The sequence below is a fragment of the Spea bombifrons genome, chromosome 1, assembly GCF_027358695.1.
Source record: "Spea bombifrons isolate aSpeBom1 chromosome 1, aSpeBom1.2.pri, whole genome shotgun sequence".
Classification (NCBI taxonomy): Eukaryota; Metazoa; Chordata; class Amphibia; order Anura; family Pelobatidae; genus Spea; species Spea bombifrons.
The window spans coordinates 38,589,012-38,661,100 of NC_071087.1; the positions used below are offsets into that span (position 1 = coordinate 38,589,012).

The 72,089-nt window shown below is 42.9% G+C and overlaps 3 protein-coding genes across 3 annotated transcripts in view; 2 read left to right on the top strand and 1 right to left on the bottom strand.

Moving 5' to 3' along the window:
• Nucleotides 1–1,671, top strand: part of LOC128484709 (malate synthase-like) — a 13,941-nt gene extending 12,270 nt beyond the window's left edge. The window contains exons 13-14 of the mRNA XM_053461204.1: nucleotides 952–1,079; nucleotides 1,427–1,671. Of these exons, the coding sequence (XP_053317179.1) occupies nucleotides 952–1,079; nucleotides 1,427–1,550 (252 nt within the window). The 3' untranslated portion in view covers nucleotides 1,551–1,671. The remainder of the gene's footprint in view (nucleotides 1–951; nucleotides 1,080–1,426) is intronic.
• Nucleotides 1,672–3,458: 1,787 nt separating this feature from the next.
• On the bottom strand, nucleotides 3,459–20,515 carry NAA15 (N-alpha-acetyltransferase 15, NatA auxiliary subunit). Its single transcript, XM_053461129.1, has 20 exons — nucleotides 20,282–20,515; nucleotides 15,260–15,344; nucleotides 15,068–15,172; nucleotides 14,241–14,398; nucleotides 13,745–13,879; nucleotides 12,751–12,904; nucleotides 12,440–12,559; nucleotides 12,123–12,218; nucleotides 11,925–12,031; nucleotides 11,038–11,110; nucleotides 10,706–10,875; nucleotides 9,952–10,104; nucleotides 9,732–9,860; nucleotides 9,196–9,409; nucleotides 8,056–8,249; nucleotides 7,284–7,392; nucleotides 6,995–7,093; nucleotides 6,437–6,580; nucleotides 6,036–6,133; nucleotides 3,459–3,782 (listed from the first exon to the last, which is right to left on the bottom strand). Exons 1-20 carry the CDS (start codon nucleotides 20,333–20,335, stop codon nucleotides 3,585–3,587), a joined length of 2,595 nt encoding a protein of 864 aa, XP_053317104.1. The 5' UTR covers nucleotides 20,336–20,515; the 3' UTR covers nucleotides 3,459–3,584.
• A 7,688-nt stretch (nucleotides 20,516–28,203) lies between these two features.
• On the top strand, nucleotides 28,204–47,097 carry MGARP (mitochondria localized glutamic acid rich protein). The gene is made up of 7 exons (XM_053459459.1): nucleotides 28,204–28,430; nucleotides 31,750–31,853; nucleotides 33,465–33,561; nucleotides 36,992–37,234; nucleotides 45,553–45,726; nucleotides 46,029–46,077; nucleotides 46,305–47,097. The coding sequence occupies exons 1-6, from the start codon at nucleotides 28,352–28,354 to the stop codon at nucleotides 46,073–46,075; spliced, it is 744 nt and encodes a 247-aa protein (XP_053315434.1). The 5' UTR covers nucleotides 28,204–28,351; the 3' UTR covers nucleotides 46,076–46,077; nucleotides 46,305–47,097.
• The last annotated feature ends 24,992 nt before the right edge of the window (nucleotides 47,098–72,089 follow it).

The window sequence follows — 72,089 nt, forward strand, 5'->3', positions numbered from 1 at the left end:
GGGACCTGCATCCTACTCTCCGATACGCTCAGACAGCCTCCCCTGCCTGCACTTTCCACGGTGGGAGTGCCGGCACGGGAGATTGTCTAAGCGCATCGTGCAGACGTTCACCGGCAGCAGCAATGCGCGTAAACAGCCTCCGCTGCCGGCACGTCTGCACGATGTGCTTTAACAATCACATTGTTAAAGCACATCATGCAGACATGCCGGCAGCGGAGGTTGTTTACGCGCATCGCCGCAGCCGGTGAGCGTCCGCACGATGCGTTTTACCTCTGCCCCCAAGACTTACCAGAGCAGACTCCCGTGTGTCTTGCGTGGCCGGCGGGGGACATCTACGCAATACGCGTATACGACTTCCGGTGCCGGCACATCCGCTGAGTGCTGGCACCGGAAGTTGTTTCCGCGTATTGCATAGATGTCCCCCGCCGGCCCCGCAAGACACACGGGAGTCTGCTCTGATAAATCGGGGGGGGGGCAGTGGCAGCATATCTCGGGGGGGGGGGCAGAGTGGCAGCATATCTCGGGGGGGGGGGCAGAGTGGCAGCATGTCTATTAAACAAACTTTTTCTTTAAAAAAGCACCAAACTTTTAGGGTGACGTCTATATACGGGGGCGGCCTATATCCGAGCCAATACGGTATATATTGGAGACATTTCTGAGATTCTAGAAGCGTATAGATATATTGCCTGCGCCTCTGCCCTGCTGATGCACTATTGTGCGGCAGCATGCGTGCCTGAACAGCCTAGGTAGCTTTACATTTACAATGTACATTTGTGGGCCTATAGGTCTGGCAATGGATAAGGCATCAGGTCAAGTTAGAAGATGACAACAGAACAGTTACAAGAAGCCTGGTCCATGATCTGACAAATGAAGTGGTGTTACAGCTAGAAGAGGTCTGCCTGAACAGCCTAAGTAGCTTTACATTTACAATGTACATTTGTGGGCCTATAGGTCTGGCAATGGATAAGGCATCAGGTCAAGTTAGAAGATGACAACAGAACAGTTACAAGAAGCCTGGTCCATGATCTGACAAATGAAGTGGTGTTACAGCTAGAAGAGGCAGTGGGTGCATCTGAAAGGTGAGGACTCATCAATCACTCTTAACTAATCTTTCCAAAATACTGAAGAAAACAGAACCTGAGAAGTTTCATGACTCTTGACCTGTGCATTTCATTGCAGCCAAGTGTTTTAACGCCGTTTTCACACTGTAAACATGGTTGGGTGGCCGCGTACATTAGTATGGCTAAACAGGAGGGGCTGAATTTGTTTATTACAACAAATGTAATCTCCATGGGCCAAATATGAACAAATAAACAGTTTGCTTATTAACAAAAAAGGGGAAAACCCTCCAATGTGAACTACAATGCCCTATTAGTTTTTTTAAATAGCGACTGAGTGCTATAATTGTTTTTCATTCTGTTTCTAGGGAGAAACGCAGGCTCCACGCAGCAGCTGAAATATTTTTGGAAATTGTTCAGAAAAGGGATTTTCCCGAATTCATCACGACTTACTTGAATTTGGAGCATATGTTTTTATGTGGCAATCATTAATCCCATCTAGGATAAAACAGGGTATGTGTTTTGGTTCAGTGTTGTAGTTATGGGTGTTGCGAGGATGCCAATATACGTGCTGAATTCTGTTAACGGTACAATTATATCTGAGCCACGATAACCTAGATCTCCTGTTCTTTCTACCCACACAGTAACACGATTAGCGGCAGAGGTTTCCTTTGGATTACATCCATTATAGGACAGAGAAAAAAAGGGGCTTATTAAGATACCCTTTCAATCTATAAAAAGAAATTACCTTAGTAGCAGAATATTAAAGACTTTGCCTAATGGAGTAAGACGTAGTAATATCTTTACCCAAGACATTTGTAAATGAGCCAACCCTGAGGAACTTGACATCACATCTACAATCCGGCCGCTCGCTCTTGCCATAGTGATATGTGAAGACTAACAACTATATTTCCAGCTGTGTATTAAAACTGGCATCGCCTGAAAAGGGGTTAATAGCCTGTGGCTGACATCTGCGATATTACCTTATTATAATTATTAAATATGTCTGAAAGATTGCACCTTAACCCATGCATGGAGACATTGAGCGTGTCCGTAAAATAATCTTCCCTAGAGCTCCACCATTTATTATAAAGTACCTTCACTGCAGCCAAGTCTCATGTCAGACCTGAACAGTGAACTCCCCTATGCCACCGGCTGTTTAAATTACTCAGAAGTGTTTTTCAAAAGGTTTTATTGCATTATATTTGGTACCTTATGTTTGACAAGAAAAAGGAATATTACATGTGTAATTGCAGGAATAAGAAGCTGGTCTGGTATTGGAAGGAAGAAAAAAAAAAAGCCTGGTGCTCCTTTATCACAAAGTATGGAGCCTGTCTGAAATACTTAAGCACAAAACAGATCTCTTAAAAAAAAAAAAAAAAAAAAAAAAAATAGAATGGCTTCAAGTATTACAAACCTGTGAAACTGGAAATGAAATCCAGAGGTATCTAATCGGCAGTACACCTTATCTGCATACACACAACATGAACAAGGCCTGCGGGGAGGACCGCCATTTAAAAGTCCGTAAGACTAACAAGAAGTCGCCGGCACAAAACCCAACTGCTGATGAAACACCTTGCCTGTCTTTAGTGGAAGGAAAAACAAGGCAGATTTCCAAAGAAAAAAAAAACTTGTTCATTTTAAGCCGTGACACAGTGCAGGATTTATTTTGGTACTGGCAATACATTTGGCAAAAAAAAAAAAAAATAGTATTCAGGATTCTTTCTTGAGTGTCAATAGGTTATTCTAAAATTGTTGGTTTTTTTTTTTTTATAATAAAAAAAAAGCTGTAAAAGCACAATGAACTCCTAACTATCCAAAGAATTTCTGGATACAGATATCCCTCTATTCTAAGGACAGTTATGGTAAGTTCAGTGCTCCCACACAGAGAAAGAATTGGGGGGGGGGGGGCTTGAAACAAAAACTTTTAAACACTTTAAGCTTTAGGCCTTTAAACTGCATTTCATGTGGAGTACATAAGAAAAATCAGGAATGGGCAGAAGCCAAACTCCAAACATCTGCTGTGCTCCATTAAAAGAAAAAAAATCCAGTGCTAAAACAGCAACTTAAATCCCTGCAACGTCTGAGGAGTCTGCTCTGCTAGCAACCGCCGGCACCTCGGAGACTGGTGGGAGCGTGCTGTCCGTGATCGGTAATCTCTAAAAAGACAAAACTCTTACCAATATTTCTGCCACACACCTGCTCTGACTACTGTAACGGCAATTCTCCCTCGCTTTTTTTATTTATTTTTTTTAAAAACAGGGTAACTATTCAGATTATGTTTCCCTCTTCACAACTCTTAGCAGCAATTTTTGAAGGTGTTTCTCACATATATCCTGTATTACATTAGGTATTTAGTATATAGAAATCTTCAGCAGGGTGTAAAAAAGTAAAACAATATTTAAAGGCAACAATATTTTTTTTACTCCTTTCATTCTCCACATAAGTTACAGAGCAATACAGCAGGTGCGTGACAAAAATATTAGATAGTTGATATGGTCCAATGTCTGTTCATTAGACGTTCGTTCACATTTCATTGGCCAGTTCCTCTTGTTCTGCAGAACTATCGCCATTAATTGTGACAGTCATGTCCTCTTCAGATCCAGGTGGCAAGAAAGCTAAAGCATAAGGGAATAGCTTGTGGCAGCTGGCTCGATAAGATTCAGCAGCCTCTTTGCAGTCTAAGCTGCCATCGCGTAAGGCTTCTAGTACGTCTGTACAGGTCTGCAACACAAACAAAAAATAAATAAAAACATGGATAATTAGCACATTCAAATTCACATGCGATCAACAGAATAAGCTCTTAACCCCTTGAGAAGCCAGGGTAGGCACTTTTGACGTAATAGACTAGTATAGGGCTGCAACAACTAATCGATAAAATCGATAATAATCGATAATGAAATTCGTTGGCAACGAATTTCATTATCGATTAGTTGAATCGATTATTATCGATTATAAAATGAGGGATTTTTCAGAGCAAACGCTCTGAAAAATCCCCCTCATTATATAATCCGTTTAGTCTGACTCACCGTCTCACAGCAGCAGCTCCTACTTACTCCCCCTCCCTGTAATCACCGTGACAACTGGCCCCGCCCCTTCCTTCTCCAGGCCAGAACCACATGGCTGTGACACTCATCTAACTGTAAGTATATATATATATATATATATATATATATATATATATATATATATATATATATATAATGTGTATGTGTGTGTATATATATGTAATATGTAATATGTAATTTAATTTAGGGGCAGTTATGGTTAGTGGGGTGTTTAGGGTTAATTTAGGGGCAGTTATGGTTAATTGGGTGTTTAGGGTTAATTTAGGGGCAGTTATGTTAATAGGATGTTTAGGGTTAATTTAGGAGCAGCTGTGGTTAATGGGGTGTTTGGGGTTAATTTTGGGGATGCTGTGGTTAAGGGGGTGTTAAGGGTTAATTTAGGGGCAGTTGTGGTTAATGGGGAGTTTAGAGTTAATTTAGGGGAATCTAAATCCTGGGGGCAGTGAAGTGACATATCTGGGGGTATAAGGCATATACAGTATATAAGGCATATGTGGGGAGGGCAGTGTGGCATGTCTGGGGAGGACGGAGTGGTGTATCAGGGTGTATAAGGCATATCTGGGGGTAGAGTGGCATATCTGGGGGTAGAGAAGTGGCATGTCTGGGAGGCAGGGTGGCATGTCTGGGGAGGATGGAGTGGGGTATCAGGGGATATAAGGCGTATCAGGCACAGTGGCAGATGTGGGAGGCAGCGTGGAGTGGCAGATGTGGGAGGCAGCGTGGCATATGTAGGAGGCATTGTGGAGTGGCAGATGTGGGAGGCAGCATGGCGTGGCATATGTGGGGAGGGCAGGGTGGCATGTCTGGGGAGGATGGAGTGGTGTTTCAGGGGGTATAAGGCGTATCAGGCACAGTGGCATGTGGGGGGTAGAGTGGAGTGGCAGATGTGGGAGGCACCGTGGCGTGGCAGATGTGGGAGGCAGCATGGAGTGGCATATGTGGGAGGCAGCGTGGAGTGGCAGATGTGGGAGGCAGCGTGGTGTGGTATATGTGGGAGGCAGCGTGGAGTGCTGTGGTAGGCAGCGTGGCATATGTGGGGGGGCAGCATGGCATGTCTGGGAGGCAGCGTAGCAAGCCTGGGCTCAAATGTGCATATATTGGGGGGCTGGTTGGGAAATAAAGACAAGAAATGTATTATCAAAGTTTTTTTTATTCTGCTGTTTGTATTTAACATCATTTGTTTAGTAAATTATTTTAAATAAATGAAAAATTTACATTCATTTTTTTTATCCGATTAATCGAAAAAATAATCGGCCAACTAATCGATTATTAAAATAATCGTTAGTTGCAGCCCTAGACTAGTATTTTTTCAGGGATCAGGTTTGGTGGCATGTTGGCCAGGTGATCTTGCAATAGTTCAGCAGGCAGCATGCTAGCTATTAGTTACTATGCTAGCAAACAGCCATATCAGATTGCCTGCTCCATGCATCAGCAAGCAGATTTCATTTTACTTTTATTCTTACAGAAGCTTTTGATCAATCCCTTTTCAGCAGCTCTCTCTTTACTACAAATGAAGCCAGCTTGTTGAAGTGTAAATACCAGGCTTTTCTCTTTGTGCATACACAAACATGAGAGACTCGCAGCAGAGAGGTAAGGGAACGCGCTATCCACTAGGGTAGCAGCTGAAGGATGACCATCTAAACTACAGAAACTATTTTACAGCGTTTGCCATATAGAGCGCGCAGAATCTGGCTCAGTATGTCGGTTATGTACAGAGTACATCGCATTTTTCCCCCTAAACAGATATTTGCAATTAGACTCAGATTGTCAAACTGTGCAGGTTTGTAGAAAATACCCCCCCCCCAAAAGAAAACTGGTCTAAATGAAATTTACAAGACCTATGTTCAGAGACAGTGTTCCAATCAGTATGGATTATTTAGAGCAACGACGTTATAGTGAAAGTTTTTACCTGAAGACTTCTATTATCCAGGGTTTCATCAAGGGCTGTAGCCAGCTCGACAGCTTGTTTCTGGCTTGAACTATCCAGATAATACATCATCTTGGCAGCTGAAAGCAAATATTTACATTTACGAGAGTTTCCAGATTTTATAGATGTGCATAAACACAACATACATTCAAGAAAACAAACAAGGAGCAAACGATACACGATGCTGAGTTTTTAATGTAAGTGAGATGGTTTACAGAATGTGCTGGCGCACCATGAATAGATCATTACAGCTCCTATCCTTAATATTCAAATACGTAGACAACGTATCAGCTATTGTCATAGAAGCAAACATGTGCTCTGGTACCGTATGAGATGTGTCAATACAAACAAACGGCTCCCACCCTACCGTTACAGTAGGTTACCTGCTAGTCTGTGGGGTATCGACTTGGAATTTTCTTTCAGGAAAGAGTTGTTAAAATTTTCTGGACTTGTTTCTCCAAAGAGTCTGTTCATTTCTTGCTTTAATACTGTTCTAATAGATTCGTTGAGTTCTTTGCTATCGGATACTGCAAGGACAAGAGCAATAAGTTTGAGCATTACCAACTGAATAGAGCCATACGGTCTACAAGAGCTCAATGGGGTACCCATCGACCGGGGGTGCTGTTAACCAAATCATTCCTAAATAACGCGCCAACATGTAGTCAAAGGTGCAGATTAGCCGTGTCCATTACTTTCATATGAAAAGTGTATGAGCGCCCAGATGACGGAACTGTTACGACAAGGCAATAACTACAGCAGGTTTGACTTTGGATATTAAAGAACCAAAGCAGAACCTAACTCCAGGAGTATGCAATCTGCATAGAGTGTTGCAGCCACGAGGGAGAAGGAGCACACAGGACATTTTTACGTGCCAATTCACCAAGTCAATAAAAGTAAATGGTAGCCAGCCGAGTAGGTACTGCAGGGATGATTAAACCCACCTGCGCAAAAGAAGCGGATCAGACACTGGTGAAGCCAAGGGTGGTTGGGATCCATGCCAAATGCCCTCTTCACAGATTGCAACATCAACAGGAACTTTTCTAAAACGCAGAATCACAGGTTAGCAGCCAATGAGCGTATACATACGTTTTTTTTAACCCCTTACAGCCTGGGTCAAATTCAAAATGAGATGGGAACAGGCAAACAACCAGGATATATCTTAAATTACAAGTCTTATCTGATGCTCCTTTTATCATTTAGCGTTTTATTACTGAACCTTTAACTGCTTACCTTTCCTAAAGTAAATTTCAAAGGCATACAGATGGGTCTCAATCTTGTTCTTCACCAGATTCTTTAAAGGCATTAAAAACTTAATGGCTTCTTCCAGTGGGCTGTCAACCTGAAAAATGTGTGCAGAAACATGGTGTGTAACATGGTAACAGCAACTACTCCTGATGTATATAGAGGTTAGGATCTTTTAGATGAGTATATTCCTTGGTTATACAATAAAAACAACTTATGTAGTAATATTTATAAACATACTAGCCAATTCTATGCAGATACCGGTATCCATATAATTTCAACAAAAAATGTAAATTTTTTTTTTATGGTAAGAGATCAGATTGTTTCATCGGTTCTATAGTGCCAAAAATCTAACTAAAATGTGTAAATTACATACATTTTATCAAGTAAACAAAGAGGGAGTTGTCAGGAGAGTTACAATTTTAACTTATATGCTTCACTTTTCCTTTTGAAAGGCCAACCCCTGTGAGTGTATGGGCCAAGAATGAGTTGGATTGCCCTATATAAAGCATATTACAAATGAGTGAGGTTTCTCCAAAGTCACCTCACTGATTGAGCTATGCATTATACAGGTCCTGCTCAGCCCTTCTTGAAGATACGTTTATTGGCCTCGTCAGTGTGGTACGGTTGGTATTCCTCTCCTTTATACTCGGGGAGATCCCCAAAGGGTGAAGTATAAGAAACATCTGAGATGCTTGACAAGTATAGCTAAAGATATGTTTATGTTAGGGTCAAACCCACAGCCAATGCTCAGAAATACCTTGGCCAGCTTTTCCGGAATAAGCTCTTCCTTCGGTCCCCCTATTTCCTCATCATCATCTTCCTTTTTCTTCTTCTGGTTCCGCTGCTGCTTCTCTTTCTCTGCATTCTTCTTCTCCTCCTCTAACTGGGCTTTCTTCTGTGCTCTTCTCTGCTTGTTACGAAGTTTTTTAAGTTCTTTGTCAGACATATTGGCTACGAGGGTAAAATAACGACAGTAAGACAGGAAAAAGTCAACAAAATCTGTGTGTAAAAAACGAGCAAAAACAAACAGGAGCAGATGGAAAAGGATATGAAAATGACTGCCTTCACCATTAGCCTAATGACAAATAAGACATTACATAGTCAGTTTCCTGCAAGCTCCGAACCAGAAAAGAGAAAATAAGACTGAGTTTAAAATACATTTAACTGTTGATAAAGTTTAATGGGGATTTATGAGAGAGGGACAACACAATGCAAATCAGAACATGAGATCGCCTAATATTTTATCGATCACAGCCCATCTGGAAAGGCAGCAAAGGACCAGTAATTACACAAGCTGATATATTTTAGGCAACTATTGCATTTCAGTCATTCAACTCCAAATACTAAACTTAGATTGCGCTGGTTAAAGAGGAGAAAATAAATGCACATGCAGTCAGACTGACTAAGCCCTGAGAAACCCTGCAAATTCAATTACGTCCAGTGATACAGTACGTGGGATTTAGAATTTGCATCAATTAAAACCGTAATTGGGACTGTTCGAAAATGTTCATGTTGCTAAAGGGTTTCATTAAACATCAGTTTTCCCAATAGGATCATTCATTAATTTCCCCCTAAAAAGATTGGCTTATTGCTCATCGTACATGTATTAAACTAAACGTACAAGCTGGCTCCTACGGCTTGTGCTTACTAAGCCTTATGGAAGCCACCTTGGCTCCTTGAATGTTACAGACCTATTTCAGCATCTAGCATTCCCTGAAACGGTAAGAATCACCTAACTTTTCCAGACACTATAGAAATATACAAAAGCAGTACCAGGCTCATATAGTGTTGTTCTATATGACAACTGCGCATCTAAACGTTTACACGCATATTCTATTCCTTCTCAATATCCATGCAACCGTACAAAAGAATTAAAGAATCTCTTAAAAAAGCATACCCGTGTCTGCTTCACGCTCCTTGTTCTCATCTGTTAATGGGTTATCGTGAAGTTTCAAATAAATTTCTATAGCAATCCGTGCAGCTTTGAAGTAGAATGGATGCTGTCTAAGCACATCTTCTAACTTGAGCAAGTCCACATACGACCTGAGGGTAATTTTTCTCATACAATAGGTGTGGAAGTCAAACTGGTCATCTGTAATCTCCACAAAATGCTGCAATATAAAGAAATATGAGCTTTAGTAAAACACCATGGGAAAAGTAAACACCATGTCTCGCCATATTCAACACCAATTTCCGGATCGTGACTCGGATGCACACATCTGAAAATAACGTCATGATCAGGAAACCGGTGTTAATTAACAATTACACGCCTCTACCAGTTTCAGTCAGAAAGGTGAAAAGGATTCAATACTATGGATTTTAGATAAAGCTAAAGCATCCTTACTAACCATATCTGTGCTTATAACATGCTAATCCTAGTCACACGCGAGGATTCAGAAGGCATCAATAAGATAGGGCCGACTGTATACGTACTCTTTCAATTTCGTGGCATTTCTTAAGTGCTTCTCCGTATTTGTTCATGGATCTGTAGGCCTGTGCGCACTCCGTCTGGAACCACATGCACTGCATCTCATTAAGGTTCTCCACTGCTGATGTCCCTTCCTGAAGAAACATAACGAACAGCAACGTTACCGACAGCTTTACCCCAAAAAGGCAGCTTATTGCAACTTCTGAAGCCATATAAAGTACGCACCCTTGTAAACTTTGAGCACATTTCCTCAGCCTCTTTGATCATGTTTGCCTTTAACATGTACTTTGCGCATTTGGAGTTGATAAACCTGTCCGCTGTGTCCAAAGCCTGGGCCTCGTCCATCCACCGCACAGCCTCCTTGATGTTACCAGCATGCTGGAAGAGAAGCCATCATAGATCTCTCACACGGCTCACACTGCCAGGCTAGGCTTATAACTCAATGGAATAATTCAGGTACCACAAATTGCTTTGTAACTAGAAATGAGCTTCTGAATCTTGGTTTGAAAAAAGTAGCCTATTCTTAGTAGAGACAAACTACACCTGCATATCTCTTTCTGCAAAGTAAATCACTGCACATTACTCTCAAAGATGTCTAAATTGAAAGCGGTCAAAATCATATCTGATCTCATTCTGATTCCTCTTTCTGGGAGTAGTCAGACATCGTGTAGGTTCTGCAGGTTGTTGCACTTAGAAACAATCACATTTTCTTTAAAGGATTGTGATAGTTGATGCAGAAATCAAATTGGCATCTGCTAAAAAATAAAGCAAAAAAAACAGCCAAAAAGTTTCCCAACCCATTGTTAGTGAAATGGCATTTTATGGTATTGACAATACATGCTGTTACAATATATACCATACTGGCAGGAAATGTGTATGCTAACTGGTTAGCTAAATTATTATATGTCATTTGGGGGGGAGGGGACTTGCTCTGCCTATTACAGATTTTAGGTTGGAGCCTACATATAAAAGACCATACCTTGTAGATTTTAGCTTTCACTAAGAATAGTTCTATCAGAGTTGGTGTACTTTCAATGGCGGCGTTAATATAGTCCAGGGCAAGGGATGGCTGGCCAATCTTGTCATAGTGCTGCGCCAAATAGTACTGAACCCACAGCAAAGTCGTTGGTGGCTCTTCTTTCCCATCATCTGAATGAAGAATGAGTGTGAAGGTAAACGGACATTGTTAATTACAGAGACCAATTATAAAATGATACATACGATAATGCAAAAAATAAAATAAATGTTTACCAATCATGGCACAGACCTAATACTCTTTGGTGGGTCATGTTTTTATATATGTATACTTACCATTAATGTTAAATAACCGGCAGCTCTTCAGAGAAGTCTCGTAACCAACTACTAGGTCTTCAATAATCGTCACCTAGACAAGATGGGCACATTGGAAAAAGGGTGGCAACAGTTAAATATCTGTAGGGCTTTACAGCAAAGAGAAAATGATTTCAATGATAGAGAAGCACAACTGAAGCTGTTCAAATGCACATTGCTAGACCTTAATGTACAGTGCACTGGTGGGGTATCATAGTAGTCCACAAAAGAGCCCTAGCAAAGGCGAGGCAAAGCAAGCAAATTGTTGTGTAAACCTAGAGAAAGGGGATAACTCTTTGGTTAGCACCTTACAGGCAAAAAAGTGGGTTTACAAAACAGTAAATTCATCTGGGGAAAAAATATTACACTGTGGGTACAGAAGATTTGTGCCAAAGGTGTGATCTGGATTACGATCAATGAACCGGTCACATAATGTGGCTTATTCACTAAAAGGAGAGCTGCATTCTCCTCCACTATCCATGTTTATTCAGGGCTGGCTCAGCCATTATAGCAGGAGAAAGGTAAGTCCTTCATAATATGTGGTTATATCAGTGAGAAGAAATTCTGCATCTCACCACAGGTCCCTCCAAATGTTCACTGAATAACCCCCAAGATGATAACCAAGGGAAAAAGGCCAAGTGTAGACTAATGACATGGAAGAAGGAAACGCGGATAATAGATACATCTTTAAGATCTAGAAAAAACATACAGTAAAATACAGGATCCAAGTGAACAGCAATACATATGCACATAATGCATAATGCAACAAAAAAGGGTATTTATTAAGAGGACTATACAACATGATATATATGCATCCCTAAATCTAAGTAATCAGAAAAAAAATAAATAAATAAATATATATGTATTACCTTCTCTTTATCGCAGTACAGTGATCTCAAGGTATTGAAAACAGGAGGACAGCCTTTGCTAAAATTCATCCTCAGATATTTGTCAAGACACTCTCTAAACTTCCCACCTGGAAACAAACACAGTGTCAGACAGCTTGAGGTCCCCAATCAAGACTGTCAAGCCGCAACACGACGATACACTGCTAGATTCCACCTTACCGGTTAGGAAGTTTAATGGCAGTCTCCTTGGCACCAATCCTTTTGGGTATTTATTCCAGCTGTCCTCATAGACCTTCAGTCTCTCATCCATGCTAGCTACAGCGACCAAGAAACAGCTCATTACATGGAGAACTCTAAAAACGTACGTCACGACATACAGCAAACGTCCAAATCAATTTCACAATGTGTGGTCATTTTAAGTCATTAATATAGTTTATCGTGTTACGTCATTAAGCAAATTCGCTTACATACAATTTGCACGAGGTTAATGTATTGGTGCAAAAATTCTGGAAGGATTACTGGGGCTGGATACTCACTAGGTTTAAGAGAGCTCTCTAAACCTTTGTAATATGCCCAGTTTTCTGGGCACCTATCCTGCAGGGCTCGGTACACCGCTGTAGCCTCTTCTAACCGCCCCAATCTTAGCAGCAAATCCCCTATACAAGCAGGAGAAGGAAAACATATGGTGATTAGTTTGCAAAAAAAAAAATAAAAATCATTTCAACCACAGGTAAAATGTATCAATGTATTATGCTATTAAGCACTATTACATTAGTCATACATGTTTCTGCGCCTAAATGCTGGTACAACATTATATAATATAAAAACTACCCAGCACATTTCATACCTTTTGTTTCTTCGACTGCAAGTTTATCACAGATCTGTTTCTCATAGGTGCAGAGATGATCAAGAGCCTCTTTAAAGAGCTCTGCCTCTCGCAGAACTTGGTTCTGATAAAGCAGCAGTTCGCTGTACTCATAATCCACCTTGTCTGGGGAGGTCTATGATGATTACAAAAAGGGAGAAAGAAAAACTGCATCAGAATCAATTTGAAGTACACATTAGCTCCGCAGTTCTTAACCTGTGGGTTGCGCCCCCTCAGGGGAGGCCTGGACTGACTCCAGGAGAAGTGCGAGTAGCCTTTCAACTATACATTGCTTCATGCAAACTCATCCTGCCTAAGACTACATTTTGGGCCATTAAAACATGGGATGTGTGGGTCATAAGATTTCCCACAAGGGAGGCGTGACTTCAAAAAGGTTAAGAACCACTGCGTTACTTGAACACCGGGCATTTATTAGCGGCACCAGGCTTTATAGCTTTAAAGCTAGGTTCTCTTTTTTTTTTTTTTTTTTTTTTTAACTTAAACACTACACAGTGTTTTACTACAAAATAGCCCAATATCAACATACATCTGGAAATGCCCTCTATCACTTTCTGCACATCACAAGATGAATTTATACACCGACCCAATGCAGGGTGTGATCTTCAGAATTTGCATAAAGAACTGTGGAGCCGCTTGAGCCAGCTATTCCGATTTGATGGCAACGTAGCTTGTTTAGAAAACTAACACGTTCCTCTGTTGGATGGGTATATCAATACTGAATACTCCTATCAGAAAAGGGATATAGTTGGAGCTATGCAGTGTTTCTCTGAAGTTATGGTACAATTAACGAAAGCTATTTTAGCCCAAATTAATTATTCCTCTGACGTGGGTTGGTTTAAAGGAATCCTTACAGTGACTAATACATTAATGCATGTAATTATATATAGATATCTATATTTATACACAAATACCAATAGATAAAATCCATTTTTTAAGCAGCTTTCTATGACATTACCTGCTGGGTCTTGCGAAACTCCTCCAGAATCTTTGCTGCCATCTCGTAATCTTCTAGCAAATGATAAGCAATAGCGTAACCAATCCACGATGCCCGCTGTGCAGGCCTCAGCTGCAATAATTGGTACCTGGTTTCCTGCAGGAGAAACATATTACTGGGGCTAAAAACATATAGAAGTGGGAACATAAAGAGTCATATTACCTATGTGTTGCATTTATTTTCTACCACTTGAAAACAGTCAGCTACTCTACTCTGCTTGGGTTCATAGCATAAACACTGGACTGACAAAAGGAACACAATGTCTATTGTTAGTGGGTTTAGTTGCCAGGTTGGACTTTTTTCTATTTACTAAAAATTGCTGAATAATCTCCTTTGCATTTTACTAAATGCATACTTTATAGTATATACATTGGAATTTAGTATGTCAGAAATAGAACATTTGGGAGGTATATTTAAGATGTTTAGGAAAACAGTGAGATTTTAATCACATACATACCCTATAACCTTCCAGGTCCCGCATTTGGATTTGCAGTAAAGAGAGATCCCTCAGGATTTGAAGGTTGTCCTTATCCCATTTTAGGGCATTCCTATAACATTTGATCGCCTCGTCATATTTTTTATCTGATCTTTGCAAGAGGCCATATACATGCCAGCCTGGAAAGTGGTGTCAAGGCAGCTAACACTCTCAGATGGAAGAGAATATATAAATGTAAAAATCACATGAGCAAGTATGCATGATTAAGGGAATGAGTATCTGTGAATGATTATTATCTGAATAAATGAGTATATGAATGAGTGAATGTTTGTGTCATAGCATGGATGTGTAAGGGATAGCATGGATGTGTAAGGGATAGCATGACATAGGGAGTCTGTAAACACACTCCTATCTTGCTCAGGTTCTATCATGCACTGGCTGTCTGGGCATGATAGGAGTGTGATTGCTCTTAGCCATCATACACATAAATATTGTTGATTTTTTTGTCCAATTTTGGTGTGTTAGTGTGGTTAACACACCAATAGTGGACAAAAAATAAATATATATAAATAATTGACAATCACACTCCTACCATGCCCATAATATTGTTATTGAATTTTTTGTCCTATTTTGGTGTGTTACTTACTTTTATTAAAAGTGTGTTGTGGTTATTTAATTTTGTGTGTGTGGTCATTTTCAGTCAAGTGAATCCTGAATTTTCGGTTTCGGTCCAGAATTTTCATTTCGGTGCATCTCTGATATCACACATGTTTATTGGCAACAACAACAATTTCATCATTTAATTTTACTAATATGCACAATACCAAGCACATTTTGAAAAGGGATACAGACATGGCTCTTGAGGTCATTCCTCAGCCCTCTTCGAACTAGTTCATACGCATCCTCTTTCTTCCCAAGGCAGTTCAAAGTCAATCCTTTCATCGCCAGCGTTTCTGTAGGGGTGGCAATACATTTGTAAAGATACCAGACACCTCTATCAGTTCATATTTGAATTTGTTTAAGTCTCTATAAGCTGTTACCTCCATGTTCTGCAAATTTGGGATTGGACAGGATCTGCTTGCAAAATTTCAACCCATTTCGATATTGTTTGTGCTCGTAACATCTCTGCAAATACAAGAGGCAAAATAAATGAGTAATGATCAGCAGCCAAATGTCGGAACGGGTGTATAAAATGTATTCATCCAAGTAAAGACATTCAACGACGAGAATTAAAACTGCCAGCATATGTTTACATGCATACACACCCTCCAAACCCGAAATCAATGGCTGGTCTGAAAGCTTTATTAATAATCAGTCATTAGCTGCCGTCTACCACAATCGGTGTCTGAATTCGCATGTCGTGTTTCTGCCGATAACGCAGCTTTTGTATGCAGTTTTACCCAGTCTCGGTTACCACTTTCTTCTATGTACAGGGTAGGGTTCTTTGGCCGTGCGCACTACCCTTCCAACTCCCACAGAGCCCGCCAGGGAAGTTCCCAAGTCTGATTATAGGTGTAAAGACAGCCTTATGCATATCATACAGTCACAGTGGTACCAATAAGACTAAGGAGTTCAGTCTCAAAGTGGCATAGGCCTTGAATTTCTTCACAATGGCTAAACTAATTTATGACCACCTTAAACTTCTGGGACTTTTACCTTATCAGTCTATCTTTCTCCATTACTCCTATACTACTGTCCATGTTTTACAGTTAATATTGCTTTTGACTTGAGGTGGAAAGGTCATCCTTAAAACGGAACGTTAGTCCAATAAAAGGGTATTTTATATTGTGGTACTCTGTTTCCCCCAATACACAAACACACTTGGCTGCTGAGTAAGACTAACCGTATTTCCCTTTTACAATTCTAGAACTTGATTTAAAGACAGTCACGGCACAATCGAGCTTGGGAGTGCAAAGCCTGTTAGTTGCACCCACAGGAATCATATTTAAGAGGACAGGGTGGAGATGACAGAGTCATAAAAAGCAAACTTCCACCCATCCAAAAAGAAAAAAAAAAGCGTCCAAACTAAAAGTCGATAAATACACCTCTACTTCACCCATATTACATATCTAAAAACATATGTAAACGATGAAAGAAGTCCGCACATGAATTCAATGGGGTCAAAATATTGTTACTTGGACATATTATTGACTTATAGTTGGTATTTTGGAAATGTTGTTGCCCGCAGTATTTATTATGTTTAATGATTAACGAGCTAATCAAATGAAATGCCATTTCTGGCAATTACAATTTGATTCGGTTACACATACGCGAAAATATCTGAAAGCCCCAGAACTGCTGAGGATGCACAAAAAGCATGCTGGCAGCGCAGAGCAAAGGCCTGAACCGGATATCGTGCCAGGCAGCGCAGAGCAAAGGATTTAACCCATCACGCCAGGCCGCGCAGAGCAAAGGATTTAACCCGATGATATGCCAGGCCGCGCAGAGCAAAGGATTTAACCCGATATCACGCCAGGCCACGCAAAGCAAAGGATTTAACCCGACATCATGCCAGGCCGCGTAGACCAAAGGATTTAACCCGACATCACGCCAGGCCGTACAGAGCAAAGGACTGAACCCAATATCATGCCAGGCCGCGCAGAGCAAAGGATTTAACCCGATATCATGCCAGGCCGCGCAGAGCAAAGGATTTAACCCGACATCACGCCAGGCCGTACAGAGCAAAAGACTGAACCCAATATCATGCCAGGCCGCGCAGAGCAAAGGATTTAACCCGATATCATGCCAGGCCGCGCAGAGCAAAGGATTTAACCCGATATCATGCCAGGCCGCGCAGAGCTAAAGATTTAACCCGATATCACGCCAGGACACGCAGAGCTAAAGATTTAACCCGATATCACGCCAGGCCACGCAGAGCTAAAGATTTAACCCGACATCATGCCAGAGCGTGCAGAGCCAGGGCTACCTGTGGACTTTTTTAAGCTGCTAGCATAGATCAACACAGCTCCTTACATGTATAAACAAAACTCTATTAAACTGACAAATAATGCCTGCTTCATTCTGTTCATCTATTACTGAGTTTATATTCTAGGATAGAAGTGTCTTGATAGTATTTCTGCCAATCTGAAGTTTATTTGATGTTTGCAGTGGACTATCTTAAAATCGATGTGACAGGCAGGCGTGTGTGAGGGGGTGGGGTGGTAGGGTCCTAGTTGCAGCATTGACAGACTACACACATCAGATAAAATAAAGTGTTTCGTCTGAGCGGGCAATCTTTATACAAAGAAATGTTTTGTTGCGTACATACCTTGTTAAGCCTCTGGGCACTAACGACTTTGCAACTTTACATTAAAAAACTTTAAAGAATCTATAAAGCGGTAGTGATAGGAACCCCCAAACACTTTTACCCCCACATGGCTTCTGCATTTTGGCTTTATTTTTTTACATAGTAGTTTAGGTCGAGAAAAGACTTGCATCCATTAAGTTCAACCCTTTTCCTATTCCTTATTAACCACTGTTGATCTAAGCTACCCCATAGTCCTCTGCAGCAGAACTGTCTCACAGTTCGCTTATTGTTCTCACCTCCAGTGCCGGCATGCAGGTATCTGTTTAGACGCCAGCGCGCCTGTGTAAAGTCTATCAATTTCAATGGGAGCACTTTCCAGCCATCAGTGGCAAGAAAAGCCATGGAGAAATGAGTAGGGGTGTTATAAGAAATGGACACGCTGTATCCCCGAAGGTAATTTGACAAAATGCAGGATTTTATTAATTTTTAATTAACCCCGTCAGATAAATATAAAGATATGATATTCAGATTTTTCATTTATCGTACACGTGTCATTCAGATTTTTCATGTATCATATGCTTGTCACTCAGCTCACAGGCTCTTTTCTTTCACTTTATCCATTTGGTTTAGAAGCTGTGATGATTCAGCACATTTCCCCCCATCCAACTCCTAAACTCCATGGAGCCAGTCAAGAGAATGACCAACATAACACGAAGTAAAGCCGGGCAGATGAAACGGCAACTCTCCTGCTAACTTCCTCGTCAGTGAATAAACTCCCTGTTCCGTGTGCTATAGAAAAAGAATACTTGCTGAAGCAGCAGTACGGAGATACTTGCTGAATCCCGGTAAGGTATCCCCACGGGTGGAGCTTGCATAGGAAATAGATTTTGGCAGTGAAGCCAAGTAAAGGCAGCACCCTAGACATGAATGCAGGTCACAGCATGCCAGTTACTATAATGGTCACAGCGACTGAAAGCCGTCCAACTCGATAGGCGACAAGCGCACAGCGTCAAAATCTGTGTTTAAATGGTTCTTCTAAAAGGAAAGTAACGCCCATTTTAAAGTTTTTCTCCCAATTAAACACAAGAACACGTTTAAAATCTCTCCACTAGCTCCCTGCTAAGCATTTGCACCCCCCCCCTTTTTTCCCCCCTCGGACTGACTGGATTCATTCATTGAATTACTGCTTAGTGATCCAAGGAGCCTGCTAAACGTTATATGCACAAGTAAACAGCATCTTCCTGTCAAAGACTAAAAAGGTGAAGATTGCAAATGCCCGCACACACCAAGGCTAACGCAGGACCTTCTGAGCAGCGCAGATGTCCGTTCTGAAAGACTTATGTCTCCAAACCTCTAGGAACCTGCCGATGACTGCTGAAAAGGCTTTGCTCAGCTCATGTGCTTGACAAACCTCAGCAGCAAAGGAGTCACAACCCCGAAATTCATTCCTACATCTCGCCTGGAGATCATAAACATAGGATTATCTTAATGAATGTATACTGGGCCCCAAAAATCTACATAATCTGCCAGATGACAAATCTACACAAATGCTAGACTTTTTCAAGTTATATTATTCCAACGAATACCCAACAATCTCTACGAACAGAGCATAAGCATAGTATGCATATTAACGAGTTCTGCTACTTAAGGCACATGCACAACCCCCTATGCATACTATATATGCCGCTGTCACCAAGCCTCCCGATCACCAAGATGTTGACAAATGTGGAAGAAGTTGTTCTCATGTTGGTTCGCTCTTAACACTCGCTCCAAACTTTAGATCTAGTCCTGTTACTCATTGTGGCAGCTTTTGATCTGCATAATACATTCTTCACATTAAAGATTATTGTTCTGGAACGATCTCGTGCTTTCGCACATTAACACGGGATTTTCTACGGTTTAGGCAACCAGCATGGACTCAAGCCAGATGCCTGCTCAGTAGCAGATGGGTGGGGGGACTGGCTCAAACCACATCCTTCCCCTCCACAGTGGGCCTATGTGGGAACCCCGTGCAGACATTCACCTTATGTCTCATCAGAAGAAGTATTCTCTTCCAACAAGCTTTTCGTTTAGCCAAGCTCCACAACACACAGGTGCCAGACACGACAGCCATGCAGACTAATCAGACACATGACGTACGATACCTACACCAAATGTTACACCCATTCAAAACCTTGTGCGCAAGACATGTCAGGAACCCGTTACCCACGTGTCATCCAGCATTTGACAGATGCATCACTATCCCACCGGTCCAAATGCATCACACTCTCAACACAGAATACAATCTGATTCTCAACCTACACATCTGAGATGTGTCACCATTATCCACATTAAACACTTCCCTCAACCTAGCAGAAGTGTCACAGCACCCATCACTTTACACACACTGGCAGAACAGCCACACAAGAGCAATAGCAACCATTCCCACAAACCATGCCTGCTAGACAGGCCCTATAGATATAAACAGATATAGATATATATAGTGGAGTAGAGGTTGTAGCCGTATTAGTGCCATGGTGTCAATATCAAATATATATACACACACACACTACCCTACTGAATGTACTAGAAACCCTGTGAGCAATGAATTACCATTTAGCGCGTTTTCAGACGTGACCTGGAAACGTTTCCCGTTCTATCCCCCCACCCCCTCAAACTGTATGAGACAGCAGCTGCCAGCCGACAGGCCTATCAACGGATATTCATTGGCAACCCGTCTCCCACGAAACACAGGCTGAGCGCACCACCTGACTCAGTCACAGGCCATACAGGTCCCACTCGCTACCGACATACCCTCACGCACACAGCCTCTCACCAGAATCCTTTTAAAGAGCGCGTTCTCTTTAGGCGGGAGGCTGACGCTCGGCATCTCGAGGCCGCTCCTCACACCACCCGCTGTTCCCGCGTACCGCCCTACTGTTCTCCGCCTCGGACCGTCCGCGTGCTGTGCCCCGGTACTGCGCCGCTCAGAAACGGGTACAGAGCCAGATCACCGCTCAGGCCTCCAACTTCTCCGGTACAGCCAGAACGGCAACACAGATCGGGGGATCGCACGGCTACCGCGTAACCTCACTGCCCTATCGGGGCCCCGGCCGGGCACTTCACGTGGTAATTTAACAAACCCGACAAGAGGCTCAGGCCAAAATGGCGGAAGGAGGAGGGACGGCTTCCCGGGTCACGGGTACAATGGCGCTTGCGCCATGACCCCGTGCGGGACACCTTCCGCCCACACCGAGCCCCGCCTCTATTTCTGTCAGGGAGAGGCTGGGGAGGGGGCGCGAATTATCTGCATCGGCGTTCAGTGTTTTAGAAACCTGCATATTTTTCTACACTGCATATGTGCATATACCCGTGTTTTATTTATGTATATGTGTGTATATCTATCTATCTATACACACGCACCTATTATATATATATATATGTATATATATATATGTGTGTGTTTATATATAATATATATATATTATATATGTATACACACACACGCAAGGTTTGGTAATTACTGGAAAACAATAGGGATTTTCTTATGAAGGTGGTGGTATAAGCAGGTAGCTCTTGTAGCGTGGTTTGGGGTGCTCATAATGGTCAGACTTTGGGCAGCTCATCACATAATTAAACCACATAATAAAAGTGTCTTGACCCCCAGAACTTAAATGGTTAAATCATAAATCACAAGCGTTACTGTCCCAGACCAGGCCTAAGGATCCCATCATTTGTAATAAGTATGGTGCAATAAATGTAGCATGAAGCAATAGGAGTTGTGTAAAATTGGACGTATATATGGTGAATGACTTCACAAATGTTTATGCACAAAGTATAGTTGATTGCAAAGAAGACTGTGTGTGCAGCTGTCATCTCATTGTATATAAGTTGCTTCCTGCCTTCTAAGCAGCTCAGCGGTTGACTTTGCCTATGAATAGTTCGGCGCTCGACTGCTATTCCTTCAGCCTTAGAACGAACGCCGAGAGATCGAGTAGATTGGTCTCGCTGTAAGCTGCCATGTTGGTGTCACCGGCGACCGGGAGCCTTAGAAGGCCTATAATGCGTGAGTGTTATATAAGCAATACTACGTGGGTATCCGTATCTGAGCATAGTATAGTGTATATTTTTTGTATAGTGGTGGTGTGCTGTCGGGGTTTATACCAAATGGATAGCATTTAATCATTTTAATAATACCTTATTACTAAGTAACATACGTCGCTAGCAGCAGCGGTCCCGAAACCGTATTCCTGACAGAACTGCATAGTCCGGTAATATTTAGTTCACATCAACGTGTATAACCTTTGCCTCCAACTGTAAGGTCATTTGCTTTCTTTGACATGGAGCCAATGATTCCCCTTTAATGCCCATTGTGAAATAGGATCATTAAGAAATGTGTCTAGGTGATCAGTTCTGTTTTCCTCAGGACATGACCTTGATGACTGTTAGTATCGTGTGCCCCATATAGCCATAAGCGATGATGATGATGAATGTGCTACTGGCTTCATTATTAAAGTTACACTTCCCAACCCTGGATTATTTAATGGGTGTAGTTAATTTATTTTATATCGCTGGTACCTCGGTCAAGCCATCGATGCTGCTAAAATAAGTGTAACTATCCTTAGTGATATGTTGCGTTACGAGTTGCACTTTTTGTTAGTGTGGTTTACATGTTGAACCAGTTTAGGCTTAGAATTTGTTAGTATTTGCTCTAGCCTAGAAGACCCAGCGTACTTTCCCTGACGCTCCCTTGTAGAGAAGAAGAATCCAAGCTCAAAGTGCTGATACTGGTTTTGATGCACTAGTATTCTTTTTACATTTCTGCGATCTATGAATACTTAAACCTGTTTTTATGGTTGCAGTTTTTGCTCGCTCAATGTTCACGGCAAGGAAGCCTGATCCTTCTAGACCAAACTGGTTTCGTGTCAGCCTGGCATTCGGAAGCAGTGTAGCTCTCTGGACTCTGGTAAGTAGTCTACCGACACTGGGACAGATGGGGTTATGAGTTGGGCTTGAGCTCTACACATGGTATGTCTCATCAAAAACAGAGGAGAGAAAGCCAGAGCCAAAGTGGCTCACCGTTTATAACAGATTTTGACAGCCAACCAGATAGTCTGTTCGCGAGGAACGGTCTATTGGTTGCTATGGTGATAAAACTACTTTTCAAACTTTGCAGCAGATTTGTGGCAAAGCCTAGATTTGAAGTATTGCTCCTATTCAAATGTGATGAAATATACTTTGAAAAGCAAACACCATGGCAACTGAACTAATCAAGAGATTACAATTATCATGTCTTTGTTTTGATTGAATGCATCCTGGTTGTTGGGTTGTGCTCTTTTCCACAGTAAAGTGTAATCGTAGGTATGTACGTCCCCGTTTATAGCTACATTCACCAGCAATTTTGCTCCCCCTTGATGAAACTGTGTGATCTATTTAGGGCTGCAACAACTAATCGATAAAATCGATAATAATCGATAATGAAATTCGTTGGCAACGAATTTCATTATCGATTAGTTGAATCGATTATTATCGATTATAAAATGAGGGTTTTTTCAGAGCAAACGCTCTGAAAAATCCCCCTCATTATATAATCCGTTTAGTCTGACTCACCGTCTCACAGCAGCAGCTCCTACTTACTCCCCCTCCCTGTAATCACTGTGACAACTGGCCCCGCCCCTTCCTTCTCCAGGCCAGAACCACATGGCTGTGACACTCATTTAACTGTAAGTATATGTATGTATATATATATATATATATATATATATATATATATATATATATGTGTGTGTATATATATATATATATATGTGTATATATGTATGTAATATATATATATATATATTTGGGCTACTGAAAGTTAGGAGAGGTGGGGGTTAATTTAGGGGCAGTTATGGTAAGTGGGGTGTTTAGGGTTAATTTAGGGGCAGTTATGGTTAATTGGGTGTTTAGGGTTAATTTAGGGGCAGTTATGTTAATAGGGTGTTTAGGGTTAATTTAGGAGCAGCTGTGGTTAATGGGGTGTTTGGGGTTAATTTGAGGCAGTTGTGGTTAATGGTGTGTTTAGGGTTAATTTAGGGGATGCTGTGGTTGATGGGGTCTTTAGGGTTAATTTAGGGGATGCTGTGGTTAAGGGGGTGTTAAGGGTTAATTTAGGGGCAGTTATGGTTAATGGGGAGTTTAGGGTTAATTTAGGGGAATCTAAATCCTGGGGGCAGTGAAGTGACATATCTGGGGGTATAAGGCATATACAGTATATAAGGCATATGTGGGGAGGGCAGTGTGGCATGTCTGGGGAGGACGGAGTGGTGTATCAGGGTGTATAAGGCATATCTGGGTGTAGAGAAGTGGCATGTCTGGGAGGCAGGGTGGCATGTCTGGGGAGGATGGAGTGGGGTATCAGGGGATATAAGGCGTATCAGGCACAGTGGCAGATGTGGGAGGCAGCATGGCGTGGCATATGTGGGAGGCAGCGTGGAGTGGCAGATGTGGGAGGCAGCGTGGTGTGGTATATGTGGGAGGCAGCGTGGAGTGCTGTGGTAGGCAGCGTGGCATATGTGGGGGGGCAGCATGGCATGTCTGGGAGGCAGCGTAGCAAGCCTGGGCTCAAATGTGCATATATTGGGGGGCTGGTTGGGAAATAAAGACAAGAAATTTATTATCAAAGTTTTTTTATTCTGCTGTTTGTATTTAACATCATTTGTTTAGTAAATTATTTTAAATAAATGAAAAATTTACATTCATTTTTTTATCCGATTAATCGATTAATCGAAAAAATAATCGGCCAACTAATCGATTATTAAAATAATCGTTAGTTGCAGCCCTAGATCTATTTAAGAATACATAGCACTAGCTGGAGGCACGGGTCTGGTTACATATTTATGAAAACGTGTTTCTTCATTTTGCAGCTCATACAACAGCACAATGAAGATGTTGCTGAATATAAAAAGAGAAACGGATTGGAGTGATTGAATGCTATCATAGACATACTGTGTAAGTGAATTTTTAGTCTGTATACGAACAATACTAAACCTGTATTTGGGGCTATTTTACAGAGACCACCCACCACCTCTGACCATAGCAACGCAGTTAGCTTCAGATAAGTGTGGTGTGTGTGTGTGTGTGTATGTTTTGCTATAACGTATTTTTTTCTTTTATCTTTACCCAGGTAGATGTTAAAAGCTTTAAGTGATGGGAAGACACTTATTACTACAGTACAAGAATCTGTTATTTTGTTCTTTAATAAATACATGGAGGTAATATATATATTCTGAGTCAACTTTGTTTTATCGAGTGGAAGCAGTTAATGCTTAAAGATGGTCACAAAGTTTTTGCTGGTTACTTTTAAGCAGAATTTTTCTTTGCATATACCTTAGCAATTTTCTTCTTTGTCATCTTTGTATTTTTTTGTACATAGTAAAATCACGCACAAGATTTAAGTGTCCCATTCTCCTATCCCTCCTTCGTGTGTGTGTTTCACATTGGTTACCCCTTAGCCAGGAGCGATGCCAGCATGTTTCCTCCCAACTATGTGCTAGCCTGGTAGATAGGCTTATGTACCATCAATGGGACAGAGTTTAACTGTTCTGTTAAGCATTTTTGTTTCTGGTTTTTAAAGGAAATTCATGCTCATACTAGGAATAATGTACCCATAATGTACAATTGAGACAGACTTATGTTTGCCACATATCATACCTTCCAGCCTGAAAGTAGACACCTTTGTTGCTGTAAGAGGTACAGTCAGGACCATGTAATTATTTTGGAACACATTGAAGCAGAAAAATGCCAGGATGTGGACAGCGAGGAAGCTGTGGTTGATGTGACACAGCTTGGTGGACTGTTCAGGGGAGATGCTCTGATCTGTGTAACTGGCCCATGGTCCCCACGGTCTACACAAGCAGAAGAGTGGCTCAGTTCGGCAGAACATTGCCCAAACATTTACAATGTTCCACATCAGCCGGGAGGTATGGAATATCGCTGTATTATGAGGACGAATGCCAATAGGTAGGGGGGTGATTCTACAGTTACAAACAGGCTGACAGAAATTGGTTTAAAGTCACCAGAATCAGGAATCTGCACTCACTCCCCACAGGAACTCAGGTGCTTAGCTGTGCCAGGAAGGGCCAGCTCCCCAGTAAATCAAAATAGAAAAAGGCTCCAGGCACTCATGGGTTCCATCAGGCAGATTTATTGGAAGAGATGTACAACAACGTTTCGACCTCACAATGAGGTCTTTATCAAGTTGACAAAGACTTGATAAGGTCGAAACGTTGTTGTACATCTCTTCCAATAAATCTGCCTGATGGAACCCATGAGTGCCTGGAGCCTTTTTCTATTTTGAGAAATTGGTTTAAAGACTGGATGAGTGTTTGCCCCCTTGTGGAATACCACAGGTTATCTTCTTAAACAATAAAGAAATGCGAATAGGCTGTTTTAATCTTGGAATGAAACAAAATACGTATGTGGTATTGTAATAGTGATGGGATGTCAACTTACAGGATATACCGTGTTTGCTCGATTATAAGACGACCCTGATTATAAGACGACCCCCCCCCCAAATCTGAATATTAATTTAGGAAAAAAGAAAAAGCCTGAATATAAGACGACCCTGTAGGAAAGAAGTTTTACCAGTAAATGTTAATTCATCTAAACAATTTTTTTTCTAATAAAAGCTATGATTGAAAAAAAATATTTTGGTTTTATTTCCTTCTATTTTCCAACCTGCCCCCCAGTTATGCACATCTGCCCCAGAAATGCCTTATACCCCCTATATGCCACTGTGCCCCATGATATGCCTTTTAACCCTCTAAATGCCACTGTGCCCCATGATATGCCTTTTAACCCTATATGCCACTGTGCCCCATGATATGCCTTTTGACCCCCTATCTGCCACTCTGCCTCCAGAAATGCCTTATACCCCTATATGCCACTCTGGCATTTAGAGGGTTAAAAGGCATATTATGGGGAAGAGTGGCATATAGGGAGGTTTAAGGCATTCAGGAGGCAGAGTGACGTATAGAGGTTAAAAAGGCATTTCTGGAGGCAGTGGCATTAAGGGGGTTAAAAGGCATTTCACAGAGCACTCTGCCTCCAGAAATGCCTTATGCCCCCCATTTAACACTCCCCCCGGCCCCCCCCAAACTTACCGGTGCTTCTGACTTCCCTGTCACGTAGCCAGGGCAGCGTGTAGATCCCACGCACTTGCGCTGCAGCCGGAAGGAGGCGTGGCTAGCAGCGGGGGTTGTCTGCGTCCATCGCACAGACCTTCCCCGACTGTCAGAGTTCCCGGTGCCGGGAACTCTGACAGCCGGAGAAGGTCTGTGCGATGGATGCAGACAACCCCCGCTGCTAGCCATGCCTCCTTCCTGCTGCAGCGGAAGTTGTCTACGCGAATTGCGTAGACATCTACACACCGGGGACTCAGAAGTACCGGTAAGCGGGGCGGGGGAGACAGGAGGATCCAGGTCCCCTGCAGCTGCGGGGGATCTGGATCTTAGTCGTCTCATTGTCAGACCTATTTGAGGTCTGATTATAAGACGACCCTGATTATAAGACGAGGGGTATTTTTCAGAGCATTTTTCGAGCAAATACGGTATCTTAAAAACATGGGCAAATGTAACTACCAATGAGGTGTCTGGCATGTGATGGACTTAAAGAGGCTTAGGATGCGATAAACGATTGCTTTATTTACTCAAGTGTTGCTGCCGCAATGCCTCGATATTGAGGCTTTCAGCAACACAAAAAAAAAGTTGCAGGGGCTCCGTGTGATCGCTCTCAGGAACTGTCACATTCGCCATATTCAATATGGTGGGGGCCAGCTGCTTAAGAAGAGATCAAGGAGGCATTTGCCAACACACAAAAAACAAACATTCTGCCTTCCGCAAGATGGCAGCACTCAGTACAAAGTAAAGGAGTTTATCCAAAGTAGAGGCTTTATCCTGACCCCGCTGAAAACTCTGAGCTCCCCTGCAGGTTGTCTCCAGGTACTGCACCCAATCATGCATGCCCAGCTTATTAGTCACTATGTGATCTGTAAAGTAAAAAACAAAATAAAAATGTAACAATAAAAAGACCCCAGTAATGTCACTGCGACAGCAATCAAGTTCCAAAGAAATTAAAAAAAACATGTTTATTTTTAAGAGTAAGTCTTGATTGATGCTGTATCTTCATAAAAATTCTGGCATGGAAATTGTAAAAGTACCAGCATTTCACAAATACACGGTTTTAGGGGGTAAATTGCATTGACCGGCAAAAAGAACGTTAATTCTAAACGCAAACACAACAACCTCAGTCACGAGGTTCCAAAAATGGAAAGGAAAAAAAAAGCCTTGGACACTGTAACAAAGCATGCAGGAATGGGTGCCTTCACCCCATGCTGTGTGACTGCGACCTTTCTGTGTACGTGTGACTGATGTGATCAGGAATGTACACGGTGCGTGCGATCTCCGCACTGCTTCATGTCACTCTCCACTCCAGCGCCTGTCCTGACCTTGACTACTGCTTGACTACCGGCGCAGAAAACGGGACCCGCCCACTGCACCTGCAAGTAACCGTTGCATAATAGCGCCCATTTTTCGAGAAGGTGTGACGCTATGTCACACCTTCTCGAAAAATCCACAGCAACGTTCAGGTCAAAGTGCATCTTTACCTTAATCCCTAATAAGGTATAATGTACTCGGCGCATGCGCACACGCAGCCTAGCCCTATCCCTTCGCAATCGCAGCATTTTCAGCTAACTGCCAGAATAGAACGTTCTCCCAGGGGACGGCTCACGCGCTATTGCACGCCTGTGTGTGACGTCGCAAAGCTGGATTTCCCGCCCCCCTTTTCTGCCTGACGGCTCGTGCCTGCACACCGCCTGTCACACATTTCGCTGCGAGTTGAGGCGAGCTCTGCGTCCGTGGTCACAATGCACTTGTGTAGGACAGCCTGGCAAAAGCTGGCTCCTCTGGCCAGCGGTAGGGGCATCATCTCTCTATTCCGAAACGGTGAGCATCTTCCTGGGGGACTTTTGTTTCGGTATAGCGCTCACACCTGTCTGCTAGTACGTATTCGCACCGCAGCCCTCCCGGCGTGTACTGCGCTTTACATGATAGTCACGACTACTATGCGTATTTAGTATGTTTCATTGAAGGTATTGGAGGCGATTGCGATTATTGCGTGGTTTCTAAGTAGTCTGTTAGCTATAATGTACGCACATGACGCAAACCGCTGTGAATCGAATATCTTCGTAATGTTATTTGCGTTCAATTCGCAGGCAACACCTCTGTGCGTTTAACTCTTCGTACGCCTATTCTCGTGACGGTACCATTAACCCTTTCGACACTAGTTTTGCGCAGCTTTGATGTCTCTTATATTGTTAAAACACGTGCTCGCTCTTTTTAAAGGGCTAATAGAAAGTGCACGTTTCTCCCTTCCTGGTTTTAATTCGTTGAAACCTTTACGCTTATCCTTTTTTGCAATTTTTTTTTCACGTTATTAGCATTAATTAAGTGATAACACTTGTTAAGTAGACATACCCAACGTCGTACACCTGTGTATACATCTGCTTAATGTCTGGCTGTGCCCTCTGTTTCCTTGGGGTGTAGAGCCTCCAGTTGTGGATGAATTGCCTTAATCGATTATCTGAAGCTAAAAATAATTAACAATATCATCATTAATATATTTATGTAGGGCTCCTGACAATACATTTATTCACAGGGTATAAAGAGAACTAGCGTTGTGAGACTAAGATGAGCCGCTGTTACATAAGGCGATGTTAGTGCTAAATATGAGCGCAGTCATTCTGTATGTAGGGTGCAGGAATGGGAACAGACCACCATCCAGTATGTGGGAATGAGCATGCCCAGTGAGATACTGCTTGAAAACAGACATTTCAAGGTCAATGAATGCTCAGAAAAGAAAGGTCATTGGTGTAGGTACAGAAGAACACGTGTGAAGCATATCTACCCATTGTTAGAATATACTATATGTTTATAAATAACCCCAAAAAATATTCCGTTCCCTCTGTACCAACATACATTTATGGGGCCATATTTATTAATACTGTAACAACTTGTAAAGCAAGACCTATACGTGGAGCAGTCCGTTTACTAACTAATAGCTTCTGATGTTATGGTTCGCGCCACCGAGCAGCTGGATGCACTGCTCCCCTTCCATTAGGGGTACATGTTTATTGTGCCGGAACCCCTGGAAGCGATAGTTGCATCCTGGACGCTAGCTTCCTTTACCTTTCTTTATGGTTTACGAAAACACAGGAAGCCTCGCTAAAAGGGTTTTATGAGCTGGAAGAGGAGATGTGAAGGTCGCATGTTAGAAAATGGAGGTCAGATGCAGCATGTGTTATGGCTGGCTGCAAAGCGTCTTTCTGAAATCTATTCCTCCTGGTGCTTTTGCAGACGTTATATTTATTCATTTTTTTTTTGCACTTCATAACAGAAATTACCTAAAGGGACTTTTTGTCAACCCTGTCTTACTGTTTGAATGTACTTGTTTAATAAGTCTCATAAAAAATCTGGTTTAAACGTCAGCAACATTCACCAGCTTGTGTTATATCTTCCGATATGCTATTCTTGAAAGAACAGTGATATGAGAACCTGCCTTGTTGAGCTCCAGTGCACTGGAATATATTAACGCTGTCATGTTGATTTCATTTGCACTAATTTACACTTCATCACACTGCTAAGCTAACATTTGATTTAGGTGCAGATCATCCTTGTTAAGTATTTTCTTTGTGACTTGATTAAATGTTCATTAGCTTGGAATTACATTAGAACTGGGCTTCCTGCGTTCCTAAAAATAAAGAACACCAAAAAAATATGCTGAGCAACATAGCAACAGTGTGAGGGGCAAGAAATGGTGGTGCAGAGGTGTTTCAGCATTTTATGCCACAGCTGATGATGGAAAGCTTTAATTATTTTCCAGTTTTTTACATGTTAAAAGCCAACCTAGGCAAGAACATGCACTAAAGGTTGGCTGGCACCATGACGTAAACCTTAAAGGGACACTCCAATGTTTCAGACAGCCTCCTGAACAAGTCTTCAGGAGACGCTGCAGAGCAACACCTCTTCAATGGTCCAACGTTTTGTGCCGCTGATTGGCTGCTTCAGTGACTGTACTTCAGTACTTCCATTGAAGTGGGGGGTGCTTATTTACATGAGTGGGTCTCAAACTCCCCCTGGACGCTCGCTGAGCCAGTTCTGGAGCTGACTGGCTGCAAGCATATCGTGTGTCCAGAACAACACATCTCCTGCAAGCCACATAGCTGTGCTTGGCGAAACTTCTTCTTGACATTATGTTGCATGTGATGGTTAAGCTTTCCTGCCGCTGATTGGCTGCTACATCCGGCAAATCAGTGACCAGGATCGCCAAATCACTAAGCAGGAGGGAAGCCACAGCTTCTCTTCAAGGTAACTTGTGGGGTGTTTTTGGCTATGAGAATGCATGTTACAATACCTATGAAGGCTGTTGGGAGTAGGGCTGCAACTAACTATTATTTTCATAATTGATTAGTTGGCCGATTTCTATTTTTGTTTGATTAATCGGATAAAAAGCAAACATGCAATTTTTTTCCTGAAGGGTAGGGGGGTTAATGAGGGGGCGACATGGAATGAGAGCGACTGGGGACCAGAATCAGACAGAAGGGTGGGAGGGAGCTTAATTTGCAGACCGGGGGGTAGGAGTTAACGAGTGGAAGAGGGGATATACTGATGGGATGAGATAGACCGGGGACTGGATCAGACTGGAGGCTGGGAGGGAAGGACAGGGAGATAGTTACCATTTAACTCAACAATGGTGCGTGCTGTACCCAGACCAACTATTTTTTATTATCAACTTAATTGATTAGTTGTTTCAGCCCTAGTTGGGAGCATTACACTGTCCCTTTAACAATATACAACACAGTGCAGACCAAAAAGCTGTCACATTCTGCATTGTTTTTGAAGTCTTCTGCATTGAAAGGATCTAATGTGGCGAATGATTGACTAATCAGGTGAAAAACATGCCATGATCAGTGATGTCATTTGCTAATAATATATAATTCACTTATTTGCGTACAGGCCGTATACTTTAGTAATGATTGTTCTAAGTAATTTTTTTATTTCCTTTAGTCAGCAGCCGTTTAGTGCACATTGATTCTGAATAAAGCATAATACTGAAATTTCAAGAATGTATAAATGCTTTTTTGTACAATTGCACTAATTTGATATATAATCTGTATATATAGTTTAATGTGCAGAGTATGCAAAGATTGTATACCTGATGCTAACTTTTTTTTTTCAAACACCCCCCCCCCCCCCCCCCCCGTAGGTCCAGTCCGTCAGATGTCCTCCACCAGTGTTCCTGGTTCTTCTGGAAGCGCTCTGCCTTACTACCTGCTTACTGGTGTTGCTGTAACTGGTGGTGGCATTTATGTAAGTGGTTCCGAGGACTGAGGTCATGCCAACTCTGTGTGTATGGTTACTTTTTATACATGTACTGGCTCACAATGCATTGTTTTTAATGGGTTTAAGGACAACCCATTGTCCTTAAAGGTTTAATGTTGTAAGCAAACTGTCCCCACTCCTCTACCAAAAACCAGTATCTAACAAAATTAGACCGTTACTAAAGCAGCCTATTCAAAAATACATAGATGCTAAATGTGACGGCAGCTAAGAACCTACCTGGTTTGTCCATTTACTGCTTCAGAAACGTAAAAAACCTTATTCTGTCCTTGATCCGATGCCTATGCCATTAATGTTTACATTTGCTCATTGTATTGATTGGTCAGATCACCTTAAAACCACTCAACCATATTGTTCGCCCTTGGTAGATCTCCTTATTGTAGTGGCAACTAACTGTGCTTCTTGGCATCATTTTGAATAACATCTTTCATCTTTTAATTGAAGAAGCCATCATTAAACATTTGGCAGTCTAATGCATACTTTATGCAAACGCTTGGCATGCGTTAACTCATGCTCCTTTCTTTTTACCAGGCATCTTAGGGCTAAATTAATTCATTAACACAGATTTGTTGTGTATGTGGATTTGTTCATCATTTCTTCGAAAGTAAAATGGGTTATATTTGGAAAGAACTCCTTGTGGAAAGTTTTTAAGTGTCCTTGTCACCATAGCAACCAATACAATCTTCCAATTGGCAAGGCTGTTCCTTTTAGGTGATATCATGATGCAAGTTTTGTAGTAGAATCTCAATGTTCTCTGTGTATCTTACTCACTGTTCTCAGGCTTTAAGTATTTTGGTGCTGTGATAATGTTGCTAAGGTACTATAACCTGAAGCAGGTAACAGTCCCAGTACCCTGTCTGCCTTAGATCCCTTACTCTGCCCTGAAAGTGCTTGGAAGTTAATTATGAGAGCTGTGGGTCATATCACTGTAATTATAGACAGGCTTGGGAGGACAATGGAGATCAAGCATATTAAAGAGGATTTGTTTTCATGCAGATGGTGCAGATGACCTGCTGCATTATGGTTTTTGAAAAGGATGTAGTCTTGGGTAGTTTTGTGAAGGAAAATGCTTAGCACACTTCCTAGGATTTAGGGTAGCATTCTTGATAGAATGAAGATGGCCAATAATGAGAATAAAATGCCTCTATAGCTTAAAATATGGAGCATGTTCCAAACTGCAATATTCAAGCAGTATAACTCTGCATAAATATTATTTAATATACTTTACTATTGTTTTAAAATGGTATTGCAATAGTTTCTTGTAAAGCATTTCTCTAATCCAGCAGCAGAAAAGCAGCTCTAGATTTTTCCATGATTCTTAGTTGCGTCATAAATAACGAGCAGACCTCAAAATGAACATTAACAGAAACACAAGCTGCTACGAGGTGTTGGTACAGGTGGAGAAGAGGCAATGCCTTTACAATCTGTTTATGCATGAAATTGAATTGGTATTTTTTTATGACCCAGTCTATAGCACATACTGTGTAAGTGAATATATGCCGTTGGTGACCTAACAGTGCATGTAAAGATCCCTTCTGCCACTTTTGGTACACAAATGCTGCTCTCTGTATGTTTTTATAGGTATACCGAACTCTTGCCAGAGACAGAGCTCGTTTCCAGGATCGCCATTCATACATTGATAGCCGGCAAAAGGCAGACCTTGTTCCGAGATCTCAGGGTAAGTGTTTTGGTGTCAGTATATATAAAATGACAGTTTGCAATGCTGATTTTAAAAAAGGTACAACCAGCATTCTAGGCATTGAAGGCCAGTAGGAAGCAGCAGTTGGAGACAATGAGGTTTAGTCACCAAGTGCAAAGTTGGCAGGGAAGTTTGTAGGTAATGTCATTCATTATGACAGGCCGACGTTGGCAGGTTTCTTTAAGAGGAAGTGTTCAGGTGTCCCTCTATAGTAATGTAACTAGACATTTATATATAACGAGCCAAGCTCTTCCTGCAATAGAAGGTCACTGGGGATGGCATTTGTTGAAGCAGATGAAGACAAGCATCTCACAGTACCTCCTGCAAATGCGTTTTCACTATTTAACCAAGCTTTATGTACAAGCTACGTTGGCTGATGTGATTATCAACAGAAGAAAATAGTGAAAAATAAAGAATAGCTATATATACACTAAGCACACACACTCAGAAACGGGTAGTTTGCTAGTAATTTTTCCTTGTATATAGGCTTTATGCTGCCTAACTAGAAATACAGAAGTAGGGGTGAGATTTTATTTAATAAACAGTACAAAGTAGCATGTTAAGTAAAAAAAAAAAAAAAAAAAAAAAAATCGGGGTCTAACCTTTTCTTTTTCTATCTTGTTTTATCAGGTGGCAATAGTAAGTATCTTCATTCCTTGTCACTTTTATGTGTGTGCCCTATGCTGTTGTCTCTCTTACTGCATAATATATACTGAACTGGCCGAAACCCCAGCCACTAATCTGCAGTACTCTAGTCTTCTGTCTTAATGTCTCATTTCAATTCATGGATTGCGTTACTGACAAAATGAAGCTAAAATCTTCTTACCTTCCAAATTCTCCATACATTGGCTTTTGGCTTAGCCATCGATTTTTCAATTGGCCAATACAGTATATAAGTCAATAACCTTCCTCTGTTCTGAACAACTGACATGTAATAAAATCTGATTAAAATCCAATTGGTGTAAGTATATAGGCGAATGGTGAAAAGCTAGATAATAATTTGGATTATATCACCATGGCTTCTAATTTAATTCCGAGACATATCGGCGGTCGCAAGGCAGATAAACTGCCTCTTACCAAAAGGAAAATCCTGTGTTACATTGAGTTGTTCACAGCACAGGGAATCTCAAATGTTTTGTGAATAAATGATGCATGGATGTCGGTACGTGTCAGTGCTGGTTTAATCAAAATACATATCTTTGATAATTGGTCATTTAGGGCTCACAATAGTTTCATTTTCCTCTCTAATTATCACTCTGCTTCTTACAATTTCCAGAATAAATTCCAAGGAAATCTCTTCCCAAAGTTGGAAGCTATATGCGCAAAAATGGACAGTCCCATCTTGCTGTGCAGCGTAACTAGAGATGACATATTTAATTCTCGGCATTAATAAAAAAAATGCAACAAAGAATGATTTTTATTTACACCACTTTTCTTGCTACACCTGAATGAACTCAGGTCCCTTCAGTACATAAGAGACTGGAGCCATAGAAAAATACTGTTCTAAAATCTTTTAATAAAAAAAGTGTATTATGGCTGATTGCTTATGTGTGTAAATGACTGTCCAATAAAAACAACCACTCTGAATGTTGAGTTTTGGTTGTCTGTCATTCCTTGGTTCAATTCAGATGGGTTTCTCCCCGGTGAAAGGATTTCTCCTAAGGGTGGCCTTTTTCTTTTTACTAACTGGATTTGTGTCATTACGTAACTAACACAGTTTTGTTTTAATTCTCGACTTAATACATGTTGCCTTACCAGCTTTTGATGTCCTGTCAGTAAGGGTTTAAAAGATTGGGGTTGGTTTAACATTATATTTCAATAAAATTGTTTTAGGTGTTTAAAATAACAGATATAATTCAAGTGAATTATATAATTCCCCCCCCCCCTAGGAAGTTGTTTTTTTGAGTGACATTTTAGTTCAAAAAAATGGTTATATTGCTTTTTTATAGCTATTTGTAATTTTAATGTAAATATATAGCGGGTTCTTATCTAATTTAATGATTAGAAGAGAATTTCAGAGAGGACTACTAAACTGTCCTACATTAACAAGTTAGGTTTTAATTGGATTAAATTACTGTTTTATAGTTATTTTATCACCTCTTCTAAAGGAACATTATCTACAGAGGAAATATCTTGGGCCCAAAAAACTTCCTATTTAGCTGTAGATAGAAGTAAGATATTTCCCAAATCTATAATTGCCATGCTGGGCATGATATGTAAATATGAGTGAAGCACAAAGTGCATGGCGTCGGTTGTTTGGCCTCCTTGGGTCTATAACAGCTTTGTGTGTGTCTTAATAACCCCCTGTGTGGCTGTACATTTAACACAACTTAATCACCTCAGCTGCAAATAATTGTGTAATTGTCACTACCAGGAGAAGGTGAGCTTTCTGGTTACAACTAGAATGCTGTCCTATCTTGTCATCCTATTTCCCTCTGTTTTTACACTTGTTTCTGCTTTCCCATAAACTCTGTGGCAAGCATTCAAATGCACTCATGCAAAATGGTAGCAAACGAGGACACTGGCAGCTGTGCATGCTTCGAAAACTATAACAAATGGCTCTTTGTTGTTGTCCTATTGTATTAACTGCCCACAGAGCACGGTTTCAGCATCTCTGTTACACCTTATTACCGTATTTGCTCGATTATAAGACAAGGTTTTTTCAGCGCAAATACTCTGAAAAATAGCCATCGTCTTATATTCGAGGTCGTCTTCTAATCTCTAATCATATAGAGGTCTGATGACAAGACTAAGATCCAGATCCCGCGCAGCGCTGCAGGGGACCTGGATCCTTCTCCCCGGCAAATAAAAGGAAATAAAAACAAAAAATGCATTTTTATCAATCATAGTTTTTATTAAATATGAAAAAATAGTTTACATGAGAGTTAATATTTACTAGTAAAACTGTTTTCTTATAGGGTAGTCTTTTTTTTTTATATATTCAGGCTTTTTCTTTTTTTCCTAAGTTAATAAAATTTTGGGGGGTTTTATAATCGAGCAAATATGGTAATTTTTAAAATAACATCTTGTTTTAGTTCATCTGAAATAGTAGATCACTGAAACAAGCACAGCCTCTGTTTTCAGTGCTGTGTATGAAGTTTTCATATTTCTGGAACTATAACTTTAAGGGAATTAGATACTAAATGCTGTAAGACATTTAACAAAACATATTTGTTAAGCTTATTATTTAGGGGGGGCTCCTACATTATAATTTGTTGAGAATTTATATTGGATTCAACTACAGCGTATGGGAGGATGCACAATCCCTACAAGTGTTCTGTTGCTGGAAGACAAAGTCCTGCCTTTTTGATTTTACAAGACAACAAGCTTGTGTTTCATGCAACAAGCTCGGTTCTCCATTTTGCACGTGTGCTTTGGTGTACCCTCTAGAAACTGCAGAATTAGTGATTTTTGAATTTATTGGTGCCAGAGCCGCCTGAATGTTTTTCACAATCTTTAAAAGGTCTTCCCGTTGAAATCTCCGTTGTATCTGAAACCGTTGAAGAAAAGGTGGAGTCTGTTACAGTGGAAGTGGTGGCTACAGAAGTTGTTGTGGATCAGCAGACAGGAGATCAACCTGTGGTTGGAGAGGGTGCGTCGCTTCCTACAGAACAAGAATTGCGTACAGGCTCTGAGGCCGCCCCAGCTCCAGGTTAATCCTCTCAGTTTTATATACTAGTTGCTACATTTCTCCAAAGTACCTCATCAGAGAGCCAAATACTTTTCTTCTTGAAAATGGATTTATATTAAGACAAAAGCACTCATTCAAATAGTTAATACATCCTTGTTGGATAATGTGGATTTTGTTTTAGAATTTCTCAGAAAATACATAGAACTGAAGGAAATTATTTGCATAAGAAAAGTGGCATTGGGCACAAGTTATTCTTTTATATAGTGCTATCATATTCTGTAGCGCTGTATAATGGGAAAACAGGACATAAGTAAGATAGAGCATAATTTACAGAAACAGGTAAGCAGTCCTGCACAAACAAGCTCACAATCTAGTGTGAACAACATTATTTTATTTGTAATGGAAAAAAACGTAAGTCTTTAATTAATTTTCCATTATTCCCATGGAGGTGTTGCTGTGGGTATTGCTGTATGTGTTTGCCCCAAATCCGTGCAGAACATTAGCAATTTCCACTTTAATATTATTTAATACATATATATTGTGAATTAGTCAAGCTTCTGGAATCACGTTATTTGGGGCAAACGTTCTTTATTTATTTATTTACGTTCTTTGCACATGCCAGCCATAACGCTATCTATGTGACCTCCATGTCAGACATGAGGGGGAATTGTTGGGAGAGTTATGGTTTTCACACTCTCTCTTTACTATTCATTATGGAAGGTCGTCACTAGCAAATTCGTCCATTAAGAAGGTTTGGTCTGGCGCTGGATAAAGCATAGTTCAATGTGTAAAACATTGAAGAACCTCCACTGGCCTAACTATACATTCAAGAGGACCAACAAAGCTCTAACTGCAGCAGAAGCCCTTCATACTGTATATTGAAGTCAAGGAGCTGAAACACAACTCTACTGTTAACTCCCCAGTGAATAGACTACAATTGCAATGTGGCACCTAACAAAAAGGAATATTTTAGAAGCTTAGATGATCCATTGAGCCTTTGAACAAAGGCTACAGCCTCCATCCAAATGGGCACATATAAACTGCATATCCACTAGTTGGACTTAAATTTATCGTTTGTGATCGTAGTTCTGTGAATAGCCTAATATATTTTAGGTGAGTTGATCTTAGTAGTTAACAATTAACACTAGATACCTTTTATCTGTATATTGGCTTGTGTGATGTAGACATTTGGGGATGATATCTCCACTTTAATTGGGCTGTCATGCTCACGTCTAGTGATATCTAAGTATAAGTACTATAAGATGCACATTCACTTACCTGTGGATGCCTAAGAAACCAGTTGGGAGCAAGAACTCTGGCTCGCCCATTGCATTCTTCCTCTACATAAGACTGGGAAATGTACAGTAGAAATAATGGGCATCTGTACGTGTCCTTTAACATGGCTTCTTTTTGTACTAAAATACATTTAAAACCTATGATGTGGTGTCACTGCACTTAGATATTTAACCCCTTAACATCCATTGACGGGTCAGGCACATCACGGAAAAATGGTCACATAACGACCTATGACACGTCTGACGCGTCATTTCATTAAACAAGCTTAGAAAGTGATCTACGATCACTTTCTTCGTTTAAACGGTGTTGCTGTAATGCCTCGATGTTGAGATCGGCATCACTGAGATCGGCATCATGGGCCATGTCTGGCCCCTCCCCATAGGTGTCAACATCCGCCATACATTGTACGACAGTTGACACCCGTTTTAAAAGTTTACGAGGCGATCAACCATCTTCAAAATGTTGCTGGAATGCCTCGATCATGAGGCATTCAGGGACATCGAACACTCACCCCAGGACGTGGTGTGATCGCTCTGGAGAACAGTCACAACCGCTATTGCAAGTGATTTTGCCTCTCGCAAGATGGCGGTCGTCCTGTAAAAAAATAACAAAGTTGGAAAAGTTCGCCAAAAATTAAAAATTATTATGCATCAGAGGAACCATCCAGTTCCAGCAAAATGTAAAAAAAAAAGTCCAAAAGAATAAAATAAAGTTCATTATTATGAGCAAGTGCTAAAATTAGCGATGTATCTTCCAAAAAATCTTGACATGGAAAGAGTTAAAGCATTTCAAATACCCAAGTGGCGTCTAATATAAAAGAAATTAATGGTTTGATGGGGTAAATTGGAGTGGCGGGGCTCAAAGATAGGGCATAGGCACAGGCTGACCAAAATGGGGGGGTGTGAGCGCACTTTCCCTGCCATCCCAGGTGACACAAGGATAGACTCCTCCTCCGTACCTGATAGGGCAGGACTCCAAACTTTAAAAGGGCCCTCCCCTCCTACTAACACCAGTGTTTTCTCCTGCCCTACCAGGTAGGGGACTCGTCTACCTTTTTATTATTTTCTAGGCTCTAGGTTGAGCCGTTTCCCCGGGCTAAGCCCCCATTCCTGGGGGATACCTTGCACCTCAGCCTGATGGCTGGTGCTGCGTCGCCCAGCGCTTGTTCCGGCGATGATCTCGGCCGCGGCGGCACCGTCGTCCCGGCGGTGTTCGCGGCCGCGGCGGCGGCGCCGTCGTCCCGGCGGTGGCCGCGGCGGCGCCGTCGTCTCGGGTGGCTCCGTCGTCCCGGTGGTTATCGCGGCCCCCGGCGGCGCCGTCGTCACGGTGATCGCGGCGGTGCCGGCACCCCGGCGGTGTTCGGCTGTACCGGCGTCCCGGCGGTGATCCTGGCCGCCGTCCTGGCGGTTAGCGGCAGCTCCACCGGCCGTGTGTACGGAGATGCCAGCAGGTTGCCAGCACCTCCTATAGCCGGGGACGCCTGCCGGTCTGTGTTTCAGCCACTAGATGCCGCTGTTGCGGCTTACTGGCTTCGGCCAATATGGTGTCTGCTGTCTTCCGATTGGGCTTCTGCACTTCTGGTTGTGCATTCCAAGCCTCGTTTTGGTCAGAATTTGAAAATTTGGCGCCAAACTCTCTGCTGTTGCAGATTCCAGCCTAATTTCAGCTCCTTTTTCACTGTATATATGGAAGGTAAGCTATTTGAATGCTGTGTGTGTTCCTGCTGCTTCTTTTGGTCAGGTGCTGTTGCATCTTTCATCATGTCGGCCCCTGATAATTCTGAGCCGCCCTCTGTTGAGGACAAGCCCAAGAAAGCTGTTATGAAGTCTAAACATGCCCAATGCTCCGGGTGTCACAAGGCTTTGCAGGATTCAAGGAAGAAACTCTGCTCCGCTTGCCTGAGATCTGTAGCGGATTCTGAGCCGTCTGGGGGTAGGGAATTTTTGGTCTGGCTTAAAGAGGAGATGCAGTCTACCTTCTCTGCCTTCCGTCAGACGGTTCCTGTTCCTGTTCCTGCCTATCATCACCTTCCCGCGGTACAAGACCCTGCTCTCCTGGGGCGTCAGCCTTTGTTCTCAGACTCTGAGTTTGATTATCCTGAGGTAGAGGAAGGTTCCTCAGAGGAAGGAGAGATCCGGGAGGAAAGTTCTTTTTTGTTCCCGGTGGAGGAAATTGAGACTTTGATTTCTGCTGTGAGGTCAGCTATGCATTTGGAGGAGGCCTCCACCCAGAAAAATGACTCTTTCTTTGGTGCCAGCTTCTCCAAGCAGTCTGCCTCGTTCCCTGTTCATCCTGCACTTTCTGACGTTATCAAGCAGGAATGGAACCACCCGGAAAGGAGGGTTAACATGTCCAGACGGGTTAAACGCATGTTTCCCTTTGATGAGAACTTTGCTGATTTTTGCGCTACCCCGCTGGTGGATACTGCTGTTATGAAGGTCTCCAGAAAGACTACTCTGCCCCTTGAGGATGGCTCTCATTTTTCTGACCACATGGAAAAGAAAGCCGAAGCTGCAGTTAAGAAATCTTTCGAGGCTTCGGCTGCGGCCTTTAAACCTGGAATTGCTTCTGCCTCAGTTTCCAGAGCTGTCAAGATTTGGCTCTCCCAGATCGAAGAGGATATTGCTGCCAAAACCTCCAGGGAGACTATCCTCAAGAATGTTGCTGCCGTGAGATTGGCCGTGGATTTTCTCTGTGATGCTTCAATCGAAAACATCAGAATGACAGCCAGAGCTTCGGCGCTTTCGGTGGCAGCTAGAAGAGCCTTGTGGCTTAAGGCCTGGGCGGCGGATAATGCCTCTAAGAACAGGCTTCTTAATATCCCTTTTAAGGGCAAGACTTTATTTGGGGAAGAGCTGGAGTCCCTTTTGGAGAAGACCACAGGGGACAAGCATTGGATGCCTCAGCGAAAGCCTCCTTCGAAAAGACGGCAGTCCTTTCGGCCTTTTTTCCCGGGACAATCTAGAGGCCATAGTTCTAGATTCAACCCCTCGTCTAGAGAGCAAAACTTTCGAGGCAGATTCCCTCGGGGAAGGGGGAGATTTGACAGGATCGCCTTCCCCAAAGCGTTTCAAGACCCCAAGAACGCTGCATGACGCCTTCTCCATTCCGGTGGGAGGAAGACTTCGTTTTTTCACCGACAGTTGGTTCTCACTCACCCGAGACCCCTGGGTGAGAGCCGTTGTATCGCACGGCTATCAACTTCAATTCCGGACCAGACCTTCGGACCATTTTTTGATCTCCCACCTTCCTCCAGACCAGGTGAAGCGGTCGGTCCTGTTTTCCACCATTCATCAGTTGACAGACATCAGAGTCCTGGTTCCTGTTCCTTGGCCAGAACAAGGCCAGGGGGTTTATTCTCCGGTTTTTCTGGTCCCCAAGGAACCGGGTGGCCTTCGCTTAATCATAGACTTGCGTTTTTTGAACCGTCACCTCCAGTTCATCAGGTTCAAGATGGAAACAGTGAGATCCACCCTCGACACCTTATGCCTCAACGACTTCATGGCTTCATTAGACCTAAAGGATGCATATTTCCACGTTCCCATCCATCCGTCTCATCAACGTTTCCTGAGAGTGGCGATTCCTCGGGGTTCAACTGTCCAGCATTTCCAGTTTCAAGCCCTGCCATTCGGTTTGTCAGCAGCACCAAGAGTTTTCACAAAACTCTTGGCAGTCGTGGCGGCCCATCTCCGTGTTCAGGGTATCTCAGTCATTCCTTATCTGGACGATTGGCTTATCCATGCCCGGTCGGCGCAGATTCTTCGGGTTCATCTTTCCACGGTGGTCAACACATTACAAAGTCTCGGCTGGATTCTGAACTGGGACAAATCCTGCACCATTCCCTCTCAACATCTAGTGTTCCTGGGTCTTCGCCTGGATTCCTGCTCCGGGAAGGCTTTCCTTCCGACTGCCAGAATAGAGGGGATTCGATTCCTAGTACGCAGAATTCGCTCTGCGCACCGCAGCCCCTTACGGTTATGTATGTCCCTGCTGGGCCAGATGGTCTCCGCAAATTATGCAGTGCCCTGGGCTCTGGCCCACATGAGAATACTTCAGAGATTTGTCCTCAACCATCTAGAAGACACCCCCTTGGCTCTGGACAGGCGTGTCTGTCTTCCTCCGCAGGTCAGAGCTTCCCTCTCCTGGTGGCTCCAACGGAACGTCCTTGCAGCCGGGAAAAGATGGTCTCTTGTCTCCAAGGTACTTCTCACCACCGACGCCAGCATCAAGGGATGGGGAGCTACGTATCAAGACCTGTTTGTGCAGGGTCTCTGGTCTCCAGCTACAACACTTCTTCCCTCAAACTGTCTGGAGTTACTTGCAGTAGAAAAAGCTCTGCATCACTGGGAGCATCTGCTCGCCGGCAAGGACATTTTGCTTCGTTCCGACAATCAAGCAGTGGTAGCCTATGTCAACAGACAAGGGGGCACAAGAAGTCCTCAACTTCTCCGTATATCGCTCAGGATTTCCTTTTGGGCAGAGGCCCATCACATGACTCTGTCCGCCGTTCACCTCAGAGGAACTTTGAATTCTCAAGCAGATTTCCTGAGCAGAACTCCTGTGCTAAGCGGCGAGTGGGCTCTGCATCCGAGAGCCTTCAATCTAATCGTCCAAAGGTGGGGCTTGCCCGAGATCGACCTAATGGCTTCCAGAGACAATGCTCAGGTTCCGGTCTTCTTTTCCCTCAGGCCTCAGGATCATCCCTTGGCAATAGATGCCTTCTCACAGGAATGGGATTTCCGTCTCGCATACGTTTTCCCTCCGTTTGCCCTAATCTCCAGGGTCCTGCAGAAGATCAAGAAGGACCACGCCTCTGTGATCCTGATTGCACCAGACTGGCCGAAGCGAGTCTGGTATTCCGACTTGATCGCTCTAGGTCTCTCTCCCCCTCTGAAGCTCCCAGCTTGGAAAGACCTTCTACATCAGGGTCCATTCCTACACCCAAACCCTGCCGTGTTCCACCTGACGGCCTGGAGATTGAACGCGGACTGCTGAGAGCGCAAGGTTTTTCTTGTCATGTGGCTGAGACTCTTCTGCAGAGTAGAAAGAAGGTTACCTCTCTGCGATACATTAAGATCTGGAAGAGATTTCACAGTTGGTGTGGTTCCAAGGGGATTTCGCCAACTTCCTGTTCCTCTGCCTCTATTCTGGATTTCCTCCAGGAAGGATTCGACTGTGGCCTTCAGCCTTCTACGATCCGGGTACAGATTTCTGCCATCAGTGCTCTCCTCGGGTTCGAGCTTATATCTCTGCCTGTGATCAGACGTTTTGCCAAGGCCATCGTCAGGATACGTCCTCGTTCAGTCACCAGGATGGTTCCGTGGGACCTGAATCTCGTCCTTCGAAGACTCACATTACCTCCTTTTGAGCCTCTTCAGTCGGTTTCCCTGTATCTATTATCGCTGAAGACGGCCTTCTTAGTAGCCATTACTTCCGCTCGTCGGATTTGTGAACTCCAGGCTTTGTCTACGAAGGAACCGTTTCTCCGTTTTTTCCCGGATAAGGTGGTTCTCTCTCTGCCACCTGAATTTGCACCCAAGGTTCAGTCGGCTTTCCACAAGAACCAGGAGGTTGTGTTGCCTACCTTTTTTCCTGATCCTGGCTCGGCTGAAGAAGAAGTTCTTCACACTCTGGATCTGAAGAGATGCCTCACCATCTATTTGGAACGGACTCTACCCCTGCGTAAGTCCTCTCGTTTATTCGTGGCCTCTTCAGGGCCCAACAGGGGCATCAGTATCTCCAAGTCTTCCATCGCCAAGTGGATTGTTGCAACCATCAACTTGGCATATTCTGCAGCCGGCCAACCTGCTCCTGTGGGGATCCGTGCCCACTCTACTAGGGCGGTCTCCACTTCCTGGGCTGAAAGATGTTGCCTTTCGCCTGACCAGATCTGCAAGGCGGCTACTTGGCGGACTCTCCACGCTTTTGTGCAGCATTACCGTCTCGACCATATGGCTCAGGAGGACTCTCTTTTTGGTCGGAAGGTCCTTGAGGCTGTTTTGTCTCCTTAGTTTGCCCACCCTTCTTCTTTGGTAAATCTATCCTTGTGTCACCTGGGATGGCAGGGAAACAGGAAGTTCTACTTACCGAGAGCTTCTTTTCCCTGTCAATCCCTGGTGACACATTTTTTGTTCCCTCCCTTCTTTTCAATAAACTTTGTTGCATCAGATTTCTTTGCCTGTGTGGTCTTTGATATTCACTGGTGTTAGTAGGAGGGGAGGGCCCTTTTAAAGTTTGGAGTCCTGCCCTATCAGGTACGGAGGAGGAGTCTATCCTTGTGTCACCAGGGATTGACAGGGAAAAGAAGCTCTCGGTAAGTAGAACTTCCTGTTTCCAAACGCCATGCATGGGTGGTATCACTGTACTTGGGAGATGTTGCTGAACATTGGGGTGTTGTTTGATAGTGACGTATACCTGGAGCTGTAAATTTATACCCGAAGTACAATTTGTGTGAAAGAGAAGAATAAAATTGCTACCACAAACTTTGGCAAAGCCTGGTGGTTGAATCGCATGCATGGAAAGGGTTAAAATGCTACAATTGGAAATACCTTGGGGTCTCTAGTTTTCAAAAATATATGGTTTGATGGGGTTAATTGAAGTAGCCTGCTTCAAAGATGGTCCTATTACGACATGGGGACAGTAGGACGAGATGTAAAAGTTCCAAGTTCTGCAGTATGTGTAGGTATTGTGCATTTCAGTGCACTTCGTTCGCTTGTTCTGACAAACTGTTAAATGCAAAATTCTGTCTCCGGGTCGCATGCTGGCATGTGCTTAAACTTATTTAACCCCTTCAATCCCTACGGACGTACCAGAACATCCAAAAAACGCCTCTCAAGAATTCCCTATGGACGTACCGGTACGTCCAGCCCTTCTTGCAGTGCCAGGGGTCCAGGTTGTGTCTCTGGCCATATGCCTAGCATAGGCGTCTAAAGCTCATTAATAACTGCAAAACGCAGTTACAGCATAACCTGAAGACCACTTGTCCATGTAATATATCTTCCGACTCTCAGATTAACAGAAGTTCAATGTAATTTATATAACAGAAGAGAGCACAGAATCCATCGAGGCTGTCACTGATGCATCACCTGCCCCAGTGCTAGAAGCACAGACTGACAATATCCAGGAGGAACTAGCTTCAGCAGCAGAAGATGACTGGTCCGAGCTCTCTGCAAGGAAGCCAGAGGAAGTTCTTGAGGAGACTTCTCTAGCCAAAGAAGGTGAGTACAATATGGCAATGACCTATGAAGTTTGGAGAGTCCCCTGTGACTTTTTGATGTTCTCAGAACCATGCAGCATACTTGGCAGGATTGTTATTGTACTGGGTTCTGTGGAACGTACCAAATGCTTCACAGTTAGACTGACTGGGCTCTGAACTGAAATGGGCCGGCTTCTTAATTTTACCACGTTGGCCATTGTTTAGCAGATAATGATCAGCGGGGAGTCTATGTTTGGATGGATTGAACTGATCCTGGTATGTATATTGCCTTGTGTCGCTTAAATGTCTGCTTGTTTCTTTCAGAGATTGATGAAAATGTAGAATCTAAAGAAGCCGCAGCATCGTCGTAGAGGTAAAGGAATATTTTTTATGTAGGTAGCCTAATACTATTATAACAGGGTTATGCCAAAAATGGCTTGTTAAGGTTGTATAAAACAATTTTGCGCACATGATCTGTGTTAGAAGAGGAACTCAAAACTCTTGAATCACAGGATTCCCAAAGGCCAGAATCATGAGAGTTATCGGTTGTCCTGTGCAGTCAATTTAATGTGTGATCATTCCTCTTTTTTCCTTTTGCAGAGGGAAAGTCGTTTTTGCTCTGATGCCCAAATCATACACCAAAGCAGTTCCTGACAACAAGCACCAACCCAAACCATAAATGGACCCAGCTTGTTTCCCCAAACCCTTGATACAGTGCTCGCTTAGTTACTAGAACCATTCGTATATGCAGTTTAGCTGTTATGGTAACTGGTCCTGGGAAGGGTTAACGAGTCACAGGTACTATATAGTTAACTCCATCACTGCTGAAAATGTCTGCCAAAATACTGTTTACAAATGCCTATGAGCAGGTCATTTCCATGTTATCTTTTGAAGCTACAATATTTTAGTATATTTGATTAACATACACTGATATTGTTAATTTTCATAGAGCCTCTCTGTGGTTGAGAGAGATTCTAGAAGTCATTGTTAGAAAGATCTGTGCAAACACTAAACTGAGTACCGTGTTGTAAGACCCTAACAGTGCAAGTAATTCATCTCCAGTGCACAAGATTCATGCTCACTGCAGTGTTACTATGAAACATTCCTACATTATGCGCTACCATTATACCTGATAACTGGCTTATGCATTTTTCAACAGTCATGGAGTTAGGAAGCCAAGATAGATAAGAGATATGCTGCTAGACAATCAATGGATAGACTGTGATTTTTTAATGTGAATAAAACAACCATAATTATTTTATTATATGCGTCGTTGCATAAAGTGCAATAAACCACTGGTCTCTTAAAATCTTTTCATCTGTTATTTCAAAGATTTGTGTGAAATTTTTATTGCGTAGGATGATGATGTATAATATATTTTGTTTCACGGACCCAGGCTGAAAAAAATGTTTTACAAGCTGCATACAAAACTACAAGAAGATGTTTACTAATAATATATTATGGATGATATTCAAAGATCCTTGCCAAATAACCCAGAACTTTGAGCACATTTATATTATGTTAACAGCTGCAGCATGGTCCCCCGTGTACGTCACACATGTAGCCAGACTCCACACAGTTTCATTACAAATCCCAGACGTTCTTTACAACCTGGGGTAACAAAGGAGATTCTTCTCTAGGATCACTACCAGCATTCCAGTGACTCATTTCATTTACAAAAAAGGGATAAATGCTTCTTTATATTAGTTTACTAATAAGCAGGACCTGGACTTTTGTTCACAAAGCAGTTAAAGGGATGCTCTAGCCATTATATGCATTTTCTTATTGTTGAGAGGGCCTTTGAAATTTATACAGCTATTTTCCATGCAGGAGACATGCTCAGCCAAAGCTGTGGTTAGGGGTCTGTTGAGACCTCCATGCACAGAATCAGAGCACTTTCCTGCAACTGCTTCACACAGCTAGTCAGTGGGAAAAATCATTGGACCACAGAGGAGGAGGGCAGCTTATTGGAGCAGAGAGGCATATAGGGGTATAAAGCTTATTGGGGCAGAGTGGCATATAGGGGTATAAAGCATATCGGGGATGAGTGGCATATATGGGGTATAAAGCATTTTGGGGATGAGTGGCATAAAGGGGTATAAAGTTTATTGGGGCACAGTGGCATATAGGGGTTTTAAGCATATCGGGGATGAGTGGCATATAGGGGATATAAGGGATATCTGGGGGGGCAGGATAGTTTATAGGATAGTCTTATATTCATGGTAAATCAATGTTTATTGAGGTTTTCTCTATTTTTGTCAAGCGGAACAATGGGAGGGTACAGAAAATAAAAAAGGGGGAGGGGAACATGTACAGTTCACACTATGCGGGCATACAGGCAGTACATCAACCATGAACAGTTACAGAGCCACATGAGCACAGAGTTAGCACAGTGCGGTAAGTATAAGGTGTTACACAGCAACATGACATATGGCGACAGACATCCCGCTACCGTGGGGACACAGCATGCGGTAAAACAAGGTTCTCATATTCATACTCCCCGGCACCAGTAATCCACAGGAATAGAGCCATGACGTTGTGCCTGAGGGCAAGGGAGCCCCGGTGTACGGAACCAGAGAATGGAAGAAAGCGTGGTACATGAGGATAAGCTTCATAACCAGTCAGGCAGTGTGGTATCGTTGCAAGACTCAGTGTCATGTGAGCACGTCACAAGAGGGAAATTAGAATTGGTGTGGCGAGCACAAAGGGTATATAGGTGTAAGGGATGTGGATGTAGATATCCCTTGTGTAATCATAAGTGAGTATATGTTGAGGGGATGTTAGGGTGGCACTGCACGCAGCAACCACTAACCCCCGGCCCTGCGAGCATAGATGGGCGTTACAGATGAGGCCAGCGAGTGTGAAGGGAAAGGGAATTTCAGGGGAGGAGAGGGAGGGTGGTGAAAGGGAGAGGAGAATGGGAGCGGAGAGAGTGAGAGAAAGGAAAAAAAAAAAAAGGGGGGGGGCCAGGGGAGGGCAACCGATAGGGGGCAGGAGGGTCGTGCACCTGATGGAGACAACTCGGGAACCAGTCCTCATGAGGACACATTGTCAAGCAGAGTGTGAATCTGAGGACTAGAGAGAAGTTGCAGCCAGTGGAACCAAATGCTGTGGTGTTTCTCAGATCTGTCCATGGGGGAATAAATCAGTTCCTCGAGAACTTGGCTCATCTCCACTCTCTGGATCCACTCCCGAATCGTAGGGGGGGGAGAATCTCCCCAGTGCAAGGGGATCAAGGCTTTCACTGCTGTCAGTAGAGTGCGGACCACAGTTTGTACCACGAAACCGGATAGGGCATGTGGAGAAGGAGGAGAAACACGGGGGTGAAGGGTATGTCCTTGTCGGTGAGGGATCGAATTTGGAAGTGGATGGTCGACCAATAGGGTATCATGAGGGGGCATGACCACCATAGGTGGAGTAAAGAACATGGGGACTCCCCGCACCGCCAACATTCATCCCTCCCAGTGGGGCAGAACCGGGCGGTTGTCGACGGGAGTCTGTACCAGAAGGCCATCAGCTTGTAGGACATCTCTAGGTCTAGGGAGCAGCGGTGAGTGAGAACGTAAATCTTCTCCCATTGTTGTTCAGTTACAGTGATTTGCAACGAGGCTTCCCATTTACCCTCATGAGGTGGCGAGGAGGGAAAGATAGCCAAGAGGAGGAGGCCGTAGAAGAGAGAGATGCCGTGAGCAGGGGGTGAAGTCAGGGTGCACATTTCCTCAAACTTGGTTAGGTCCCTGAGGACCTGCTGCCTACGAACCAGTGATCAGAAGAAATTGCCCAGTTGGGCGTAGCAGAAACGCGCGAGGGCCGTAGGAAGGTCCGGGCCCACCAAGGCCTCTAAGGGCTGCAGGCCAGAGTGGGAGAGGTAAGCACGAATCCCCAGTACCTCTCTCGCGGCCACCGCAAGGAACACGTCTCCCCCCATTCCCGGGGGAAATCAGGGTTGTCGTGTATTGGAGTAAGAGGAGATGGGACAGAGGAGATAGTGGTGCCCCGTAGTACCGAGTGCCACACACCGAGAGTCGCGCGTATGAAGGGGTGCGCTGCCGTCATACTTGCACTGCACCTCCAGCCAGGATAAGGAACTGATCGACCTGCCAAGCAGACCGCCCTCCACCTCTATCCACCGTTTCCCGCGGGATCCACACGCCCACTCTACCACCCGCAAGAGGTGACACACTCTAGTCCCCTGATGTCTGGGTTCAGGCGTATCGCTTGCAGAAGGGGTTCGAGGGATAAGACAAATAACATCGGCGAGAGGGGGCAGCCTTGTCGGGTCCCGTTGCGGATGGGGAAGGGGTCGGAAAGGAGGCCATTGATGCGGATCCTTGCCGATGGTGCATTATAAAGTGACTGTATCCAAGTCAAAAAGCCCGCGCCAAAGCCCATATGCTGGAGGGTGGCCATGGATTTTGTCCCACTCCTCTTTGCAGATCCTTTCTGGGTCATTAAGGTTTTGAGGCTAAGGTTTGGCAACTTGAACCTTCAGCTCCCTCCACAGTGTGGAGACTGGCTATGCCACTCCATGACCTTAATATGCTTCTTCTTGAGCCACTCCTTTGTTGCCTTGGTTGTGTGTTTTGGGTCATTGTCATGCGGGAAAACTCTCCATGACCCATTTTCAGTGCCTTGACTGAAGGAAGGAGGTTCTCACCCAAGATTTGATGGTACATGGCTCCATCTATCATCCCTTTGATGCAGTGAAGTTGTCCTGTATCCTAAGCAGAAAAACACCCCCAAAGCATAATGTTTCCACCTCCGTGTTTGATGCAAGAGAGCTGTAGTAACTCCCAGAGATCACCCATATATATCCTCCTGTGTTCCCCGGAATCACTTCCAGCACCAGCCAGCATACGCACCTTGGAACCCTGCTATGTGTACCCAATAAGTAGACAGAACTACCTTGAACTGAGTACAGCAGGAATGAACAGTTTATTGATGTAAAACATAGACTCATATATCCACAGAACTGCATTAACATAAATTAACAGATACATGTATTAAACCCAACCTTTAATCCCCAGGCAGCAATCCTATTGATGGGATTAATTAAACAATGGAGTTCCTGCCTGTGCTATCTTTGTTTGACAGCCAGGCTGGAGCCATCTCTGACTACCTTGGGGCCCTGTATGACATGTCATTCTGTCACAGTGGCATGGTGTTCTTGGGGTCACAGACAGCATTCCTCCTTCTCCTCCAAACAGTTGAGTTGATGCCAAATGCCTCGATTTTGGTCTCATCTGACCACAACACTTTCACCCAGTTCATTCACCCAGAATCATTCAAATATTCATTGGCAAACTTCAGACGGGCCTTTATATGTGCTTTCTTGAGCAGGGGAACCCTGCAGGTGCTGCAGCATTTCAGTCCTTCCCGGCGTAGTGTGTTACCAGTTATTTTCTTGGTTACTATGGTCCCAGCTGCCTTGAGAGCATCAATGAGATCCTCCGGTGTAGTTCTGGGCTGATTTCTCACCGTTCTCATGATCATTGAAACTCCACGAGGTGAGATCTTGCATGAAACCCCAGACCGAGGTTACAGTTATTTTGTGCTTCTTCCATTTGCGAATAATTGCACCAACTGTTGTCACCTTCTCACCAAACTGCTTGGTGATGGTCTTGTAGCCCATTCCAGCCTTGTGTAGGTCTACAATCTTGTCCCTGACATCCTTGGACAGCTCTTTGGTCTTTGGTCATTTTTTTTCTCACTCTGCATTATCATCTGTATTTAGATTTATTTGCAAAGGACATCATTTATATAAAATAAGGGACTTGACATATTAATGAGAATCTTGCCGTTAGTTGCTCTACACTACAGACCTGTATCCAGTGGCATCGCCAGGGGGGCCAGAGGGGGCCATGGCCCCCCCTACATTATGCTGTGCCCCCCAGTGTGCCCCCCCCAATTGAAACGTTATACCATTGACCCGGTGTGCCGGAACACTAAGCTCTAATTGCAGCCGATGCGACTGACAGTTTCAAAGCGGCTGTAAAACCGCCTCCACTGGCTGCTTAATGGATTGCCGGCATGCTGATCACTGACTGAGGCTCTTCGTCCCGCCCCTTTGAAGGGGACGGGCTCTTACAGAACAGTTGCTTGTCACTGCCTGACAGGGAGAAGAGCATGAGGGAGAAGAGCAGTCTGCTGTGTTACAGTGGAAGAATGAAGGCCAGCAAAAAAAGTATTTTATTTTAAATAAATAGTGGAGGTGACAGAAGGAGGGACATTAACAAGGGGGGGCTGCATTGGAAAAATTAAATAATACAAAAAGATGGTGGCTGGGGACATAATTACACATCAGGGTGGTTAGAAGGATGTCACATATATCAATACACAAACGGGGGGGGGTTAATACACATGGGTATGGGGGCCATTATATTAACCAGTACAAGGGGTTGGTGCATCAATACACAAGGGAGGGGGGCTGGCTGGGGGCATCAAATAAATCAATACACAAGGGAGGGGGCTGGCTGGGGGCATCAAATAAATCAATACACAAGGCAGGGGGGGGCTGGCTGGGGGCATCAAATAAATCAATACACAAGGGTGTATTGCAAAAATGCACAAAGGGGGGTGGTTGGGGGGGCACAAATACACAAGGGTCAATACACACAAACAGCAAAGCAATGTGGAAGGCATTTTATATGGTTATCCCATCCTGATGTGGGGGTCCATGTGGCAGCAGAGCCTGTCCTGGTGTATGTGTTTGGGTGTCAGTGTGGCAGAGCCTGTCCTGATATGAGTTTGGTCATCTGTTTCCTGGCACTTTACTTGCTGTAGAGGGTTAAATAGAACTTTGTAATTTTTATTTATCCAGATTTTGTGGTCACTTCAAAGGACAAAACTTTCTAGGCCTAGAAATCAGAGGAAAAGTAAAGGTTTTGTGTTATTTACTCTTATTTCAATCTGAATATATTATTAAAAGTTAGATGTTGGTTCAGAGTTTGTGAAACTCAATTCTTGATTTCATTATACAGGACACTATACCCCTTTGGTTTCACAGGCCTTCACAGACCAAGTGGTACTCAGCTTAGTTATATGCAGCTGTATGCATTTTGTTATCTGTGATGAGGTGTTCATTTGGTGACGCAGTGCTAAGATGGTTGTGATGCATTAATGGCTAAAAGTTTTGTTGACGTTTCCATTATGTCTAATCTCCTTAATTTATTTGGGCCTTTTAACTTTTTTGATTTCTGGGATTTTAATAATGTGATAAAATGAATGATTTATAGTTGTTTGGATGTCAAATAGTGTGTCAAATTCTGTTGATCTGTATCTGCTATGTTTCCATACATTATTTATGTATACCTGCAAATTCAGGTTTTTTTTTAATCTCATTCAGTTGCGTGTGCTGTTTCCATGTGTTGTTTATTTGATCTATACCTGAACTACAGGGTGTAAGTAAAAGAGCGGTATGGTTTAGTGAATGAGGGGACAAAGGGACTGTGGGGATGATTACAGGGGAGAGGACCTCTCAATGTCACGGTGCAGTCAGAAGGAGGGAACACTGCACTGTCTTCCCATGATCTGCAGTCAGTGTGGCAAATATATTGGCAGCAGGGTTTAATATTAATATATATTGGCTACAGGGGCTAAAATTAATATATATCGGAAGCTGGGACTAATATTTATATATATCGGCAGCAGGGGCTAATATTAATATATATTGGCTGCAGGGCCTATTATCAATAAATATTGGCTGCAGGGGCTAATATTTATATATATTGGCTGCAGGGACTAATAATATATATCGGCAGTGGGGGCTAATATTAATATATGTTGGCAGCAGGGTATAATTTCTATGTATATCGGCAGCAGGGTATAATATTAGTATGTATCCGCAGCAGGGGCTAATATTAATATATATCCGCAGCAGGGGTTAATATTAATATATATCGGAAGCAGGGTGTAATATTTCTCTATATATCTGCAGCAGGGTCTAATATTAATATATATTGTCAGCAGGGGCTAATATTAAAGAATGAAAAATAACTGTCACTTTAGCTGTTATTTTGAAATTAGGGCTGCAACAACTAATCGATAAAATCGATAATAATCAATAATGAAATTCGTTGCCAACGAATTTCATTATCGATTAGTTGAATCGATTATTATCGATTATAAAATGAGGGTTTTTTCAGAGCAAACGCACTGAAAAATACCCCTCATTATATAATAGTTAAGTCTGACTCACAGCAGCAGCTCCTACTTACCAGTCCCTCCCTGTAATCACTGTGACAACTGGCCCCGCCCCTTCCTTCTCCCAGAAGGCCAGAACCACATGGCTGTGACACTCATCTAACTGTAAGTATAAAATTAATATTTGGGCTACTGAAAGTTAGGGGAGGTGGGGGTTAATTTAGGGGCAGTTATGGTTAATGGGGTATTTAGGGTTAATTTAGGGGCAGTTATGGTTAATGGGGTGTTTAGGGGCAGCTATGGTTAATAGGGTGTTTAGGGTTAATTTAGGGGCAGCTATGGTTAATGGGGTGTTTAGGGTTAATTTAGGAGCAGCTGTGGTTAATGGGGTGTTTGGGGTTAATTTGAGGCAGTTGTGGTTAATGGTGTGTTTAGGGTTAGTTTAGGGGCTGTTGTGGTTGACAGAGTCTTTAGGGTTAATTTAGGGGATGCTGTGGTTAATGGGGTGTTTAGGGTTAATTTAGGGGCAGTCATGGTTAATGGGGTGTTCAGGGTTAATTTAGGGTAGTTGTTTTGATGGGGTATTTAGAGTTAATGTAGGGGTAGTTATGGTTAATGGGGTGTTAAGGGTTAGTTTAATGATGAGGACTGAGGGTTAATTTGATTAATTTAATAAAGTTAACTTAAGGTGCAGTTAGAGATAAAGGGGGCAGACTAAAGGGAATCTAAATCCTGGGGGCAGTGAAGATTAACCCAGTACTTATTTATAAAAGTATGGTGTCAGTGTGCTGTGAACGGGTCTGTGACTCTATGAGGGGACTATGAGATATCTGGGGGGTATAAGGCATATTCTGGGGAGGATGGAGTGACATATCTGGGGATATAAGGCATATACATTATATAAGGAATATGTGGGGAGGGCAGTGTGGCATGTCTGGGGAAGACGGAGTGGTGTATCAGGGTGTATAAGGCATATCTGGGGCCACAGTGGCAAATCTGGGGGTAGAGTGGAGTGGCATATGTGGGGAGGGCAGCGTGGCATGTCTGGGAGGCAGTGTGGCATGTCTGGGGAGGATGGAGTGGTGTATCAGGGGGTATAAGGCGTATCAGGCACAGTGGCATATGTGGGAGGCAGCGTGGAGTGGCATATGTGGGAGGCAGCGTGGAGTGGCATATGTGGGAGGCAGCGTGGAGTGGCATATGTGGGAGGCAGCGTGGAGTGGCATATGTGGGAGGCAGCGTGGAGTGGCATATGTGGGGGTACTGTGGAGTGGTATATGTGGGAGGCAGCGTGGCATATCTGGGAGGCAGCGTGGCATATGTGGGAGGCAGCGTGGAGTGGTATATGTGGGAGGCAGCGTGGAGTGGCATATGTGGGAGGCAGCGTGGAGTGGTATATGTGGGAGGCAGCGTGGAGTGGTATATGTGGGAGGCAGCGTGGCGTGGCATATGTGGGAGGCAGCGTGGCATGTCTGGGAGGCAGCGTGGCATGTCTGGGAGGCAGCGTGGCATGTCTGGGCTCAAATGTGCATCAATTGGGGGGGGCTGGTTGGGAAATAAAGACAAGAAATGCATTTTATCAAAGTTTTTTTATTCTGCTGTTTGTATTTAACATCATTTGTTTATTAAATTATTTTAAATAAATGAAAAATTTACACATTCATTTTTTTTATCCGATTAATCGATTAATCGACAAAATAATCGGCCAACTAATCGATTATGAAAATAATCGTTAGTTGCAGCCCTATTTGAAATCATATTTTAATCACAGTCTTTACTTCAAAGAGATAAATACATATTATGTAGTTAAAAATGCACGTCTAACGTGTGTATGTATATATATATATATATATATATATATAGTGTATATGTACCGTTTTATAATTGGCCCCCCTACTTTGGTCCCTGGCCCCCCATGTGCCCTCCCTAAATATGAAAGCTGGAGACGCCACTGCCTGTATCCTCCTCTCTGGCAGCCAGTGAACGTCTGCGCGCAACTTCCACAGCTGCCGGGGCTTCTATGACGGAGCACCGGCTGTCCCCACTAGACAATAGGGAGTCTGGAGATGCATTAGGAAGTAGCAGAGTGTCATATCTAGGATCAGAGTGGCATATCAGGGGGTCAGAGTTAGGGATGCACCAAAATGAATTCTGGACAGAAACTGAAAGTTCAGCATTCACCTGGCCAAAACCAAAATCAGCAATCACACTTCTATCATGCTCAGCCAGCCAGTACATGCTAGAACCTGGGCATGGTAGGAGTGTGATTACAGCCTCCTTATGCCATGCTATCGCCCTACACACACTTACATATCCATGCTATCACAAACATTCATTCACAAACATTCACTCATTCATAAACTCATATTCATTCCCTCTGTGCAAACAACTTCTCTTGCCCCCCCACAGTGGAGGAAGAAGGAATGGAGCAGAGTGATGTGACAAGCAGTCAAGCTTCTCCGTGCCGGTACAAGAGACGCTGCTCGCACACTGTGCGACCAAACCACAGGTAAGCAGCCTGGCGTGAGATCTACACGCTGCCCCGGCTACATGACAGGGAAGTCAGGAGCACAGGTAAGTTTGGGGGGGGGCGGGGGAGTGTTAAATGGGGGGCATAAGGCATTTCTGGAGGCAGAGTGCTCTGTGAAATGCCTTTTAACCCCCTTAATGCCACTCTGCCTCCAGAAATGCCTTTTTAACCCTCTATACGCCACTCTGCCTCCTGAATGCCTTAAACCTCCCTATATGCCACTCTTTCCCATAATATGCCTTTTAACCCTCTAAATGCCAGAGTGGCATATAGGGGTATAAGGCATTTCTGGAGGCAGAGTGGCACATAGGGGGTCAAAAGGCATATCATGGGGCACAGTGGCATTTAGAGGGTTAAAAGGCATATCATGGGGCACAGTGGCATATACGGGGTATAAGGCATTTCTGGGGCAGATGTGCATAACTGGGGGCAGGTTGGAAAATAGAAGGAAATAAAACCAAAATATTTTTCTCAATCATAGCTTTTATTTAAAAAAAAAAATAGTTTAGATGAATTAACATTTACTGGTAAAACTTTTTTCCTATAGGGTCTTCTTATATTTAGGCTTTTTCTTTTTTCCTAAATTAATATTCAGATTTGGGGGGTCGTCTTATAATCAGGGTCGTTTTATAATCCAGCAAATACGGTATTTCGGCCACCGATATATCGGTGCATCCCTAGTCAGAGTGGCTTATCTAGGGGCTAGAGTGGCATGTCTGAGGGGCATAGGGTCATATCTATAAGTAAGGTGCATTATGAATTATGGAGGGGGACCTTAAAATGGCTGTTTGTATATAACATATGCTGACTAACTGCATAATAGATACCAAAAAAGTTAAAATACATGTATTCCTGTTTATTAGATAAAATACTGTTTTACCATTCCACTAATGTGTATTTTTTCTCTAAAATAATGTTTTTCTTAAAATAGCACCAAACTTTAAGGGTGCCGTCTATAATACAACACGGTTATAGAAATCTAAAGCGTTAGATGACCCAGTTCATTTTTTAAATGTGCATCTTTATATACCACAAAGTATGTCTGTAAGGAAAATACCATTATGGGGGTCACCCCAAATAACAAATTAAGTTTGCGCCAGTTAAACATGTGATGTATTATATTCTTAAGTGGCTTTTCCATTTTTTCAGTCCGTTAATTCAGCTAAAGCTAAAGCCCCAGTGATTACAACAAGAATATCACAGAAATAGATGAGAAATGTGAAAAACACAGAAGGGACCACTCATCATCAGATATCCAATGAAAAAGATCAGTATGCTATTATTATTTATTTTATAAAGTGCCATCATATTCTGTTGCACTGTACTTTGGGATAGACAAGACATATAAGTAGTATATAACAACAATTTGACTTATGGGAACAACAGATGAGGGGGGTCCTGCTAAATGAATTTACAATCTAGACTATTAACATATTATTATTAGGGTGACCACATGTCCCAGATTGCTCAGGACAGTCCTACAATGGGATTTAAAGTCTCAAGTCCCGGGCAGCCTCAATCCGGGACAATGCATAGTAGATAGTGGGAGAGGGGATAGATAGTGAGAAGAGGGGAAGAGGGGGTAGATAGTGAGAAGGGAAGGAGAGGGGGGAGATAGTGAGAAGGCAAGGGGAGGGGGTGGATAGTGAGAAGGGAGGGAGAGGGGGTAGTTAGTGAGAAAAAGGGGAGAGGGGGTAGATAGCGAGAAAGAGGGTAGTAAGAAAATTGAAATAAAGAGTGAGAATGAGTGAGAGAATGAAATAATTAAAATGTGTGGATGAATTGTGAATCAGTGAGAGAATGAATGTGTGGATTAGGGCTGCAACTAACGATTATTTTAATAATCGATTAGTTGGCCGATTATTTTTTCGATTAATCGATTAATCGGATAAAAAAATACATTATTTTAAATTGAAGAAAAATTGCAATAAAAAACGTACAATTTACACTTTCATCTCTTTATTGCAATGGCCTCTCTCTCTCTATTCACCTTCTTATTTTACTGACATAATAATAAAAGCTACAAGAACCCAAACACAGTGCTTCTCAAACTAGGTTTTAATACAAAGTTATTAGTAAATATTAATTCATATGTTAACTATTTTTCATATTTAATAAAAACTGAGAAAAAAGCCTTGTTTAAATTTTTTTATTTACCAAACTGCCCCCAGTTATGCACATCTGACCCCCAGCTTGCCACTCTGCCCCCATATATGCCTTATACCTCTTATATGCCAGATTCCACTGTGCCCCCTGATATGCCACTGTGCCCCTGATATGCCTTATACTCCTTATATGCCAGTGATATGCAACTGAGCCCCCTGATATACCTTTTACCCCCAGATTTGTTTTATGCCCCCCTGATATGCCTAATATCGATGTCTTATACCCCCTATATGCCACTGAGCCCCCTGATATACCTTTTACCCCCAGATATGTTTATGCCCCCTGATATGCCTAATATCCATATGCCTTATACCCCCTATATGCCCTAAAAATTCATAATACCCCCCATACACCACTATAACTCACCCATACACCACTCTGGCTCCTCCCCCTCCCATACACCACTCTGACTCCTCCCCTCCCATACACCACTCTGGCTCCTCCCCCTCCCATACGCCACTCTGGCTCCTCCCCCGCCCATACACCACTCTGGCTCCTCCCCTCCCATACATCACTTTGCCTCCTCCCCCTCCCATATACCACTCTGCCTCCTCCCCCCCATACATCACTCTGGCTCCTCCCATACTCCACTCTGCCTCCTCCCATACATCACGTTGGCTCCTCCCCCTCCCATACATCACTTTGCCTCCTCCCCCCTCCCATACTCCACTCTGCCTCCTGTGAACCTCCGTTTCTGACAAGACACCAGGGAGCCGGGTAGAGAGGCAGAGTGGCGTATGAGAGGGGGAGGAGCCAGAGTGGTGTATTGGAGGGTGGCTCCCATACACCCCTCTGACTCCTCCCCCCTCCCATACACCGCTCTGCCTCTCTACCCGGCTCCGTTACTGAAGGCACTTTCATTGCAGCTTCATAGAAGCCTCAGTGTAAGTGAAGGGCAGTAACGGAGTCTGTCTGTGCGATGCAGACCCTCACCGGCCATCAGAGAGGATGATTCTCTGTCAGCCGGTGGGGGTCTGCATCGCACAGACAGACTCCGTTACTGCCCTTCACTTACACTGAGGCTTCTATGAAGCTGCAGGGAAAGTGCCTTCAGTAACGGTGCCGGGTAGAGAGGCAGAGTGACGTATGGGAGGGGGGAGGAGTCAGAGGGGTCTATGGGAGGGGGGAGAGAGACGGAAGTGAGAGACCGGCCGACAGTGAGGGGAATCCACGTCCCCTGCAGCGTTGCGGGGGATCTGGATTCCGGTGTTATAATCCGATCTCTGTTTGAGGTCGGATTATATAAGGAGAGGGGTTTTTCAGAGCATTTGCTCTGAAAAAAACCTCTTTTTATAATCGATAAAAATCGATCCGATTAATCGATGATGAAATTCGTTGACAACGATTTTCATAATCGATTATTATCGATTTTATCGATTAGTTGTTTCAGCCCTAGTGTGGATGAATTCTGTGAATGAGTGAAAGTACGCACAGGCAGGGGGTTTATAGGACAAAGATGGCATTGGACGGGCTGTTTGGAGGTTCAATACCTTTAATGCTGAGTTTTTATGTGAATTCCAATTGATCTATACCTGCAAAGCTGGATTTGTGTGTTATTTTGTTGATCCATATCTGCTATGCTATGTTTCCATTTATGTATACCTGCAAATACAGAGTTTGCATGTCTTATTCAGTTTATCAATACCTGCAATGCTGTTTCCATGTGTTTATTTGATCTATACCCTCAGTGCTGAGTTTACTTGTGATTGCCAGTTGATCTATACCTGCAATGCTGGGCTTGTGTGTTATTCTGTTGATCCATATCTGCTTTGCTATGTTTCCATTTATGTATACCTGCAAATACAGAATTTGCATGTCTTATTCAGTTGATCAATACATGCAGTGCTGTTTCCATGTGTTTATTTGATCAATACACTCAGTGCTGATTTCCAGTTGATATATACCTGCAATGCTGGGCTTGTGTGTTATTCTGATGATCCATATCTGCTATGCTATGTTTCCATACAATATTTACGTTTACCTGCAAATATAGGGTTTGTAAGTCTTATTCAGGTGATCAATACCTGCAATATTGTTTCCATCTGTTTATTTGATCTATATCCTCAGTGCTGAGTTTTCATGTGATTTCCAAATGATCTATATCTGCAATGCTGGGCTTGTGTGTTCTGTTGATCTATACCTGCAATGCTATGTTTCCATTATTGTATACCTGCAAATACAGGATTTCTATTTCTGATTCTATGCCTTCAGTGCTGAGTTCACATGTGAATTTCAATTGATCTGTACATGCAAAGCTGGGTTTGTGTGTTAATGTGTTGCTCGATACCTGCTATGCTATGTTTCCAAACATTTTTTATGTATACCTGCAAATATAAGGTTTATATGTCTTATTCAATTGATCTATACATGCAAGTGCTGTTTTATGTGTTGTTAATTTGATCTATACCTATTTTTTGGTGCGGGAGCGGAGGGAGTGATTGCATGCTAGGGAGTGTGGAGCGGAGTCCAAGGAAATGCTTGCAAAGGGTCCAATTTTTTCAATATAAAATGTATTGCCAGCATAAAATGTATTGCCAGGCAGCGGGGTTAGGATACAGATATCCCGCGGCGGTGCAGGGGACCTGCATCCTACTCTCTGATATGCTGAGACAGCGTCCCCTGCCGGTACTTTCCACGGGGGACTGGAGGTTGTCTAAGCGCATCGTGCGGACTGTCACCGGCTGCGGCGATGCGGGTAAACAGCCTCCGCTGCCGGCACGTCTGCACGATGTGCTTTAACAATCTCCCTTGCCAGGAATTCCCACGGGGGGAGTCCCGGCAAGGGAGATTGTTAAAGCACATCGTGCAGACGTGCCGGCAGCGAAGGTCGTTTACGCACATCGCCACAGCCGGTGAACGTCCGCACAATGCGTTTTACCTCTGCCCCCAAGACTTACCAGAGCAGACTCCTGGGTGTCTTGTGGGGCCGGCGGGGGACATTTACGCAATACGCGTATACAACTTCCGGTGCCGGCACATCCACTGAGCTGTTCGAGGCTGCACTGGAACCTTTCTCTAACCGTAAAATAGATAAAATTGCTATTTTACAAATGGCTGGAGAATTCAAAAAGACAGTGGATTCGATTGAGAACTCGGGCGTTCTAGGCCACCTGCTTGCCCGTACACTGGATGTCAGATTTGAAAAACTAAAGACAAAATTCGGTGACATTTTAGCACAGTTTTTGTCAGAAAGGTTCTGCCCTAACACCATCGGCAGTAACACATGTGGGCTTATGGAGCAAACCCTAATAGACTGTGAAAGCTGTGACCCAGAAAAACTATCGTGCATAGGAGGTCATGGCCAGTGCAAAGAAAAGGTTACCAAGTGCCCGTTATGTATATGTTCTCAAGAAAATAACAAGTGTCAAGATATACAAAAAGGCAAATCTTGCACGCCTTGCGAAGGGTACACATCATGCTTGAATGAGGTGTTGCATTGTGGAGTGCGACAGACAGAAGTTGTTCAAGATGAAGACCTGATGTTTGACTGCCATTTACCTTGGCATGCAAAAGTGGAGGAAACGCTTGAGTATGTTTTTAAAAGGGTTGGACAGACCAGAAGCAAAATCCTGAAAGTCACAGAAGACCCCTTGCTGATGAAAAAGAACATGTACTACAGTGATGCCGGGAACTATTCATGCACAGCACAATTAAAGAGCAGCATTCCCGTCAGCACCATACTGTATGAGGTAAAAGTTGTACCGAGGCAGGGAGGAGAACAGCACAGGACTCGTCCAACACTCCCACCCATAACACACATCGTGGCGCCCCCCGCTCCAGTTTATGCTAGCAAAGAGGACCACCTTATACTTGCTGCTATAATTACTGCGAGTGTTTGCGGCGCTTTGATTATAATAATAATCGCCTGTTTGTGTGTCAGAAAACTGAGAAAGAGAAGACCAGAGGAAGTCGCATGAAAAGACATGAGCATTTCATGATATTGACATGATAACCATCTTAACCCCTTAAAGATGGCATGTACGGCCTTTGCTGTGAAGGGGTTAAAATACACAACTGTGTATGAATTTTTTAGTAGTTGATAAGTTTAGTTGATAAGTTTAGTTGATAAGCTAATAAACTTAAGATAGTTATATAAGGAAAGCAATTTCTTCATTTTTTTGTTACCTATTAGGAGCCTTAGTGAATGGGTGATGGTGCAGTTAGACTTATATAGGGGGGAAACCCTCACTGATAAATTCAACTATAGGAGACAGGCTGACTAACAAAATATATAAAAAACTTTTTTTATATTAATGTTAAATTCATCGTACTGAATCAGCAAGAAATAAAGACCGTGACTCACTGGCAAAATATGATACAACTGACACACGTGCTAACTATGTTACGGTCTGTGTGTTAGTATGTTAGTTTGCTTGTACGCGGTGGCAAACAAAGGAGGTCAGGGAGGTGCGCAGTTGTATAGGAGAAATTTTGATTAGCAAAATTTTGCAAGGCCTGTCATGCATTAAGGATCAAATGATGGCTGGGATGTCCGTTTAAAGTGTCATGAAGGAAACACTGTAGAGATGTGTAAGAAATGATGGTGTTTCTGTGAGTTTAAGCTTTTCTACCGTACCCTGAGATTTTAGGAACGGAATCATATATAAACTATATAAGCTCTTCTTGTTGAAGAAACCTACCAATATTGGCCATTTGTAACGAGTAGTGAAATAAAGAACCTTCCTTCCATCTCTCCCTTTAGTGAATAAACCCCAAATTCACAGTTTTTACACTTGCCTACTTTTGTTGGATAATTATTGTATTTTTAATCAAGGTGAATGCTTCCAATGCTTCTGGTGGTTTTTTGTTTCGGTGCCGGGTAGGAGATAATAAGCCACCCCCTCCCCCCCTACACACACATGTGGGTTGCTTTTTCAATATGTTCAGTGTGATTTTGAATGGTATGTTTTGCAGTTTCCCATTGCGTGATGGTCTGTCCTGGGGCTGGGACGGGGGCACGGGGTGCTTCGTGGGTCGGGCGCCTGCTTCCATTTGGCAAAGTGCTGGTCACATTAGCTTTCTATGGCTTCTTCCCCCATGGTGTACCTCATTCTGATGTCCCTTAATGTTCAGGGTCTAAACACAGGTTGGCAAATAAAAGGAAATAAAAACAAGAAATGCATTTCTTCTCAATCATAGTTTTTATTAAATATGAAAAAATAGTTTACATGGGAATTAATGTTTACTAGTTAAGACAATCTCAGGCAATGGCATTTATTCTCATTTCAAGGGCAGCAAGGCGTGGATAGAATTAAGCAGCTGAGGGCTCTGCAACTTTGTCTCAACTTAAAGGGTCAGGTTAAGGGGAAGGCACTTGTATGCTGTGTCAGTCAGTATAGTGAAAGGGAGGAAGCAGCAAGAAGCTCAGTAGGTAAGGCTCGTGGTCCTGTTTGTTACTCCTATTTCCTCTCTGTGGGATGGATGGGTAAGGGGACCCGTTGAGTTGTTATTCAAATTCAAATCACCAACGCAGAAACTGCTAAGCAAACTGCTCAAGACAAACAAGGAATGCATCGTGATGTCACAATGACTGCATTGTGATGTCACAATGACTGCATCATCCACATCCACTGCTCGTCGTGATCAGTGTCAGTAGAGCATTTCACTCTATCCAAACCAGACGGATCTCTTCTTTGAGGATGTTTTACCATATTCTCTTCTATTTCCTTGTGGTCTTTGACCCTAAAGCTTTGTGCTGTCTGAGATGTGACAAGGAATCAGACAAAAGGCTAAGAAATCTCAGAGGTTTTTTGGCTGACCAATATGAGGATTTGCAAGAATATGCAAAGACTAATGCTCACTTGACAAGGCTGTTCGAGGCTGCACTGGAACCTTTCTCTAACCGTAAAATAGATAAAATTGCTATTTTACAAATGGCTGGAGAATTCAAAAAGACCGTGGATTCGATTGAGAACTCGGGCGTTCTAGGCCACCTGCTTGTCCGTACACTGGATGTCAGATTTGAAAAACTAAAGACAAAATTCGGTGACATTTTAGCACAGTTTTTGTCAGAAAGGTTCTGCCCTAACACCATCGGCAGTAACACATGTGGGCTTATGGAGCAAACCCTAATAGACTGTGAAAGCTGTGACCCAGAAAAACTATCGTGCATAGGAGGTCATGGCCAGTGCAAAGAAAAGGTTACCAAGTGCCCGTTATGTATATGTTCTCAAGAAAATAACAAGTGTCAAGATATACAAAAAGGCAAATCTTGCACGCCTTGCGAAGGGTACACATCATGCTTGAATGAGGTGTTGCATTGTGGAGTGCGACAGACAGAAGTTGTTCAAGATGAAGACCTGATGTTTGACTGCCATTTACCTTGGCATGCAAAAGTGGAGGAAACGCTTGAGTATGTTTTTAAAAGGGTTGGACAGACCAGAAGCAAAATCCTGAAAGTCACAGAAGACCCCTTGCTGATGAAAAAGAACATGTACTACAGTGATGCCGGGAACTATTCATGCACAGCACAATTAAAGAGCAGCATTCCCGTCAGCACCATACTGTATGACGTAAAAGTTGTACCGAGGCAGGGAGGAGAACAGCACAGGACTCGTCCAACACTCCCACCCATAACACACATCGTGGCGCCCCCCGCTCCAGTTTATGCTAGCAAAGAGGACCACCTTATACTTGCTGCTATAATTACTGCGAGTGTTTGCGGCGCTTTGATTATAATAATAATCGCCTGTTTGTGTCTCAGAAAACTGAGAAAGAGAAGACCAGAGGAAGTCGCATGAAAAGACATGAGCATTTCATGATATTGACATGATAACCATCTTAACCCCTTAAAGATGGCATGTACGGCCTTTGCTGTGAAGGGGTTAAAATACACAACTGTGTATGAATTTTTTAGTAGTTGATAAGTTTAGTTGATAAGTTTAGTTGATAAGCTAATAAACTTAAGATAGTTATATAAGGAAAGCAATTTCTTCATTTTTTTGTTACCTATTAGGAGCCTTAGTGAATGGGTGATGGTGCAGTTAGACTTATATAGGGGGGAAACCCTCACTGATAAATTCAACTATAGGAGACAGGCTGACTAACAAAATATATAAAAAACTTTTTTTATATTAATGTTAAATTCATCGTACTGAATCAGCAAGAAATAAAGACCGTGACTCACTGGCAAAATATGATACAACTGACACACGTGCTAACTATGTTACGGTCTGTGTGTTAGTATGTTAGTTTGCTTGTACGCGGTGGCAAACAAAGGAGGTCAGGGAGGTGCGCAGTTGTATAGGAGAAATTTGATTAGCAAAATTTTGCAAGGCCTGTCATGCATTAAGGAGCAAATGATGGCTGGGATGTCCGTTTAAAGCGTCATGAAGGAAACACTGTAGAGATGTGTAAGAAATGATGGTGTTTCTGTGAGTTTAAGCTTTTCTACCGTACCCTGAGATTTTAGGAACGGAATCATATATAAACTATATAAGCTCAGCTCTTCTTGTTGAAGAAACCTACCAATATTGGCCATTTGTAACGAGTAGTGAAATAAAGAACCTTCCTTCCATCTCTCCCTTTAGTGAATAAACCCCAAATTCACAGTTTTTACACTTGCCTACTTTTGTTGGATAATTATTGTATTTTTAATCAAGGTGAATGCTTCCAATGCTTCTGGTGGTTTTTTGTTTCGGTGCCGGGTAGGAGATAATAAGCCACCCCCTCCCCCCCTACACACACATGTGGGTTGCTTTTTCAATATGTTCAGTGTGATTTTGAATGCTATGTTTTGCAGTTTCCCATTGCGTGATGGTCTGTCCTGGGGCTGGGACGGGGGCACGGGGTGCCTCGTGGGTCGGCGCCTGCTTCCATTTGGCAAAGTGCTGGTCACATTAGCTTTCTATGGCTTCTTCCCCCATGGTGTACCTCATTCTGATGTCCCTTAATGTTCAGGGTCTAAACACAGGTTGGCAAATAAAAGGAAATAAAAACAAGAAATGCATTTCTTCTCAATCATAGTTTTTATTAAATATGAAAAAATAGTTTACATGGGAATTAATGTTTACTAGTTAAGACAATCTCAGGCAATGGCATTTATTCTCATTTCAAGGGCAGCAAGGCGTGGATAGAATTAAGCAGCTGAGGGCTCTGCAACTTTGTCTCAACTTAAAGGGTCAGGTTAAGGGGAAGGCACTTGTATGCTGTGTCAGTCAGTATAGTGAAAGGGAGGAAGCAGCAAGAAGCTCAGTAGGTAAGGCTCGTGGTCCTGTTTGTTACTCCTATTTCCTCTCTGTGGGATGGATGGGTAAGGGGACCCGTTGAGTTGTTATTCAAATTCAAATCACCAACGCAGAAACTGCTAAGCAAACTGCTCAAGACAAACAAGGAATGCTTCGTGATGTCACAATGACTGCATTGTGATGTCACAATGACTGCATCATCCACATCCACTGCTCGTCGTGATCAGTGTCAGTAGAGCATTTCACTCTATCCAAACCAGACGGATCTCTTCTTTGAGGATGTTTTACCATATTCTCTTCTATTTCCTTGTGGTCTTTGACCCTAAAGCTTTGTGCTGTCTGAGATGTGACAAGGAATCAGACAAAAGGCTAAGAAATCTCAGAGGTTTTTTGGCTGACCAATATGAGGATTTGCAAGAATATGCAAAGACTAATGCTCACTTGACAAGGCTGTTCGAGGCTGCACTGGAACCTTTCTCTAACCGTAAAATAGATAAAATTGCTATTTTACAAATGGCTGGAGAATTCAAAAAGACCGTGGATTCGATTGAGAACTCGGGCGTTCTAGGCCACCTGCTTGTCCGTACACTGGATGTCAGATTTGAAAAACTAAAGACAAAATTCGGTGACATTTTAGCACAGTTTTTGTCAGAAAGGTTCTGCCCTAACACCATCGGCAGTAACACATGTGGGCTTATGGAGCAAACCCTAATAGACTGTGAAAGCTGTGACCCAGAAAAACTATCGTGCATAGGAGGTCATGGCCAGTGCAAAGAAAAGGTTACCAAGTGCCCGTTATGTATATGTTCTCAAGAAAATAACAAGTGTCAAGATATACAAAAAGGCAAATCTTGCACGCCTTGCGAAGGGTACACATCATGCTTGAATGAGGTGTTGCATTGTGGAGTGCGACAGACAGAAGTTGTTCAAGATGAAGACCTGATGTTTGACTGCCATTTACCTTGGCATGCAAAAGTGGAGGAAACGCTTGAGTATGTTTTTAAAAGGGTTGGACAGACCAGAAGCAAAATCCTGAAAGTCACAGAAGACCCCTTGCTGATGAAAAAGAACATGTACTACAGTGATGCCGGGAACTATTCATGCACAGCACAATTAAAGAGCAGCATTCCCGTCAGCACCATACTGTATGAGGTAAAAGTTGTACCGAGGCAGGGAGGAGAACAGCACAGGACTCGTCCAACACTCCCACCCATAACACACATCGTGGCGCCCCCCGCTCCAGTTTATGCTAGCAAAGAGGACCACCTTATACTTGCTGCTATAATTACTGCGAGTGTTTGCGGCGCTTTGATTATAATAATAATCGCCTGTTTGTGTCTCAGAAAACTGAGAAAGAGAAGACCAGAGGAAGTCGCATGAAAAGACATGAGCATTTCATGATATTGACATGATAACCATCTTAACCCCTTAAAGATGGCATGTACGGCCTTTGCTGTGAAGGGGTTAAAATACACAACTGTGTATGAATTTTTTAGTAGTTGATAAGTTTAGTTGATAAGTTTAGTTGATAAGCTAATAAACTTAAGATAGTTATATAAGGAAAGCAATTTCTTCATTTTTTTGTTACCTATTAGGAGCCTTAGTGAATGGGTGATGGTGCAGTTAGAGTTATATAGGGGGGGAAACCCTCACTGATAAATTCAACTATAGGAGACAGGCTGACTAACAAAATATATAAAAAACTTTTTTTATATTAATGTTAAATTCATCGTACTGAATCAGCAAGAAATAAAGACCGTGACTCACTGGCAAAATATGATACAACTGACACACGTGCTAACTATGTTACGGTCTGTGTGTTAGTATGTTAGTTTGCTTGTACGCGGTGGCAAACAAAGGAGGTCAGGGAGGTGCGCAGTTGTATAGGAGAAATTTGATTAGCAAAATTTTGCAAGGCCTGTCATGCATTAAGGAGCAAATGATGGCTGGGATGTCCGTTTAAAGCGTCATGAAGGAAACACTGTAGAGATGTGTAAGAAATGATGGTGTTTCTGTGAGTTTAAGCTTTTCTACCGTACCCTGAGATTTTAGGAACGGAATCATATATAAACTATATAAGCTCAGCTCTTCTTGTTGAAGAAACCTACCAATATTGGCCATTTGTAACGAGTAGTGAAATAAAGAACCTTCCTTCCATCTCTCCCTTTAGTGAATAAACCCCAAATTCACAGTTTTTACACTTGCCTACTTTTGTTGGATAATTATTGTATTTTTAATCAAGGTGAATGCTTCCAATGCTTCTGGTGGTTTTTTGTTTTGGTGCCGGGTAGGAGATAATAAGCCACCCCCTCCCCCCCTACACACACATGTGGGTTGCTTTTTCAATATGTTCAGTGTGATTTTGAATGGTATGTTTTGCAGTTTCCCATTGCGTGATGGTCTGTCCTGGGGCTGGGACGGGGGCACGGGGTGCCTCGTGGGTCGGGCGCCTGCTTCCATTTGGCAAAGTGCTGGTCACATTAGCTTTCTATGGCTTCTTCCCCCATGGTGTACCTCATTCTGATGTCCCTTAATGTTCAGGGTCTAAACACAGGTTGGCAAATAAAAGGAAATAAAAACAAGAAATGCATTTCTTCTCAATCATAGTTTTTATTAAATATGAAAAAATAGTTTACATGGGAATTAATGTTTACTAGTTAAGACAATCTCAGGCAATGGCATTTATTCTCATTTCAAGGGCAGCAAGGCGTGGATAGAATTAAGCAGCTGAGGGCTCTGCAACTTTGTCTCAACTTAAAGGGTCAGGTTAAGGGGAAGGCACTTGTATGCTGTGTCAGTCAGTATAGTGAAAGGGAGGAAGCAGCAAGAAGCTCAGTAGGTAAGGCTCGTGGTCCTGTTTGTTACTCCTATTTCCTCTCTGTGGGATGGATGGGTAAGGGGACCCGTTGAGTTGTTATTCAAATTCAAATCACCAACGCAGAAACTGCTAAGCAAACTGCTCAAGACAAACAAGGAATGCTTCGTGATGTCACAATGACTGCATTGTGATGTCACAATGACTGCATCATCCACATCCACTGCTCGTCGTGATCAGTGTCAGTAGAGCATTTCACTCTATCCAAACCAGACGGATCTCTTCTTTGAGGATGTTTTACCATATTCTCTTCTATTTCCTTGTGGTCTTTGACCCTAAAGCTTTGTGCTGTCTGAGATGTGACAAGGAATCAGACAAAAGGCTAAGAAATCTCAGAGGTTTTTTGGCTGACCAATATGAGGATTTGCAAGAATATGCAAAGACTAATGCTCACTTGACAAGGCTGTTCGAGGCTGCACTGGAACCTTTCTCTAACCGTAAAATAGATAAAATTGCTATTTTACAAATGGCTGGAGAATTCAAAAAGACCGTGGATTCGATTGAGAACTCGGGCGTTCTAGGCCACCTGCTTGTCCGTACACTGGATGTCAGATTTGAAAAACTAAAGACAAAATTCGGTGACATTTTAGCACAGTTTTTGTCAGAAAGGTTCTGCCCTAACACCATCGGCAGTAACACATGTGGGCTTATGGAGCAAACCCTAATAGACTGTGAAAGCTGTGACCCAGAAAAACTATCGTGCATAGGAGGTCATGGCCAGTGCAAAGAAAAGGTTACCAAGTGCCCGTTATGTATATGTTCTCAAGAAAATAACAAGTGTCAAGATATACAAAAAGGCAAATCTTGCACGCCTTGCGAAGGGTACACATCATGCTTGAATGAGGTGTTGCATTGTGGAGTGCGACAGACAGAAGTTGTTCAAGATGAAGACCTGATGTTTGACTGCCATTTACCTTGGCATGCAAAAGTGGAGGAAACGCTTGAGTATGTTTTTAAAAGGGTTGGACAGACCAGAAGCAAAATCCTGAAAGTCACAGAAGACCCCTTGCTGATGAAAAAGAACATGTACTACAGTGATGCCGGGAACTATTCATGCACAGCACAATTAAAGAGCAGCATTCCCGTCAGCACCATACTGTATGAGGTAAAAGTTGTACCGAGGCAGGGAGGAGAACAGCACAGGACTCGTCCAACACTCCCACCCATAACACACATCGTGGCGCCCCCCGCTCCAGTTTATGCTAGCAAAGAGGACCACCTTATACTTGCTGCTATAATTACTGCGAGTGTTTGCGGCGCTTTGATTATAATAATAATCGCCTGTTTGTGTGTCAGAAAACTGAGAAAGAGAAGACCAGAGGAAGTCGCATGAAAAGACATGAGCATTTCATGATATTGACATGATAACCATCTTAACCCCTTAACGATGGCATGTACGGCCTTTGCTGTGAAGGGGTTAAAATACACAACTGTGTATGAATTTTTTAGTAGTTGATAAGTTTAGTTGATAAGTTTAGTTGATAAGCTAATAAACTTAAGATAGTTATATAAGGAAAGCAATTTCTTCATTTTTTTGTTACCTATTAGGAGCCTTAGTGAATGGGTGATGGTGCAGTTAGACTTATATAGGGGGGAAACCCTCACTGATAAATTCAACTATAGGAGACAGGCTGACTAACAAAATATATAAAAAACTTTTTTTATATTAATGTTAAATTCATCGTACTGAATCAGCAAGGAAATAAAGACCGTGACTCACTGGCAAAATATGATACAACTGACACACGTGCTAACTATGTTACGGTCTGTGTGTTAGTATGTTAGTTTGCTTGTACGCGGTGGCAAACAAAGGAGGTCAGGGAGGTGCGCAGTTGTATAGGAGAAATTTTGATTAGCAAAATTTTGCAAGGCCTGTCATGCATTAAGGAGCAAATGATGGCTGGGATGTCCGTTTAAAGTGTCATGAAGGAAACACTGTAGAGATGTGTAAGAAATGATGGTGTTTCTGTGAGTTTAAGCTTTTCTACCGTACCCTGAGATTTTAGGAACGGAATCATATATAAACTATATAAGCTCTTCTTGTTGAAGAAACCTACCAATATTGGCCATTTGTAACGAGTAGTGAAATAAAGAACCTTCCTTCCATCTCTCCCTTTAGTGAATAAACCCCAAATTCACAGTTTTTACACTTGCCTACTTTTGTTGGATAATTATTGTATTTTTAATCAAGGTGAATGCTTCCAATGCTTCTGGTGGTTTTTTGTTTCGGTGCCGGGTAGGAGATAATAAGCCACCCCCTCCCCCCCTACACACACATGTGGGTTGCTTTTTCAATATGTTCAGTGTGATTTTGAATGGTATGTTTTGCAGTTTCCCATTGCGTGATGGTCTGTCCTGGGGCTGGGACGGGGGCACGGGGTGCCTCGTGGGTCGGGCGCCTGCTTCCATTTGGCAAAGTGCTGGTCACATTAGCTTTCTATGGCTTCTTCCCCCATGGTGTACCTCATTCTGATGTCCCTTAATGT

Coding starts and splice junctions, on each gene's coding strand:
- MGARP (XM_053459459.1), top strand. CDS start 28,352: ATGCACTTGTGTAGGACAGCCTGGCAAAAGCTGGCTCCTCTGGCCAGC. Junction 28,431..31,749: donor CATCTCTCTATTCCGAAACG/GTGAGCATCTTC, acceptor CCCCCCCCGTAG/GTCCAGTCCGTCAGATGTCC. Junction 31,854..33,464: donor TAACTGGTGGTGGCATTTAT/GTAAGTGGTTCC, acceptor ATGTTTTTATAG/GTATACCGAACTCTTGCCAG.
- NAA15 (XM_053461129.1), bottom strand. CDS start 20,335: ATGCCGAGCGTCAGCCTCCCGCCTAAAGAGAACGCGCTCTTTAAAAGG. Junction 15,345..20,281: donor CGCTCTTTAAAAGGATTCTG/GTGAGAGGCTGT, acceptor TTGTATTTGCAG/AGATGTTACGAGCACAAACA. Junction 11,111..11,924: donor TGTACTGCGATAAAGAGAAG/GTAATACATATA, acceptor CATCTTGTCTAG/GTGACGATTATTGAAGACCT.